The sequence below is a fragment of the Panthera pardus genome, unplaced genomic scaffold (genome assembly GCF_024362965.1).
Source record: "Panthera pardus isolate Hobbes unplaced genomic scaffold, ASM2436296v1 HiC_scaffold_16, whole genome shotgun sequence".
Taxonomy (NCBI): domain Eukaryota; kingdom Metazoa; phylum Chordata; class Mammalia; order Carnivora; family Felidae; genus Panthera; species Panthera pardus.
This window is the reverse complement of record NW_026526721.1, coordinates 54,490,518-54,562,606: the sequence shown is the minus strand read 5'-3', so window position 1 is coordinate 54,562,606 and position 72,089 is coordinate 54,490,518. Positions and strand designations below refer to the sequence as shown.

Genomic DNA, 72,089 nt, shown 5'->3' with positions numbered 1-72,089 from the left:
ACATTAACTTCCTTAGATTTTACAGTGATCTAGGATGCTTCCACTCCACCTTCTGTTTCTGTCACATTTACTTAGGATCTGATTCCTTAAAATTTATGGTGAACACTGTGATGTGCTCCAACCTCCCTTTAGGAACAAATGTTAAAGTTATCCTTTTCCAATCCTCTTTATTTTTTGAATATTTCAAAAAAAAAATAGTAAACACACAAAAACAAGAAGAAGGTGCACTTGGGTGGCTCAGCCAGTTAAGCGTCTGACTCGATTTCAGCTGAGGCCATGCTCTCACAGTTGTGAGATCCGCATTGAGCTACACACCCAGCACAAAGCCTGCTTAAGATTCTCTCCCCCCCCCCTTCACCCCCCACCCCTCTCCCAGAGTCCTGGCTTGCATGTGAGTGCTCACTCTTTCTCTTTCTAGAAACAAACAAATGGACACCTGGGTGGCTCAGTTGGTGAAGCATCCAACTTCTGCTCAGGTCATGATCTTGCAGTTCATGAATTCGAGCCCCGCATCAGGCTCTGTGCTGACAGCTCAGAGCCTGGAGCCTGCATTGGATTCCATGTCTCCTTCTCTCTCTGTCCCTCCCCTGCTTGTGCTCTGTCTCTCTCTCTCTGAGTCTCTCAAAAATAAACATTAAAAAAATTTTTTTAAACAAACAAATGAACAAAACACCCAGAAATATTCTCAGAGAATTCAGAAGCCTACCCTGAAAGTCAGAAACAGGGTAGAGGAATTGTTCTAGACTAAGAGACTAAAGAAATATGGTGACCAACTGGTTCAAGGGGAAAATATGTATCTAGCTATAGATATAAAAAACCAATATGGCAAAATGCTAATGATTGTTGGTCTGGGTCAAGAACACTGTATTCTTCTTTGAGTCTTTCTGTGCATTTTGAAAATTTTCAAAAAATATAAATTCAGGGGAAAGTAAGAAATGTCTGCTTGTTGAAATGTCTGTTGCTTGGGTTCTTATTTATTTGCAAACATGTTAAAACAGGAAAGAGAATCTACATGGCCTGAAGGGCAGTAAATAGGTTCAACACTAATACTAAGCCCTAATTTCTTATAAGTCAAGCAGGAAGTAATAGAGGCAGACATGTGGGTTTTAAAATAAGACACTTTTTAATTCTCAATGAAATTCTGGAGAGAAAAACATCATCTGTGAGCACTTAGGAAGGAAAGCAATGATCACTAGGAGACAACATATGTTCATGAAGAATAGGTCATGCATAATACACCTTTCCCAGTGGGGAACATCAAAGATATAACTTAATTACAACAAAGTAGTTGAAAAAGCCCATCAGATTGGGTATGTCATTAAAATGGAGAAATGTTAGTTGGGTTGTTAGTTGAGCTTTCCTTTCTATCTATCATTCTTTCATCCCTTCACTCATTCATTATCAATCATGTATCCAGCACTGTGCTAGGCAACCACCCCACTGGAATTAACAAACACATTACTGTCCATGTAGGCTCAAAGGACATTTCTAAAGATGCTTCTAAAGTTGACCTAGGACCAAATGCATCAGGATCACATGTGGTACTTGTTAGAAATGCACATTCCTAGAGCCCCATCACACCCTTACTGAATCAAAATTTCTGGAAATGAGACTTGGGAATCTCCATGTCCAGATAATGTCCCAGATAATTCTTGGTACACTGAAGTTTGAGAACTACACTAAAGTTCTCTACCCTCTGTTTTGAAATCTTACACATATTAATCAGTGAATTAGGTGAACCCCAGTATAAATTTTGCCTATCAAATTTGTGACTCATAGTTGGAGGAAAAGCTGATAAACTGTATTAAAGAATCAAACTGGAAAAAGACCTTGACAAAGGAGAATGATGGAATGAAATTAACAGTATAAAACTTAATAGGGTTAAATGTTAAGTTCTGCCTCTAAGTTCAAAGAATCAACTACTTAAATACAAGGTAGGAAAGCTCTGGACTGACAGCAGTTCACTTGAAAAAGATTTAAAGTTCAATGAGAGTCAAAAATGTGATATTATTTTTTAAAAAACTCATACAAATTTTAGGGTGCATTAATAGAAACTGAAATTAAGGAATAGAGAGGCAAGGTTGCACCCATCATATTTTGCATTGCAGAGCACATCTATTTTAAAATATTTGAATTTTTTAAAAGACACTGTCAGACTAGAAGTGTCCAAGAGAAGGTGACTAGGTAGTAGTCTTAAACCCACATCCTATGAAGAATTAAGGAACAGAATACATTTCACATAGAAAAGTGAATGTTCACATGTCATGATAGCTGACAATATGAGACTGAGAAACTATTGAGTTGTTGAAGAAGGAATTTATTTTTCTGTGTGGGTCCACAGGACAGACCTGAGAATATAGGGGCAAAATTATAGGAAAGTTATTTTTGGCTTAATCTAAGAATTAGGGGGCTCTAAATATGGTATGGGTTGTTCCCTTTAGAGATGAATTCCAGCAGTTGGTTAAAACAGAGGATTCCAATTAATAAATCAATCAAGGGAGGTCTAGCATGGACCAGTGGTGATGGTGGGCTAGAAAGTAAGGAGTATGTTTAACTCAACCTTCTGTAATCGAAATACAAAAAAAAAAAATTAAGTGAAAGAAAAATAAAAAAGGACACCTGCCTTACATAGGCAGTCCCTTCAAATATTCCATTCTTTAAATTTCTATATAAGTTTATCCAGAATTTTGGATGCCATGAAAAGCCTTCAGACCCTTATCTGGTTATATCAGTTGTTCATCCTTCTGAAGTCATCTGTTTCTGACATCTTTTAGAGGGGCTGTTTTGGAAAAGGCAAGAATGCCCATGACATACTTCCACCATCCCACAGAGGAAACCCAACCGTGGTGAATCCTTAAGCTGACAGGATTTCAAACCTTACGCTGTGTTAGTCAACAACAGACAACCTCACCATAAGTGGAAACTGAACTGGAGGGCAAACAACGTGAAGGTTGGCTGGTGCTCCAAGAGGCGGCTTGTCACAAAATCTATGTTAAAATAGAGAGATCATGGTGATTAATTGAAGGGAGTATATTGCTTATTTTGGAGAGTTTTATATATAATACACAAACTGGTTGGGCATTTGGAAGATGGAGCAGAGGCAAAAGATATACAGAAAGAAAGATGTAGAGACTGTGAAAGCCCACTAGATATACCTAAATTATTAGTAGGCAAAAGCCATAGGGAAGCAGAAACCAAAAACTATGGCAAGGAGTGAGGACCGTGGTTGGCGGGTGGGAGTAGGAACCACTGAAGCAGACATACTGGCCCTTGCCAGAGTTCTCCTAAGAGCAGAGGCAGAAACATTGAACTGCTGAAGTGGTGTCCAGATAAATCATTCACCAGAGCCATCTTGGGTGTGTTTAGCTAACTCTGTTCTCAGAACAACATTCCAGTCTCCAACAATGTCTGTTCTGCAGTCCTTACTATTGTCCTTAAGGACTATTGTCCTTATTTCTCTGTAAATCCTATTTAATACCTCTCTGACTTTTCCATTTTACCAAGGAAAAAGAAAAGAAAGTGTGCTATTGGTAGTTTGGGACATGGCCCAAGCAGTTTATCATCAGTTCAACATTTCTTTGCAGTCCCATGGTATTTTTGTCTTCAAAATTTCATGAGAAATTTCCATCCTCCTCCTTAAGAGATCTGCACTAGTTTCTATACCAAAATAATGTTTAGCCTATTGATTTAAATTAACAACTTAGAGATATACCCCTTTTTTATTTTTTCAGTTCCTTCCCGTAACTCCTGGCTGATGACTCATGTAATCTTCTGAGGTATGGCTACCTCAGTTTGAGAAACATGGTCTTGCAATAAACCTACATTAGTTGAGGTTATCTGAGTATTCCCTGAAGATTGTAACTACTGCAGAGGTTGGTCTCAGGGAGATACAAATGTGTGTGTGTGTGTGTGTGTGTGTGTGTGTGTGTGTGTGTGTGTATGTGTGTCCCATTCCAGAACCTCTTCTTATTCACAGAGGCCAGAATGGACAATATTCTAGATGTTTCAAATACGTGTTAATTTTTAATAAACACATGCTATAGAAAAATTGAATTTAATGTTCAAACCCAAATATATTTATTTGTTGATTTTTTTATCTTTCTGTAGATTGAAAGTAACTATATTTTTGCTTGTTTTTCTTAAGTCAGTGTTGATTGCCCCCACTTTATTGTAGGCCTGAAGAAAGTCCACCTTCTTTCATATAAACCTCACTGAAGAAATAATAGGAAGAAAAAGAAGAAAAGCTGAGAACATGAGCAATACAAACAAAATCAAGGATGAGGATCAGACGTAAAACTTGGTCAAGGTATAGCATTGTAGCTAGCATAATTTTTCCACTACAGTGTATTTAAAAATCAATTATGATAAAAAGTGTTTTTATATGAAGTGCCATTTTTAGTTACTGAATGTTATTATTTATTAAAACTCTATTAAAAACTAGATTTTAAATTAAATATTAGATCTCAATAAACTAAATTTAAATAATTAAACCTATTTTTTAAGTTCATTTATTTATTTATTTATTTATTTTTTTTTAGTAATCTCTACATCCAATGTGGGGCTCCAACTTATGACCCGGAGATCAAAAGTCATATGCTGCTCTGACTGAGCCAGCTAGGCTCCCCTAAATAATTAAGTCTAATATTAATGGTAAGGGATTACAGGGAGGAGGAAATCCATTGTGAAACCCATATTTTATTTAAAAATTTATACATAAATAATGTGTTGAGAGATTATGATTCTCTAAGTCACCTTTTTGCCCATCGCTAGTGTCTACTTTCTTTAGAAACTGGTTTGTACTTCCCAGGCACTATAAACATCAAGTAAAATTTACTGAGAACCCACTAATAACTGTATACATCAGTTAAAAAGCCCTTACTGGACAGTAACGGGCATCAGACACAGTGAGGGAAGAGCACTAAGATACGGTCCTATCCTTCAGGAGCCCACAGCCAGCAGAGAGGAAGGGACGTATAAACACATAATTGCAGTGGAGCATGACACACGCAAGAGGGGAAATATGTGTAGGGCACCCAGTCAGGAGTCTTCATAGATACAGTGGTTCCAAGCTAGGATTTTGACACAATATCAGGTAGGGCTTTGACAAGTGAATATCCAAAAGAGAGGTTCCAAGCAAAACTACTTAGTTTGTGCAGAGGTGTGATGCAGCATCGGGTATTAGAGGGACAGCTATTGCTTCAGTGTGACTGGGAGATGTTAAAGGAAATAAACTACAGCATGAGTGAGAAAAGAAATAGGGTCAAGGCTAGATTTGTCATTTCTTCTCTCTGTATGACCTTAGGCAAATTACCTGACCTCTATAAGCTTCAGTTTCCTCATTTATAAAATTTCTTCCTAGAATTACTGTGAAAACCAAACGACATAAATTGAAGATTATACATAAGGACTGGCCCTCCAGTACTCAATGAAGACTAGCTGCTCATGGTGTTTGTGGAGGTTGACACAGTTAAATACAAGAATGGGATGCCAGGCCCAAGACCTCACAGGACCACCTCAAACTCACTGCCATGCCAATATCTATAAACTCAGTGTGTGTGTATGTGTGTGTGTGTGTACGATGGAAGTGAGGGTAGGAGGGGGGGGGAGGGAGGGGGGGAGAGAGGGGGAGAGAGAGAGAGAGAGAGAGAGAGAGAGGAAGCTTAATATTGGGAAGCAGGAAACTCATTCCACCTGTGTCTACTACTCTCTGACATCCAGATTATTATCATATTTAAGCCACTTTCCATAATAAAATGAGTATGTTCAACTGTCCCTTTCTTTTCGTCCTAACACCTGGCTTGGACAACCACAGAGCTTAGAAAGATTGCTCACATTTCTCCTCTACCTCCCTCAGAAATCCACTGGAATATTGCAGATGAGTGTACCTGTCCAGCCAATGCCTGCTAGGGTAAAATATAATACACTGTTTTCACACAAAGAGGTGTCTATAATTAATGTATGCCACATAATGACTTTGGAGATAAGTACATATCCATGAGACCATCACCACCATGTATGCCACAAACATATCCATTACCTCCAAAAGTTTCCTCCTGCCCTCTTCTTTTTTGGTGATAACAACAGTTAATAGCTACCCTCTTAGCAAATTTTTAAATATACAATATGGTATCATTAACTATAAGCACTTGGCCATACAGATCTCTAGTAGGACTTATTCATATTGCATAGCTGAAACTTTGTGCCCTTTGACTAATACCTTTCTGTTTCAGCCTCCCCTCAGCTCCAGCAACCACCATTCTATTCTCTGCTTTTATGAGTTTGACTATTTTAGATTCCTCATATAAACGGCATCATGGCTGCTGTATCTGGCTTATTTTGCTTAGCATGATGCCCTCCAGGTTCATCCACGTGGTCACAATGGCAGCGTTCCCTTCTTTTTTTAGGGCTGAAAAATATTCCACTGTATGTTTATGCCACATTTTTTACAATCTATTCATCCATCAACGGACATCTAGTTTGTATCCATGCCTTGGCTATTGTGAATAATGCTGCATTGAACACAGCAGCAGTGCTGACATCTCTTTGAGTTCCTTATCTTAATTACTTTGAGAATATACCCAGAAGTAGGATTTCTGGGTCATATTCGGGAGTTCTATTTTTAATTTTCTGAGGAAACCCCAAGCTGTTTTCCATAGTGGTTGCACAAATTTACATTCCCACCATCAGCGTACAAGGGTTCCCTTTTCTCTGAAACAAAATGCACTCTTCAAAAAAAAAAATTCTCACAATTAAAGTCCAGTTGGACACCTCTCTGTTTTTTGATAGGATAGGCAGTTTGAATTCATTTATCTGAAAACCATTCTCTCTTAACCCTGCCCCTAAACTTGCATCTCCTCCTTTGCTCCCTATTCTGGTCAGTGGCATCATTATCTATCCAGAGCTCTTCCCAGGAATTTGCAAGTATTCCTTGATGCCTCTCTCCTTCACTACCCACACTCAATCAATGACTAAGTCCCAGTAGACCTAAGTCCAAAAAGCAAACCTGTCTTCTTCCTTCCACTTCTCCTGTGGCTTCCTCGGTTCAGGTCCTCATTATTTCTGTGTTCAGGCAACATAATTGTAAAGGCCTCCTCACTGGACTCCCTGAATCCAGCAGAGCCTACCCACATGGTGGCAGAGAGATCTAATATTACAACCTCTACTTGAAATCATTTCAAGGTGCTCTTTCATCTACAAAATGAAGTACAAATAGGGTGGATGAGGTCTTGACTGCTCTGACTCTGCCTTCCTATCTAACTTTATCTCCCACCACATAACACTTTGCATTCTGTGCTCTAATCATAACAATTACTGGTTGTTCCCCAGAAAAGCTCTTCCAAGGCTCGATACCTTCACACCTACAAATCCCTTTGTCTAGAACTTTGCTACTTTAAGAGTGGTCCAAGGACCAGCAACATCGGCATCACCTGGGAGCTTGATAGAAATGTAGGTTCTCAGGCCTCACCCAGACATACTGAAGCAGAATCCACATTTACCACAATACCCAGGTGATTCTTAAACACATTAAAGTTTTTGAGTACTGCACAGAATGCTCTTTCCACCTACTTTGTACATCTCACTGGTTCTCAGGCTTAGAGACCCAGTGCCCCCTTTTTATATATTAAAAAAAAAGTAACCTGCCTTTTACTATCTTGAAATAAATGTTGTGACAATGTATCTATGCTCATAATTTTAAAAATTCAATATAATGTTTTCATAATAATGTGAAAAAAGGCAAGTAACATAGAATAAAACATATTTCTATATGTAAATGGTAGGGCACAATTATACTTAAAAACATAACAAAGTAATGAAATATTTGCCTAAAATCACTGGGAATGGATACAAATGAAGACCAATTCAGGTGTACTGCATTGGTGACACAAATACCATGAGCAATGAGACAGTTAGTGATGCGACTTTTCAGGATGGAGAATGACTCTTGGCAAAGTTCCCAAGAGCAAAACACAATCTTCCTTTGACTCACAAGGGAGTCATATATTGCAAAATTCAGTTTTTAATAAAACTGTGCAAGTCATACTTTGTGTCTATACATGACAGGAATCAGGTTTTTGTCTCAGATAATTATAACCAGATTTTCACCTATGTGAATGTCTGGTGGGACATTCAAATGTCTGTTGGATGCAGGGCGATGCTGTCTTATACAGGACTAACCCACGCATTGCAGGGCATCTAGCATCTTTGGCCTCCATCCACTAAATGTTAGAACCGTCCTCTCAGCAGTGCCACCACCAGTAATGCCCCCTGAGATTTCCAAAGTTCCTGAGGGGACAACACCTCTCCTGCTGAGAACTGTTGGTCTGCCAAAACCACTTTAAGACTTCCTTCAAATCTCTGTTTACCCAGTTTCTCTCTCCATCACTGGTGTTACTCTGGCTCTATGCTTCAGTGGTGCTCTTAGCTCCCCCAAACATGGTTCTGGTTCAGCCCTTTGAAGTACAGGACTTTTATACCCTCTAGGGAATCACACAATCTTGTGTGATCTTAAATCACACAATCTTTTGTTGAGTAAACGCTTAACAAAAGTTGTTGAATAAATGACTTAAAAAACAAACTAAAAGGAATGCCTGGATGAGTCTGTTGGTTAAGTGTCTGCCTCTTGATTTCAGCTCAGGTCATGATCTCACAGTTCATGGGTTTCAGCCCTGCATCAGGCTCTGCACTGACAGCACAGAGCCTGCTTGGGACTCTCCCTCTCTCTCCCTCTCTCTCTGCCCCTCCCTCACTCATGCACACCTTTCCCCTCTCTCTTACAGAATATATAAACAAACATTTAAAAAAAAAAACAAAAACAAAATAAAAGAACTTTGAGAGCATGTAAATTAGAGACATTTTCATCCATAACAACTGAATGTTTTCTAATATACCTATTTTATCCTGAAGATAGTATGATAAAAATGAACATTTGGTAATTTTTCTTTTTTTTTCTTTATAACTGCAAGTATTTTGGTAATCTTTATTCTTTTTTTAATTTTTAAAAATTTTTTTACAGAGGGAGTATGAGCAAGAGAGAGGAACAGAGGGAGAAAGAAAGAGAATCTCAAGAAGGCTCCATGCTGAGCATAGAGCCCAACGCAGGGCTCGATTCCAGGACCCTAGGATCATGACCCTGGCTGAAATCAAGGGTTGACGCCTAACTGACTGAGGCACCCCAGCACCCCTCTGTAGCCTTTATTCTTTTGTTTGATGTATTCAGTACCAACTGTGTGTCAGGCACTGAGCTGCACATTCCTTTGAGGAATCTATGATGCATCATGAGAAAGAGCCAAGTACACAACTTGGTATATTTAAATGTGAAGTTATTTTAGCCTCCTGTGGCACCAATCACCAGGAGTGATTAATTCTGACCAGATGACTTGAGATCCACATTTTCTATAAATAATAGTGCAAAAGTTCATATTTTGGTGCTCTCATATAAAGGCTATATGAAAAAATATGTGATTCATTCACTGATGACACTTAAAATCTCAAAAAAAAAAAAAAAAAAAACCCAAAAATCAAAAACTGAAGAGAGGCATTTTCTCAAGGTTCATTGTTATGGGTATACTGATATGCCCTCTGTGGGGTGACTTGGGGCCCTTCTACAGACCTGATATTCACCATTAAAATCAGCCTTTCCAAATGGGATGGCTTCATCACAGTATTCTTCTCCAAAAGGTGATCTGGAATATTATTTTTTCTTCACTAATATGCTGAATTTGGTACTTATGCCCTCAGGAAATTTACCACTAAAAAATATACTCCTCTAGTTCAAATAGTTAATAGCACAGGTCTTGAATACATTTGTATATTTAAGGGCTAGTTGTGGGGATGGTGGTAAAAAATTAAAACTAAAATACTTTTGACAGCTCTAATAGTTAAGAATTACAACATATATATCTGCCTGGTTCTTCTCTGTCCCAGAATATCCCATAGCTCCTGGCATGTCTGAGGCATATAACAAATATCTGTCAGATGAATGCATTAATCCATGCATACATAAATGAATGGTCTATATTTCCACTTATTCTGGGCTTCAGAATTTTTTTTTTATTAAGCTTTAGGAAAGTAAAAAATGTTAAGGAAAGCAACTGCGAAGGGTTTTCCTTCCTATCCCAGAGAGAATGCAGTCTTTGGAGGCACCGAAGCTTCTTGGTCAGGCAATGCTGTAACCTCTATCGAACCTAGCACAAAGGTGGCCTGTCTTTGTTTTCCTCCTTCTCTTCACTGGTTTCATGAGCTGGTGCCAGCCGAGTCTAGATGGCATGCGCTTTACACTTGAATGAAACACTCCCTGCCCTCGGTTCTGGGAGCTCCACTCTGCTGCCTCCATCTGCTGCTTCTGATAAATGCTCATATTCTAAATATATTACTATCAGCTCACTCCCAAAGTGGTTTGCCGGCTCTCCATGCAGCAAACAACCCCACTGGCACAGAGCCACTTCTTGGGTAGAAAGAATTTGGGCAGACAGAAGACATACCTCCCAGTGAGGAGAGATGAGAGAGAAGAGGGAGGAAATGGCCTGGAGAAGCTAATGACAAAGACCTTGGCTATGTCCTGTGGGTCTCCAGGGGCCACCAAATCAGCTTACACTGCCAGGGGTACCTAATGCAGGGGTGAGTGGGTCTGAAGTGTAGGCATTCTGAGAGAGCAGCAGAGGTTAAGTTGAAGATGACGCTTTGCTTTTTCTCTGAAAATGAGTTGAATATTCTTAGCCTGGTCGGCTGACAACCCTCCATTATGAATAACCTCCAGGAAACTAAGATTCACAGGAATTTGCCTCCAGCCCTTTAAAGCCTCCTCGGGCACATACACGATTTAAGCTGCTCTTCCAACTCCCCCTGCTAGTTTCAGCTGCCAGTTGCCTCCCTTTCGATGTTTCTTCCTCCCAGCAACTGATCTCTAGCCAGCATAATCACCAATTGCATTTGGGAAAGATGGAGTAATGCAGCGTGGAAGGTCTCCCTGAAGAATGCGTTCACAGCAGAAGCCACTAGGGTAGATGTTTATTCTCTCACAGTTGTGGAATCACAGAATATTGGAGCTAGAAGGAGAGTTAAGAAACATCTAGTCCAATTCCTTTATCCTAAAGGCATCTTCAGTTATCATGTTCTAACAGACTCCCGATACCCCTCCCCCACTTCCCCAACAATCCTCCCCTTCTCAGTTTGCCCATTTTGGTAGTGGCAACTTCATTTCTCTAGTTGTACAGGCTGAAAACCCTGGAGTTATCTGGCCACAACCAACATCTATCTGGTCCCATGGCAAATCCCGAGGGTTCTACCTTCAAAACATAGCTACTATCTAACCCCTCCTGGCCACCTCCTTTGCTACAATTCTGGTCTGAGCCACCTTAATCTCCCCAGTGGATTACTGCAATAGCCCAAGGACCAGCTTGTGACAAATCTGGTCTGCCATCTGCTTTTGTAAATAAAGTTTTATAGAGACACAGCCATATTCATTGGTTTACCTGGTGCTCCAACAGCAGTATCAACGAGTTGCAACAGAGATCTTGTGGCCTGCTAATTTACTATCTCTGGCCAACCCCTGAAATAACCCACTAAATGGAAAGTTGGAGAGTATCACTGCCCTGTTCAAAATCCTGTCACTCAGAGTACAAGTCCTATTAAGCCCTGAGTAAACTGCCCCTGCCATGATCTTCTGACCTTATCCCCTACTATTCTCCCCTGTGCTTACTGTCACCTGACCACACTGTCTGTTCCCCTGCCCCTAGGCCTGTCTTCCTCCCCCTGCTCTTCCTCAAATAAGCCAGGTGGGCTCCAAATGCAGGACCTTGCATATATTGTCTCCTCTGCCAGAAATGATCTCCATGTTGACATCTGCCTGACTTGCTCACTCTTTACTCACTTTTTCTTCAAATGTTACCTTCTAGTGAGCCTTCCCTGACCACCTTATTTAAAATGGCATTTCCTGGGGCGCCTGGGTGGCTTGGTTGGTTAAGCGTCCGACTTTGGCTCAGGTCATGATCTCGCGGTCTGTGGGTTCGAGCCCTGCGTCGGGCTCTGTGCTGACAGCTCAGAGCCTGGAGCCTGTTTCAGATTCTGTGTCTCCCTCTCTCTGTGACCCTCCCCCATTCATGCTCTGTCTCTGTCTCAAAAATAAATAAACATTAAAAAAATAAAATAAAATGGCATTTCCTCCCCATCCCTTCTCATTGCTTTACTTTTCTCCACAGCTGCTACCACCATTTAGTGTACCACACTTCCCTTTATTTCCTATGTTGTCTCTCCCCACCCTCCCACTAAAACACAAGCTCTGTGAGGGCAGTGTTTTATCTGGTTTGTTTTCCTGATGTACCCACAGTGCCCAGGCATGTACTAGCTGTTCAATAGCTCTTTTTGAATAAATACATACATACATACTTAGAAGTGTCTCAGCAGGGTATCTGTAAACATTCCTGCTTAGGAGAAAGAATCACCAGGAGCTCTAGGCAGAAATGACCTCTGTACTTGGGGAGGCACTTTATTTCCCACTTTCCTACTTTCTCTTTTCCATCCATCTTATTTCTCACCATGTAACTAGCATACTTCTATTCCTTAAGTCTATGGCTATAGTTTCTGTAGCATTTCAGATCTCAGTCTTTTCTGTTCTGCCTATCATCATTAAAACATATCTCTCTGGCTTCTATTACCAAAAGACTCTGGCCTGTTCTCGTCTAAGCTTATAAACTCATTAAAGCCCAAATATTAATGAATAATAATGTCTCTACCTCCTAGAAAATAATTTGCATTTAAACAACTTTCAGTGCCTCAATCCAAAGCGACCAGTGATGTGGGAATTCCCAGCAGGCAAAAGGCCTGGGCCAGCTAGGGTAGTCATGGAAAGGTCCCTCCAGCAAAATCAAATCACAGCCCATCGGCAGCTGTCCACTTTGCCTCTATAAGATGAATCCAGCCATGTATATCCCCATCAGACTATGTGTGCACCCAGATACACAGGGTGTCAATTAGAGGCACTGAGAACATCTTAACTTGCATGGAAATGAGACTGTCACTTGTGATATATGTGCACACTTACATATATTACTATCGATTTCTTCCCTTAGTGCTTTGATAGCTTTTCATCTAACTTGTGGTCCCACTGGCACAAAGCCACTGCTTGGGGAGGAAAAGGAAGCTGGGTAGGCATAGTATTCAGCCCCCAAAGAGGTGAGACAGGGAAAGCGGATGACTATTGGAGCACAAATTACAAGCATGTTCCATTGGTCTTCTGGGGCCATACTTACAATGCTTCAAAACACAGTGAGGGTTCTGAGAGTAGAAAGGAGGAAAAGATTGAGAAGTGCAACCTTTACACCAAAAAATAATACCAGCAACAACAACAAATTTCTGTTTCATAAGAATTTGTAGTATGCAAGGAAAGCAGATTTTCTTAGGCAATCCAGTACTGCCAGACAAAATTAAGAGAATCATCTATACAACTGAAGAGGAGGAATATATCCATTACCAAATCTGACTGATCTGTCCATCAGAAACCCTTCTAACATCTCCAGAGGAAGGAGCATTCATGCACACCTATCAGCAAGAATGCTGCTTACCTTTTTAGGACAGAGCAGATTTAGATGACCCTTTTATCTTAGTTTATCAGAACCAGCTGCAGGTGATCTAGCCCATGTGGTTTTTGAAAACGAACAAATAATTTTCTTTTGAATTATGATAGAGCATGACTCATTTCTTCCCTATTCCACATACCACCACATAGGTGCCTCTGAATCTGTCATCTGGTGAAATGGGTATTGATTTGTCATTCCTCCAGGGAATCCTTGGTTTCATTTACTTCCTTCTCTAGACAAAGAGACACATTTATGTGACTATATGAAAATTTCTACATTTTTATCAAAATGGCATCTTGTATGGCTAAAATTAACAACTCAGGAAACAACAGATGTTGGTGAAGATGCGGAGAAAGGGGAACCCTTTTGCACTGTTGGGAAGAATGCAAACTGGTACAGCCACTCTGGAAAACAGTATGGAGCTCCCTCGAAAAATTAAAAATAGAACTACCCTACAACCCAGCAATTGCACTACTAGGTATTTATCCAAAATCACAAAAATGCTGATTCAAAGTGGCATATGCACCCCAATGTTTATAGTAGCACTATCAACAATAGCCAAATTATGGAAACAGCCCAAATGTCCACTGATTGATGAACGGATAAAGGTGTGGTATACACACACACACACACACACACACACACACACACACACACACACGGGAATACTACTCAGTGATTGAAGGAATGAAATCTTGCCATTTGCAACTACTGGATGGAACTAGAGGGTACTATGCTGAGTAAAATAAGTCAGTCAAAGATAAATATCATCTGATTTCACTCAAACATGGAATTTAAGAAACACAAAAGATGAACATAGGGGAAAGGAAGGAAAAATAAGATAAAAATGGAAAGGGAAGCAAACCATAATAGACTCTTAAATACAGAGAACAAATTAAGGATTGCTGGAGGGGTATTAGGTTGGGGAATGGGTTAAATGGGTGATGGGCATTAAGGAGGGCACTTATTGGGACTTGTTGGGATGAGTACTGGATATTATACGTAAGTGATGAACCACTGGGTTCTACTCCTGAAACCAGTACTACACTGTATGTTAGCTAACTTGAATTTAAATAAATGAATTTATTAAAAAATGGCATCTTGTAAGTGGAAACTCACAAGACATTAGCTCAGATTTCACATACTAAATATCTGGATGAATACACAAAAAAGGCAGTTTGTAAACTACCATGAAACCAATTTCTTCAACTACTTGTAAACCCACTAACTATAGAACTAAAGTGATCCTCAAGTCACTCTGAAGCACACTTTGGTTTCTATCGGTACAGACGTAGTGCATGTGCTCTTTCACCATAAGATGTTAGAGAAACCTGCAGCTAATACAAAACACCCAGTGGGCCAAGAGACAACTGGAGTTGCCAGGGATTCTACACTGTACCCACCAAATCCAAGGAGACAGAGGCACCGATGACATTTTTACCAAGATGGATTACCTCCTAGGAGGAGCACCTGACTTCCAAGGTCAGGCCTGAAGCCAGTGGTTCTAATACTTTAGTATAAACCAGAATGGCCCGGAAGACTCCCTGAAACAGTGATTGCTAGGTCCCACTCCAGAGTTTCTGGTTTGGTAGGTTTCAGGATAGAGCTCAAGGAATTGCATTTCTAACAAGCTCTCAGTGGCTACAACTGTTGCTGATGCAGGTACCACACTTGGAGAACTACTCCTATAAGCATAGTGTTTCTATAACATTTTCCTTTCCTCCTACTGTTGTTGTTCATGGGGCCTGTGGTTGGGGAAGAGAAGGTAGAAGTTGCAGCTGCAACAATAGCACTTGGCACATGGGAGCCTTCAAGTCCAGGCTGCCATTCAAGACAGATAAGTAAGTGAGGTTACGGGCACATGGAATCAGGCAACCTTTCTCATGATTCCAAATATGTACATCTGTCTTGTCTGGCAGTTTGATCCTAGTTTATCCACTTCACTTTTAAAGCCCATCTGATGATAGTTTGAGTCCACTGGCCCACACCCATCACAATTAGACCAGTATTAGGGAAGAGCAGATTGGCAGATGCACGCAGAGAACTCATGTAGCATCAATAAGCAAACTCGACGAGGCACAGTGTCTTGAGTAATTTTGCACAAGTGGCCATGGATGGGCAAGGGAGAGCACACCTAGAGAGTCCTGTTTAGGCAGAGAACAAAGCTTTCTCAACAGACATTCCTGGCTGTTGCAGGTGGGGAACTCTTCTGAAACTGGAGAGGAGACTATCAGCCTGACATGCAGACAGCTACTCTGCAGCTAATTTCAAAGGACATTCATATGCTCTAGCCTTTACTCTTTCTTTTCCTAGAAAACTTGCCCCTCTAAGGATACAAAAGGCAGTCTTTGAAATCTATTTCTTTCTACACCTTGCTCCATAGAGGAACAATAGTGCAGTAAAACGTTGCCAGTGGAGCTGGGACTAAGAGGTACAGTGAGGCCTCAGAGTGGTTTTGGCTAATGCCAGTATTCAAGGGTATTTTTGTATACAAACAAGGAAGTGGGGAGCTGCCTTAGCTGCTGGGAATATTTCTGAAGGGCTGGACTATGTCATTAAATGCTGTAGATGGTATCTGTCAGGAGAGATGACACATTTATTTCTATTCTCGTTGTACATTCTTTGTAGGTCAGCCAGGGCTCTGCTTTGCCTCATCCTTACTCTAGGGCCCAGGCCGACAGAGCAGACACTGTCTGGAGCATTGCTGATTGCCATGATGTAGGGAAAGAAAGAGTGGCAAATTACAAGCTAGGTTTTATGCTTTTGTCCAGAAGTAATACACTTTACTGGCTACAGTGGGTTGAATAGTATCCCCTCAAAATTCATGTCCATTCCTGGATCTTCAGACTGTGACCTTATTTTGAAACAGGAACCTTTGCAGGTGTATTTAGTTAAGTATTTGGAAATAACACTGTAATTAGGATGGACCCTAAATCAAATGACTGGTCTCCTTACAAGAAGAGGGACGGGGCACCTGGGTGGCTCAGTTGGTTGAGTGTCTGACTTCAGCTCAGGTCACGATCTCGCAGTTCGTGTGTTCGAGCCCCGTGTTGGGCTCTGTGCTGACAGCTCAGAGCCTGGAGCCTGCTTCAGATTCTGTGTCTCCCTCTCTCTCTCTCTGCCCCTCCCCTGCTTGGACTCTGTTTCTGTCTCTCAAAAATGAATAAATGTTAAAAAAAAAATTTAGAAAGAAGAGGGACATAGAGATGTTAAAGGCCATGTGAAGACGGAGTCAGAGATTAGAGTGTTGCAGCTCAAGCCAAGGAACTCCAAGGACTGTCAGGATCCACCAAGAGCTAGGAAGAGGCAAGGAAGGATTCTTATCGAGGACTTCAGACAGAGCATGGATCTGTTGACACCTTATTTTCAGACTTTGAGCCTCCAGAACTAGGAGAGAATAAATTTTTCTTAAGTCTCCTCGTTTTTTGGTTTTAGGGTAGACCTAAGAAAACTAATCCACTGGGCAAAGTAAGTCACCTGTGATACAAACCTCTCTGGAGCTCAGTTTCTTCACATACACAATGGATATGAACAACGCTTCCCTTACTGAGCTGTTACAAAGATAAAGGGAATAAATATGAAAAGAACCTAACTGTGGTACACACAATAATGCCTCCCAAAGATTGCCAAACTCTAATTCCTGGGAATTTGTGAATATGTTGCCTTACATAGCAAAAGAGAGTTTGTGGATGTGATTAAGGTTACAGACCTTAAAATAGGGAGATTATCCTGGATTACCGAGGGGTCCAATCTAATCACTTGAGCACTTATAAAAGTAGAAGAGGAAGGCAGAAAAGTCAGTCATAGAAATGTGGCAGAGGAAGGGGAGGCAGAAGAAACGTGATAACATAAGAAGGATTTAATGTACCACTGCTAGCTCTGAGATGTTCAGAGACCACATGCAACTACACACAATGACCCAAAAGAGGCCTCTAGATGGTAAGCAGCCCCCCTAACCCCAGATGGCAGCCGGCAAGAAAATGGGGACCTCAGACACTGAACTCTGCCAACCATCCAAATAAACCTGGAAATGGATTCTCCCCTAGAGCCTCCAGAAGGGAAAGCAGCCCAGGCAACACCTTGATTTTAGCCCTGTGAGACCGGAAGCCAAGAAACCAGCGGAGTCCAGTGGACTTCTGACCTACAGAACTGTAAGATAATAAATGAGTGTCGTTTTAAGCCCCTAAATTTGTGGTAGTTTGTTCTGCCAGCAATAGAAAATAAATGCATTAGCACAGTGAGGTCTTGGTGCATAGTATGTACCCACTACATGTATGTTATCTGCCATCAAAGGGATGAGTTAGGCAAGATACAGAGAGGCCTTCCCGGGACCCCAAACATTACATGCTCTCAAAGAAATAAGCCTGCTGTGATTTTACAACCTAACCTAGAAGCTGGCTTTCTCTCGTGCTTTCCAGCTGTCATGTGTGGGCCCCCTACATGGGTAGCCTCCAGCAGCAGCAGCAGCAGCAGCAGCAGCAAGAACAGGAGGAGGGGGAGGGGGAGGAAGAGGAGGAGGAAATGCTGTTTCCCCTGACTTAGGTAAAACACGCCTGTGCACATCTGACATCCTGAAGGAAAGTTACACCAGAGCCAACTGTCAGCACTCTGGTAGCATACTTCTCACCTGGAACCATTAAGTCCTACCATCCTCGTATATGGAGGCAGTTTCTGTTCCTAATATTTGCTCCTAATTGAAGCACAAGCAAGGATGAAGAACATTTCCTGCTGCTAAAGCCTTCCTTCTGTCCCCCTAAGCCAAATCCACCTCTCCAACCACATGTCAATATCTCCCAGCTGCCTAACCATCCAAACCTAGTCCTTAACCAGAGAGCACAGACTCTCCTTGCTACATCGCTTTATTTGATGACTGGAGCTCCTATGCTTTAATAACTAGGTCAAGTTGAAATAACATCCTAGGACACTGGGCCCTGAGCCAGGTGTCAGAGATGTGGGCCACTCGGCATTCAATCACTAACAAAGTGTTCAGAAAAGCAAGAGGATTAAGGGCTACCCACTGGGCACAGACATGTGCCTCTAGCTTGAATCAAATGTAGACATTTTGCCAAGTCCCAGTACTTCTTCAAGGCTCCAGACCAGCAACTGGTGATCCTTTTGATAATAATTTTCATTTCTATTCTAGGAGAACCATCTCACTATAAGGAGACTATAATATTAAGAGCTAATATTGTGTGCTTACTGTATACCAGGCACTGTTTCATATAAGTGTAAAGTGTTCACTTATTACACTGTTAAGGCAATTTGAAGATTTAATTTCTATTATCTTTATCATCTAGCTTTACAAATGAAGAAACTAGGGCTCAGAAAGTTTAAGTAAACTTGTCTAAGGTTACCTGGTAGTACATGGCTGGAGCTGTAACTCAAAGCTAGACTAAAGTTTTCTATATACTACATACCACACTGATTTCTTTAGGTCTCAACCAGGCACTGTGCCAGGCCCTGGAGATGCAAATATACCCAGGAAAAAATTCATTTTCTCCTAGCTGACATGATAGAAGAGGAGACAGATATGTAGAAAGAAGTATGTATTGATATATTTTATTAGCAGCATGAACAAAGTATGATGGAAGAGGTAATTAAATCCTTTAAGTGGTGGAGAATTATAGAAAAGAGGAAAAGTAGCATTTGGGAAAGGCTTCTTGGAAGAGATAGAAAAAGGACAAGGGAGATAGACATAAATGAGAGACAGAGAGGAATTATCACATATAAATGTGGACAAAATGCTCGTTATCTCTCTCTACCCTTGTTTCTTCATTGCTAAAATGGAGATCATAATATCTGTTTCAAGGCTGTTATGAAGACTAATTTAGGTGATAAATCTAATGTGTATTACCTCTGTTTAAAACACTCTAATATGTATTACTCCCTTGCTTTCCACCCTCCCCTCCACGACCCCCCCCCCCCCAAAATCCCTTATGTAAAGATAAGATGAGCTCAAAATCCAAATAAAAAGGTTTGGGAGCACTAAAAGGGAAACATAAATGTAAAGCGGTTAGATACTGGAGAGAAGAGCCCAAGGTTATCTAAGAGAGATTTGGATTCTATCTGTGGAAAAGGCCTCCTCTTGCTTCACCATCAAAACACATTCCCAAGAGTAGAAATAGTCACCCAGGTGGCCTCTCATTCACCTGACATGAGCCTACTGCATTTTCTGCACACAGCCACACTAAGCTCATAGCCTCGGCAGCTCCTAGTATGAAATAGAGCATCCCTCAATCTCTACCTCTGAAGATTGGGGACAGTCCTTCCCAGTCACTCTTCAGCTTTGGGGGGGTCGGTTGGTCTCAGGGACAGCTGACAGCCTTATTTAGCCAACCAGCTGCTCTGTGATACACAATGTCCCGAATGCTCAAAGTCTGGTGGATGATTCTTTTGTATCCATATAAGCAGCAGTTGGAGGAGAATCCATCAGTCCCTTTGGTAGCCTCAGGGTGTCAAGGCTGCCATTCAAATCATTACCACCATAATTATTAACCATTATTTTAGTGAGATATCTGCTAGGCAACTGTTTTTCTTTTTTTATAATCATTAAAAAACAAATTTCACTGGAACAATGCTTGCCTCAAGTCACATCAACACATTTATTAAACCCCTTCTGTTTTCACAGTTCGATAGGAAGTCTTGGAGGAAATACTTAAAATATTCTCTGAAAGAATCGATAATGCTGTGCACAAGAGGTCCAGACCAAAAAAAAATAATAATAATTATAGAAAAAAGTTACACACGTATACAATATACTGCTACAGTGTCGGGGGGGGGGGGGTGGCAATTGTTATTTCCTGGATTTTATTACGACAGGGATGGGGTGCAATGGAAGAGACATCACGGGTAGAGGATTTGGAGAAGCAGGATCCTGTGGTGAGAAACTGCTTTCTTTTCCAGCGGATAAGAGAAAAACAACCAAGGGGAGCAGACCTATATGCACCCCATTAAGGTAGCCACCGGAGCCGGACTCTTTAAAGGAGTTAGTTCACCATTTAGGGTTAAGTGTTACCGGTAGTTGTAAAAGGGCTTTCGCTTCAGGAAGAAGGATGATGATTCAGTGAGACAGTCAAAGGCCTTGTCCACATTTTGAACCCATTTTTCAAGCACGCTAACCCCGAACGGTGTAGCGGGCTGCAGGAGTTGGGGTCACTCACCAGGCTCAATTGAGGATCCTGGGAAGGGACGTCTTGAGTGTGTCAGCCAACGTTTACAACCGTGCCTGACTGAACCTGGGGGCTTGGCGTCAACCACACCTAAAGATGTTTACCACCACGACGGAAGGTGCTGGAGGAACCCTGTTCAGAGGAGAAACACACTAAAGAACAAGGCGAGAAAGCGCGAGGGGAGCCCACAACCGCACCGGAAACAAAAGCTTGTGGGGCAGGTGGACCGAAGCGGCGCCCAAGAGGGCGAGCGGGACCTCGCCGCAGACAGGCCCGCCCCCTCGCCCAACACTCAGAGAGGCGCCCCGGGCTCCCAGACTGTCGGGAAGCGTAGCGACGCCCCTACGCGAGTGCGCTCGCGTTGAGGGGTGGGGGGGCCGAGGCGGCAATTAGGGGGCGCAGGCACAGGTTCGGGCGAGGACGCGGCAGGAGGGGCTCGTGTGGGCGGAGACGCCCAGGTCGGGGGAGAGCAGCGCCAGGCGGCGCTCCTGAAGCGTGACGGTGGGAGTGAGAGCGGAAGAGGACCGTTGCAGGGAGGGCACGGGGCCCTGGGTGGTGTGAGAGGCACGAGAGAACCGCGGAGAGGGCGGGGACAAGGAGGTCCCGGGTAAACGTAGGAACACACGCTCAGCCTCCTGTGGCGGCTGGCGAATACACCGTGGGGGTGGGGACTGGAGGGTGGCGGGACGTGACCGGCAAGTCCGGCGCGTGCCATTGCGGGGGAGCGGGATCCAGACCTCGTCGGAGCAGACCGGAGCGCGGACTCGAGCCCGCAAAGCCGAAGGGCTTCGCGTCAACAGCCCCGGCGGCGGGGCGGGGGCGAGTGCGCGTGCGCGTATCGCGCGGCGGGAGAGCGGGAGGGTGGGAGGGGAGCGAGCGGGGGGCGGGGGGGTGGTGGCAGGAGCGCGCGTGCGCACGGCCAGGCAGCCTGGGCGGCGGGTCCTGCCAGTGACGGACGGCGGCGGCCGGTCCTGCTTGTGACGGCGGTGGCGGCAGATCCCGCCTGTGACTGCTTCGGTGGCTGCTCCAGACACCTGCGGCGGCGCCGGCGGCGACCCCACGGCGGCCGCGATGTGGCCCCTGGTGGTGCTGCTGCTGCTGGGCTCGGCTTGCTGCGGTGAGTGGCCCCTTTTTCCTGGGTCGGCGACTCGTGTCGCGGCGCCCCCGCGGCGCCCCCGCGGGTGTGTGGGCTGCTCCCCGGCTGGCTCGGCGTCGCCCTGGAAAGGGTGGTCCGAGCGCGGGACGCTCGGGCCCTGCACGCTCCGGGTGCGAGCGTAGGAGGGCCCTCGGGTAATCCTGCGCCCCCTTCCTTCCTTTCCCTCCTCTTCCTTTTCCCCCCTCGGTGGGAGAAGAGTTCCTCTCCTTCCCGCCCCCCCCCCCACCCCCCGTACTCCACCTCCAGATGCACACCGAAGAAGGTTCTGAGCCGTGCACCTCGCGCAGAAATTAACTGTGGAGAGAAAGGGCGCGATCGGAGGCGAGGGGTGGCAACTGTTGGGGGCCCCCCTCTTTTGCACCCCGCTTCCTCCTCTGTGTTTAAACGCATTTGGGGATGAAGGAGGGAGAGTGGGAGGGCCCGGGCCTCTTGCGATAGAAGTGCGCATTTTGGCGAAGTCTGCAAGATGGGATTTCTCCTGTTTGCCCTCCCACTTGAACATAGGAGTTAAGGAAACATAAAGGACACAATTAAGTTGCATTTCCAACCCAGCATTTAATAGGAAGAATATTTTGAGTGCTTTTTTTTTTTTAACTCTAGAAATAAGCTACCTGGAAACTCTCGCTACCCACCCCCACGCCCTATTGCCCGTTCCAAGTTTTTCTACTTTATTTGGGCGAAGCGTCTTAATAGTAATACAGATTTCGCTTGAAATAAGAAGACTGTAACCTCTATAGAGTCCAAACATCTTTGCAGCAGAGTGGGATTTGGTGTCTTTCAACGCCAAAGGCGTTTGGTCCCCCCAGGCTTTTGGAATCCATTATGCTTTTTTTTTTTTTTTTTTTTTTTTTTTTAAACGTGTGCTTCCTCTGTAAAAAGTGAGGGATAGGAATTTTTGTGGTTCTCTGGTGCCTGTCATACTTCACATCTGTACAGTCTTCTGTGAACTTTTTGTAAGATTCAGAACTGAATTTTAGTAAAAGTAGGAAGCAATTGTTAAATTGAATTCTAGAATGCTAAATTAATTAGATTTTAAACCGATTATTAGCCTCCTTGTGTCATTTATAAAGGTTTGTGACTTCAAGCCACTTCCATTATGCCTTTAAATCCTTGGTTACCACTTTCCTCAATCTCTGAAACATCCTGGGTTGTTGGAGCTGTTAATGATATCTTTATTATCTAAAGAGTTATTAGATAAGGTAGTATTTTCTTGTTATCATTAGTGGCTTATTGCCATTACTATTACTATACCTAAAATAATACTGCTTTCAGAAACCTGTTGTAGGATCAGAAAGCCTTCATGTTGAACCAAATTACAAATTTGTAATAAAATATCAATAACTCAGACCATTGGCATCAAAGCTAGTCTGAAGAATAAGAAGTGTAAGTCATATAGTATTTTATAAACAGAGGTCCTGTTTTCAAGCAGATCGGAAAGAACTGTTATAATGGTACTTTTGGAGATAGGATTTTTGTTAGGCCATATTTAATAATGGTTAAGATCACATGTAATTGGTACTCATTTACATACAATATAAGTATGCTCAAGTCCCCACAGTCACAGAATTCACAATTTATAGTATTTTATTGTAGTTAGTTAATAACCCGGAAAAAAAAAAATAGAGGCATTATACTTTTGAGTTTTGTTGACTATAAAACAAGAAGTGATCGTGTTTGTCATAAGATATAATAGATTTTGTGTGTGTTTAATATGTGGTTTTAAAAAGGACATGTATGAAGATATGTTAACAGTCTCAGAACACGAGTAATTACCAACCAGGGTATTTAAGAGACTGAGTTTAGAATCCAAAATGAGTAAGAAAGTCACATATTTATAGGTTTATTTGTACTGAAGTTTGATTTTGCTTTCAGTTTCATTTATAGATGACTGTTAATCGAAGGCATTTTTTTGAAGACACTACAGTTTCAGTTGACCTTTGTGGTAAAAGAAGTTATCTAAAATGCTCCTTTCATCTACTTTCAGGCAAACTGCCACCCCCCTGTTGGTTTACAAGATGCAGAATGAATTACTAGGCTCCTTTCCTCCCCCCTCCCCTATAAGCCCAATTATACTTTTTTTTTTTTTTAAAGCACATCAGCAGTTTCAGTAGTTTTCAGCAACTGGCAAATAAAACTTTACTCAAATAATGGCAGGGACATTGACTGTCTTTTCAGTGGTTGAATGATTTTTCTTTGTTCAAAGTGAGTTTTTAAAATCAAGGGTACACTGGTTAAAAAACATTTTTATTATCTACGTCTGGTAGTAACGTGTCTTGCTTAAATGAAAATGTTTTCTTTTCTCTTAAAGAATGTATTATTTTTAAACACAAGTTGCCATTTTAAGGAAGTAAATGCCTATTTAAAAGTACTTATTTATGGGGCCTCCCCAGCAGTCTAGAGGCAGTGTGTTAAAGCATTACACTAAATGCCTACCATTAGGACACTTGCTCATGCTGTCATCTGTATTTTGGCAGATGTTTTATCTTTGCCACTGAGCTGTTAATGGAGATTTGAAAGACCAGGTTCTAAAGAAGAAAAATAGGTGTTTTTCCCAAGTTTGATAAATATTCTAAGTCCACAGTAATCACTCATGTTATTAAAACCAAGTTTGTATTCCTTAATGTTAGTTCATCTTTAGCTATATAGGCATTGTTTTTAATACTTTAATGTTCTTTTTGTGATACAATTTTCCTATAACCATTTCAGCCATCTTACAGGTTTTTGCTGTTACCTTTTTATATAAGATAAAAATCTCTATATTTTTATATCTTGTGTCTCACTCAGACTAATATAGTGCACTCTTGGGTTGTCATAAAGCTACTTTTACTTTGTGTCCTAGTGCAGATAGTAGTTCCATGACAAAAGAGCAAAAATAATAGTGTAGGATTGATTTTGTTAAACTCATGTAGTACTAAAGTACATAGAGCACCCAAGAAATTTGATCCTGATATACCTAGACTAAGGACTTTTCCTTGTCATTACATAGAGTTGAAATGGAAATTATAAGTTCTAAACTCTGAATATGACATTTGCTATCTGTGGAACAGTTATATAAGACTCAGAATCTGGTCAACCCCAGAGTTTGAGATTAAGAGAATAAAAGTGCATATTTGAATACATGTCACACTTACAGTTAAAAGGTAAGGTAAGGCATTTGGCAACTGCAAGGTCTGTCAAAACTACTTTTTCCATTTTGAGCAAATATGAGCCCATGCTATGCTCTAAGCACTTTGTAAGGCCCTCTTGTGTATAAGAGATAAATTTCAGATCTTTTGCTTCTCAGTAACTTAAAATGTAGTATATAAAGGATAGGAAACTTTGTTTGTTTTTATCTCCTGGTGACATTTAATATATTTTAAGTGCTTGAGAAGCCCATAATTCTGGATGTTACTAACTTGAAACTTTCTCTCCCTTGCAATTCTAGGTTGACCACTTCTGTCCTTATAAGGCCACTTTAAATCTAGTGGGGGATTACTGAACACCTTGTGGACACCCCTACTTTCCTCCAGGCCTTTTTTGGTCTCTGTTGGGGAGAGAGCTGTCTAGATCCTCCTTTTTGACCCTAATTCTAACCCGATTCAGTTTGAGACTCCAGGTCTTCATACCAAGGGCTTGATCTAATGGCAAAAACTGGTAGGATTCACTTTGAGCTGTTATCTTCACTCATGAGCTTTGCTTCATTTACCTTAGTGACTGTTAGGCTTCTTACCCCATTCCTGAACATCCATTTCAAGCAGATAATTAACTTCCTACTCTACTGCAAAAAATAGTGATGTGTGGTGTGGACTCGCTCAGCTTCCCTCCCACCATTACTAAACTTATCTGCAGTATCTTAAGCGGCCTTCATCTCATTCTCCTCCCTCCCCCAGTTTCAGAAGTATACCCATTCACCTTTCCAAGGAAAGGTTCACCTGTCTACAGCTCTTTCACTTCCACCATCTTGGAGACTTGCCCAGACAGCTTAATTCTTTCATCTTAGATCTCTACCTTTCCATTGGCTTCTTCCACACATGCTTAAGTTTTACCCCGTTTGGTCTTAGATCTTTCATCTTAGATCTCTCCTTCTCCATTGGCTCCTTACACACATGCTTAAGTTTTACCCCCTATTACAAACAAAGGAGAAAAACCAAAAAACCTTGCCCTTGTCCCCTTCTCCAGACTCTTTCTGTTGCTTTCTCTGTCTGCTTTCTTACACTGCCAAATCTATTGAAAAAAAATAACTGCTTCTTCCTTCTTCCCACCCATTCACTTCCCAGTGCATGATATTTGCTCCCACTAGTCTGCTGATATTGGTGTAGATAAAGAAGCTAATAATGTAGTTTTTAATCTAGAGGCTGTCTTTACTCATACCATTTAAGAACTATTTTGTTCATATAAAGACCCTTCTTTGGTGGTCTGCAGTGGTATTCTTTGCTGCTGTCACTTATTTTTCTCACTTCCTTGATTTGTTCCTCTTTAATGATTTTTCCATAAATCTTGGTGTTCCCCAACATTTTATTCTCTTCTTCCTGCTGTTTGCTTTGCAAGTACTCTCTGGGCAATCTTGATTATGCTCACAATTTTCACTTACCAGCTGTTATCTTGGTGATTCCCAGGTATTAATAGTTCTGACCTTTCTTCTTAAATCCAGATCCATATGACCTGGGAACTATTGGACATCCTCATTTCATTGTACTGCAGGTACTTTAATACCTAGCCTATTAAATATTGAAAGAATATTCCCCTGTAAATGTCCAACTCTTTTCTCAATAAAATCCACAATCTAATGAGTTACACATACTCTTAGTAAATAACTTTAATTCTTTCCTCTTTCGCCTTGTTTCCCACATCCGACATATGTTGATTATATTAGATTTTTACTGTAATTTGGCTTTCTCTCCAGGTGTCAATTACCTGGACTATTGCAGTGGTGATCTCTTAGTGGGTCTTCCTTTCCTATCTCCCTTCCTGCCCTCAGTTTACCCTTCATACTACTGTACTGTTTTTTTAATGCAAGTAAACCTGAGTGTTTTGCTGTTGCTTATATTATCCAGTCCCAGCTCCTCAGAGTGACATGCAGGGAAGCCTTTACAGTATTTCTTTACCATCCCTTGTTCCTAGTGTTCACTTGAATAATCTTCTGCCTCCTGTTACCCACTTTCCTTATTCCTCTGTGCATGTTACATACTCTGCCTGGAAAGCCCTTCCTTTTCTATACCATTCCTACTCCTCCTTCAAGACCTAGCTTAAATACCATCCTCTAGGAAGATCATTACATTCATGTAATTCTTAAGAAACTCTTCCATGCAGTTTGCAACTGACTTGTTCCAGATTGTCCACTAAACTATGTTGCTTCTCAATTCCATAATGAGGTCTATTGAAGTGAGAAGCAGTGGAGGAGTCACTGGATATATGAAAGAAGAGTGAATCCTTTTTGCTACAGTGTTTAGATTTTGATTTCTTGGAATTCATACTTTACATTTTTTTACATTCATAGGGAATGTATTGCTTTGTATTTGTTGGACCCTGGATCCATACATAGGATACCAAATGAAGACACTGTCATTGTTTCTCTAACTTCGGAGACTAATGGAGATTTCGATTAAGGAAAACAGTAATTGCAGGATTCAGTAGTTGAGTGCAGTGACAAAACTTGAACAGGGGGCAGTATGAGCAATAAGGAGGGGATGAATACGACTGAGTAGTGGTAGGGGAGGAAGGGAGGACAGGACTGAACATCTCCATTGTGTTTTAGTAGGAAGAACCAAAAGTAGCAGACTATAGCTGCCATTTATTGAACATTTCCTATGTATGCAAAAGCACTGCACTAAGAACCTAATATTTATTATCTCATTAAGTCTTAAAATCTCTATGATGTATACACTGTCACTACACATTTTCTGGATGAGACTGAGGTACAGAGGTTAAAAAACGTGCCAAAGGTTATACAAGTATAAAGTGCTAAGTCTTGAGCCAAGGTCTGACTCCAGAGTGTGTACTCTTACCTGTACACGTTTGCCAGCATGTGCAGAGGTATGGAGATGAGAGGGCATTTGCAGATTCATGGAATTGTAAGATGTCATTATGATTGGAGCTTAGTTTGGAAATGAGGGAGTACAGGAGGTGGGACTGGACAGGATCTTGAAGGATCTAGTTTGCATTCGATGATAACGCACTTAGAATTTAGCTTGAAGGGGGCGGGGGGTGTTGTTAAAGTGTATTAGGCAAAAGAGTGCACATTTGCATTTAGAACAGTTATTTTGGGAACTGTGGAAAATACATTGAGGCTAAGATGGGAAAACACTGAGGCTGGAGGTAAGGAGCTAGTCAAGAGGTTACGGCAGTATCTCAAAAGAAAGATGATAAATGTCTAATTCATACAACAGACATTGGATTGAGGAACCATTAAATAATAGGTTGAGCCTATCAAGAATTTTTCATGGCTAAAAGAGAGGGAGAAATCTAGCATGATTCTTACTAGGTCCAGGTCTTGTTGATGGATAGGTAATAGAAAATACTTTGGATGGTGAGTATTTGGGAGGGGGTTAGGAAGAGGGTAAATAGGCTTTTGGACATGTTGTCCAAATTTTAAATTAAGTGTAGTGCATTCAAGTGGAGGTGCACAGCAGAGTGTTGGCTTTCCAGGTCTGCAGTTGAGAAAGTTGGGGCTTGGTTAAACAAAAAGTGTGTAGATGTTAAAACTGTGGATTAAGGAGAATGCTGGACCTGGATCATTGGGAGGAAGATGGGCAGTGCTGGTTATGAAGTTCTGAGGAACACTGATACTTATTGTGAGTCAAGGAATAGATTTCAGTAAAGAAAGAAAGATGAAGTGCGTTGGACAAAGCAGTGGGAGGAAATTCAGAATCAGGAGCTATCGCAGAGGCCAAGGGACAAGAGCAAGAAAGGAGCTGCCTACTGGCTGAGGAACTATAGAGTAGTCAAGATACAGAGAAAACCGTGCACATTCAGTTTTTCACTTGGGATTATTGGAGCTTGGCAAGAACTATTATAGTGAAGAAGAGGTAGAAGCCAGGTGGCAGAGATTTAAGAAGTGAATGGGAGGTGAAGAAATGCATTTAGATTATTTTAGGATGCTAGGGAAGAGATGAATGATTTTTTAAACATCGGCTAATATTTAAGCATTTTTTAAAGTATTACAAAAAACCCTATGTGAATGGCATAAAGGATGTAGGAGGCTGATAATCAGTTAGGGAAAGTCCTTAGGGAGATGAGTGGGTGTGGAGCCAGAAATGAAAACTAACAGGTGAAGGGATGCAATTCTGAAGAGGAAGAGGGGGTTGTGGATAGTTGGGGTTGTAAGTAAATTTATAAGTGGGAAGTATTGGAAGCTTCTGGCTTCTCATGTGAAGGACTCAGATTAAGAAATAGGGCTCCTGAAGCACCTGGGTGGCTCAATCAGTTGAACATCAGACTTCAGCTTAGGTCATGATCTCGAGGATTGTTATGTTGAGCCCCACCCATGTCAGACTGTGCTGACAGCCAGAGCCTGGAGCCTGCTTCAGATTCTCTGTCTCCCTCTCTCTCTGCCCCTCCCCCCCCTCAAAAATAAACAAACATTAAAATTTTTTAAATTAAAAAAAGTAATAGGGTTCCTTTGGAGAGTATATGATAAGCTCCTGCAAAAGAAGAGTGATTTAAGAGTTGTTGCAAAGGACAGAGGCTTTACGTAGCATATATAGAAAGATAAAAGATTGAAGACTTGAGATGGGTGGCATCTATGACAGTCTTCTGTTGTTTCCTTGGTAGCAACGCAAATTTTCTTAGACATCTGTAAGACTGGTTACACTCCTGCCCATCTATAGCACTTTCTTCATACCAAAGGATAGCACTTAGGACCTTGTGTTACAAAAAAGTATGTATCATTCTTCCAAGTGAGAATTGAAAGCTTCTAAAAGATAATTCTTGGGGCGCCTGGGTGGCTCAGTCGGTTGAGTGTACGACTTCAGCTCAGGTCACGATCTCGCAGTCCGTGAGTTCGAGCCCCGTGTCGGGCTCTGTGCTGACTGCTCAGAGCCTGGAGCCTGTTTCAGATTCTGTGTCTCCCTCTCTCTCTGACCCTCCCCCGTTCATGCTCTGTCTCTCTCTGTCTCAAAAATAAAAAACGTTAAAAAAAAAAAAATTTTTAAAATAAAAGATAATTCTTGCTTTTTTTTTCTTCCCCCCCCCCCCCCCCCCCATCATTGTATCCCCTCATCCTATCAAAAATATTTCAGGTCAGGTAATTCTCAATAAATGTTTATTGAATTTGTACATTTCTGAGCTAGACTTGTATGCTGTGACCACCATGTATTGAGCCCTGTCAGCAACACATAATAGCTGTTTTCAGGACTGTGGTATGAGATGGTTTCAGTTGGTGGTCTGTATTTACAGAGGTTGTGAAGTCCAGTAATTTTTGGCATTTTATATAAAATAATTTCACCATTTCATTTGTTAATTTATCTGTAGGTCTTGTATCACTGATGGTTATACTTACCTATTCCTATCTGATTTAGACTGCTATAGGCATATCAGAATTTACTTATTCATGTTAATTGCCTATGTGCTTTTATTTGCTCTCTCTATTTTAAATCTTTTCTTCACTTTAATGTTTCATCAGAAAGCAATACACAAAAGAGAAAACCCAAATCAGATAATTTTACTAGGTGATAGGTTTGTTTTGTTTTGTTTTTAAATTTTTTTTTTTTTTTAACGTTTATTTATTTTTGAGACAGAGAGAGACAGAGCATGAACAGGGGAGGGGCAGAGAGAGACACACACACAGAATCTGAAACAGGCTCCAGGCTCTGAGCTGTCAGCACAGAGCCCGATGCGGGGCTCAAACTCACGGACCACGAGATCATGACCTGAGCTGAAGTCGGACACCTAACCGACTGAGCCACCCAGGTGCCCCATAGGTTTTTTTTTTTTTTAAATAAATGTTTATAGGGATGGAGCTAGTAGTTAACATCTAGTAGAGTGGTATATTTGGACTACTTTTATTTATTAATTAGTACAAGGGTTATTAAAGTTATGGCTTATCCAGGTCAATTTTGCTTTGAATTTTATTGACAGCATTTATTCTACTTAAATTGCTTCAGCTATAAAATTCTTTTGTTACAACAAATAATTGAGTGCAATTAGTGCTTTCTGTATTCTTTAGAAAATTCATTCTCTAAATGTAAGTTATGAAATTATGGAGTATTTGCCAGCCATTTCTTTCTTAGAGCCTTCTAAAAAAGTTTGTTAGGAGAACCGAGCTCTTCACTTTTATCTCTTTTATTAAACGGTAATTTTTAGAAATATTCTTTTTTATCTTGACTCAAATACAAAATGACCAAGTGTCAAAGATTTAATTTCACATGTTAATTAATAAGTAAGCCAGCAAGATGGTAAAGCCACCTTGATTTTAAAAGAAAATTGAGAGAACAGACACATTTATAGGCAATCAGGAATGCTGAAGTGAATTTTCAAACAGATGCAAGACTGGTCAGTATCCTCAGGGCAATAAAATGTGCTTTTTTGAAATCCTCTCTTCTTCCAGCAGGGAGAAGTGAATTACAGAACAAAGTTTATTTGTGCCTCTATGTACATGAATCATTTGCATTACTCAGTTTTACCAAAATTGTAAAATAGCCCAGACAGACAAACACAGTGAAAGGCACAAGCCCTCTACAGAATCAGATATTCCCAAAGAATTTGTCACACAATTCCTAGCACTCCGTTGAAAGGACAGTCAGTAATCTTTTTGTCCATTTCAAAACCTTTCATTATATTTTCTGACACGTTCCGTTCTAATTCCAACGTCATACTTACTTCTCTCCTTTTTGTACGTTGTAGTTCCCCCTCACCTCCAGTGCTTCCTTCTCAGGGGGAATAATTCACAACCCCAAGGCTAGGGACAGTTACTGGAAGTACAGGTTTTGCCTGGCACTTGTGAATGTTTGGATGGCAAGCAATGCCGAGAAGTGGGAAGGGGTGAGCTGTGGACATCCCAAAGTTGGTTCAAACTGCACATTCCCAGAAATATAACAGTTTGGACCTGCCAGGTCCAGATTGTCACATTAAAAGGCTATGTTGCCTCACTTGTACAGTACTGCCCCTCATATTTAGAGTGTGGTATTGTTAGAGAGCACTTGCCCAGAAGTTTTCTCTTTTGGTGCTCCCCATAATTGTGTGAAGTAGCCAGTGTTTGTTTTTGATCCTCTTACTCACAGAGAGTAAACCAGGGCATAGAAAAGTTAAGTTAATTGCTTGATTTGTACTCAGGCTTTCTGAACATTGTTCACTTCATATTCCACTATGCATCCTGGCATTTAACTAAGTGGGCAGTTACTAAATAATAATTATGTTCCTAGAATAATAACATTCTATACCCCTGATTTTTATTCCCATTTTATGAATGTAGAAAGAAGAAATCTTAAGGATGAGCTATTGAAGATGATGTTTTATTTATATTTGTTAGTGCTTTGTTTTTTTGAGGAAAGAGCCGGCTAACTACTTAGGTAAAAGAGTTGATAAATGGCTGAGCAATGTGGAAGACCGCTATAATTTCCCCATATTCTTGCACATTTTAGATTTCATTTATAAGGCAACAATAGTTTATCATATGGAGAAGAACTGGATAAAATATGATGGTCCCCCTTACCTGTGGGGGGATATGTTCCAAGACGCCCAGTGGAAGCCTGAAGCCACAGATAGTACCAGTCCTATATATACTATTTTTTCTATACATATCTATAATATTTAATTTATAAATTAGGCATAGTAAGAGATTAACAGCAGTAACTAATAATAAAATAGAACAATTACAACAGTATACTATAGTAAAAGTTATATGAATGTGGTCTCTCAAAATACCTTCTCTTGATAAAATGCCTACATGATGAGATGAAGGGTGTAGGCGCTGTGACATAGTGTTAGGCTACTCTAGCATCTTAAAATATAGAAATTTATAATGAAATGAGTGTATAATATGTAGAATTATAGAATGTGTCAGAAGGAGGATTCTCTGCTTCCAGACTGGTTCACCGCAGGTAACTGAAACCACAGAAAATATGACCATGGATACGAGAGGATTACTCTGGACCCTACTTATTAGCAGTATCTGCTCTTGGTTTTAACTTGTTTTTTAGCTTCTTTTGAATGGTTTATGGTTTCTGGGAGGAAAGAATACCTGTAATACATATTCGGAAATTGTTGTTCCATAGTTTTAATGAAATACAGGGGTGGGAAAATGCCTTTCAATTGTATATACTCGTTTCTAATACGTACAAAATGAGTATTGCTGTCTGTATTTTGCAGTGGGGAAAAAGCCACAGAAAGTGCTTTTTCTTCTTAGCATTCTAAGACTTTCCATCCTCATGGAGAGATGTGATGTGATTCATCTGGTTTACCTTTTTATATTATAGTAGACTCCATCATCTTTTTGGAAATGCAACATAAGGATAGAGATAAACTTCCTATCAGTTTAGCAAGTTCTATTTGGAGGAAGTATATGAAGTTGAGATTGGATATAATGTTTGGTTTGATTTTCTGTTCAAAATTTTCACATGGTGAGGACAGTATTTTTCTACATATATCAGTAGGCAGTAACGATTACTTCAAAGCTTCCAAAGCCAGATACTACACCTGCATGTTCCAGCAGGGTTGCTGAATTTATTCCCAAGATGCATGGTAATGTGTACTTTGTATTACTGAGGTTGAATAAGGAAAAGTTACAGTGTTCTCTGCCAGCTGTGCACATTAATATTGAAATAAGTTGGGGTTTTTTTTTCACCTTGCCTGTCTTCTGTATAGTTGCACTGTTTTCTTAAATGAACAAGAGAAGCATTGCTCTTTATCTTAAGGATTTGTAACATCTTAAACTACAGAATTCTATAATGAAATCAAACAATTTTCTTTTTCTTTTTCTTTTTCAGGTTCGGCTCAGCTAATATTTAACATAACCAGATCTGTAGAATACACTGCTTGCAATGAAACTGTTATCATCCCATGCTATGTTAATAATGTGGAGGCCACAAACATTAATGAAATGTATGTAAAGTGGAAATTTAGAGGAAAAGACATTTTCACCTTTGATGGCGCTGTAGAAAAGACCACTCGCGACGATAAATTTAAGAGTACAAAAATCATACCACAAAAATTACTAAATGGCATTGCCTCTTTGGAGATGAACAAGGAAGAGGCTGTTGTAGGAAACTACACTTGTGAAGTAACAGAATTAAGCAGAGAAGGCGAAACCATCATAGAACTAAAATACCGTATTGGTAAGATTTCTATAAAAGCTTCCCATTTATTTGTCCTGTAGCATCCTGATCCTATTAGAAAGGGGGCAGAATGGGGCTAGGCAAAGCACAGGCTATTAATAATGTTGATGTAATGTTTATCAGCTTTAAGATCATGAGTTTTATCTTACTTGCTTTTCTACTTTTCAGAGTAAAACTCCTTTGCTGTTGGTTAATTTGTATATTGTGTGGTTCTCACACTTTTGGTCCCAGGACTATTCCTTTGGGGTGAACAGTCCTAAGGTCATCTATGCTGCATTTCTGTTTGCTGCCATCAAAAGTACTCTCTTTCATGTGATTAATTTTCCAGCCCCTTTCCAATTATTTGGCTTAACCTTACACTTTGACCAAGGGTTGACGAGTGCCAGCCGTGTCCCCTCTGCAGAGACTAGATTAGGAGACCCAGGAGATTAAAAAATCAGATTATCATGGATAAGTCCTTAAGGCTTCCTATGCTTAGCTTTGCTTTGGTGTTTTCTTCATTGGCCAAGATTTGGAAGAACTAGAGATCCAATTCAGTGTATTTGAATTCAGCCTTGATTATAGCACCATGGTTCTGCCCTTTCTTCACAAACTTGGCTTGGTGAGTTGTATAAAGCAGTAGTTAGTTGAAGTAAACAACCTGCTTTCTTTTCTTTATTGTGCCACCTGATTTCTTCAACCACATACAAGTGCATCATAACCTTCTGTTTGAAGTATCTGTTTAGAATCACTAGACATACTACTGATTTTAGGATTAGACCATACTTTGAGAACCTCTGCTTTGATGGGACCAGAACAGTTCAGTTGGATCACCTCTTTGTCTTCCCCTAGTGTTGAGACATTATAAAATGTCTGTCACCAGACTGAGAATGAGCTGTTTAATTTGGTGGAATCTTTTGACAGTGTTTAGGATTAGGAATCAGGAAATCTAAATTCGATCACCTATTTTGCAACTTAACTATTTGCCCGTATGATCTTGAGAACTGTCTTCTCTGAGTCCAAGTTACCTCCCTTATCTCTGGGATGGGGATGAAAGTAGATACCTGCTTTTATGTATTCTGCAGTGTAATGAGCATCAAATGAGATCTCATATGTAAGTTCTTTGTAAATCAAAGTGCTTTGCAAATGTTGGTTGTATTCCTGGAATGTTTATTTTATGAAGTAAGATTTATCAAGTTGTTGAAGCTGGCCTGGGGTATTGTAAGAGGGATTTTTGTGCAGTAAGGAATGGGTAGGAGATAGTTTAGAGCGGGCTGGCAGAGTTTGGAAGGCGATGCTGCTAGGAAATCTCTTGTGTTGTAACTTGTATTAATTTGACGTTAACTGGGACTAAGAAGCTTTAAAAAAAAAAATGTATACCTTTCAGCAGGGTCTGACCATTCAAACACTGGGATTACCTAGAATTAGGTAACCTGACACCTACTTGAAATTTTTCTGAAGGAATGTATACTTATGTGGGAATGAAAAAACAAGATGGAGGGGGCGGGGAGCAGCAGTTTTGGAGTATAGCGTCAGTCCCTGAGAGACAGACTGTTAAACTCGAGATACGAGATTTGAAAGGCCAGAAGATGGAATGAAGATGGATGGGAAAGAAATACCAATATCTGAGATGAAGACCAAGTTTATGTTTTCATGTGCAATTATTTTATTTTTCTTTGTTTTCAAAGTACCCTATAAAAAAATGAGTTGTACTTACCTTTTGGGCCATTAGAATGAGAAGGTACTATTTTCTTGCAGAGAATGTTGAATACTATACAAGAAGTTTCAGACATTTGGCTTTGCACCCATTTTTATTTTTTGAAATAAAGATTCATAGGAAATTGTAAAGATTGAACAGAAAGATGCTGTCTACCGTGCCCAGTTTCCCCCAGTGATTACATCTTCTGTAACTGTAGTAAAGTATCAAAACCAGCAGGTTCACAATGGTACAATGTGTGCATATTTCTTTGTCATTTTATCACATGTGTATATTTAAGTAACTACCACCACAGTCAAGATTCAGAACCATTGTGCCATTAACACAAAGATCTTCCTCATGCAATCCCTTTATAGTCACCCCCAACTGTTCCCAACCTGGCACACATTAATGTATTCTCTATGGCTATGATTTTGTCATTTCAACAGTGTCGTATAAGTAGAATCATACAGTATTTTGAGATTGGCTTTTTCTACTCAGCACAATGCCGTTGAGAACTATGCAATTTGCTGTGCGTATCAATAGTTTGTTTCCCCCACACTTCCTCTCTCTGAGCTAAGTAGTATTCCATGGTATGGGTGTATCACAGCTTGTTTAACCATTCACCTATTGTAGGACATTTTGGTGGTTTCCAGCTTTTGGCTATTACAAATGAATCTGCTGTGAAAAATCGTGTACAGGTTTCTGTGTGGACATAGTCTTCATTTCTCTGGATAAATGCCCAGAAGTATGATTAGTGGTTGTATGTAAGTATATGCTTAGTTTTTAAAGAAACTGCCAAACTGTTTCTCAGAGTGGTTATTTCATCTTACGTTCTCACCAGCAACATACAAGCCATCTAGTTTCCCCACATCCTTGCCAGCATCTGGTGTTGTCTCTGTTTTACACCCATTTTTGACTGGGGGAAGAAATAAACCTCCTCTGCTCAAAAATGTTAATTTGGGGCAGGACTCTTACTGTGCAGTACAGAGTCACTATAGTAGTGCTACTTGCCCATCATGTGGACTTTGGAGATTTAGCAGGAGAAACCATTATCACTATGTTGTGCTTTTTTTTTTGCCAATGTAGGCATAAATGAGGAACAGAAATTACTTAATAGAGAAATCTACTTAATGGAATGTGGAGTAATGGTGACCATTTGTGTTCCTTTTCTGAGCACTAGGACTGAATGTGTAGAATATTATATATGAATTAGAGTTTTATATACCTCTGGTGTCTCTGTGTAGTAGTATACTTTTGGAAGGAGCACAGGACTTGAATTTAGAAAGATTTTTCTATACTTCACCATTTCTAGTTTAAGAAAACTAGGTTGAGAAACTCAACCAATCTGGCCCTCAATTTTTTACCTGTAAAATGGGGATACTGTCTCCATGACAATTGTTTGGGATGTATATAAGTTAATATTTCTCTTTCTTAAAAAGATTTATTGAGTACCTACTGTTCCCAGGCACTGTGCTAGGCACTAGGGATTCAGTAATGAGTAAGATGTGATCCCTACTTTCAAGGAAATGATAGCAGTATAAATAAGAACAGTAAAATAACCTAACATTTATTTGAGCGCATACCAGATACTTTATGTATGTTGTGTCCTGTGATCTTCTCAAGAACTCTAGGAGATAGACATAGGTCTTACCATTTGTTAGGTGAGGCAACAGGCGAGATTTAAATTACTTGTTCAAGGTTTGAGTCACACCAAGATTTTAACCTAGATCTATCTGTCTTCAAAACCCAGTATCTTTCCAACATAGTACATGGTTTCTTTGAAAATACCTCGTAAATAACCAAATGCTAAATGTAAATATGTTATAAAATTTGTTATCAATGTCTTTGTTTATATCATTAATGATACAAAAGCTTGGAGGCTTAAAATTTTATATTTCTCCAAGTAAGTTATTAAGGTTTTATTTAAAAAGGTCAGTTCAGGGGTGCCTGGGTGGCTCAGTCATTTAAGCGTCTGACTTCAGCTCAGGTCATGATCTCACGGTTTTTGAGTTCAAGCCCTACATCAGGCTCTCTGCTGTCAGCACAGAGACAGAAACTTAAAAAAAAAAAAAAAAAAAAGGCCAGTTCAAATTCAGCAGAGTTGCCGTTTCCATTATTGTCAACGTGATATACATTATGCTTCAAATGCTGACATGAGGGCATTGCAAGATCCTTGTATTAGTTTTCTAGTGCCGTATTAGTTTTATCGTATTAGTTTTCTAGTGACAGTTCTGACCATGGTGTAACTAGGTTCTCCATACAGAGTCTTCACAAGGCTGAAATCAAGGTGTTGGACAGGCTGTGTTCTCACATGGAGTTCAGGGGCCTGTTCCAAGCTCACATGATTGTGGCAGAATTCAGTTCCTTGTGATCGTAGGACTTCTTTCTTTGTACTTCTGTTTCTTTGCTAGATGTCTGCTACGGGCTTTTCTCAGCTCCTAGAGGTCACCTCATTCCTTGCCACACAGCCTCTTCCGTATAATAAAGCCAGCAAAGGAGAACCTTCCTCTTGTACAAAGAATCTCTCTCACATTTTGATTTTCTTTTCCAGGAAGAGCTCAGACCTTTCTCAGAGCTCACTTGATAAGACCAGCCCCCTCTTCTCCCAAAAGCAATTTCCCTTTCGTAAAGCCAACTGGTTGGGCACCTTAATCACATCATCAGGATCCCTTTTGATACATAACACAACAGAATCATGGAAATGAAATCCATCATATTCACTTCCCCATCCCTTCTTCAAGGGGAGAGAATTATAAAAGGCTGATTGTAGGGAGCAGGGATTTGGGGAGCCACCGTAGAATTATGGGTTTAATTAAGTAACTGAGGACTAGCCTAGCCTAGTCAACACATCAAAAAAGTCATCACAGTCCTGAAACATCACGTAAAAATGTGGCTTGAATTTTAGTGTTATAAATTTTATTTTAACCTTCTTTTGTGGAAACTGGTGTTTGTGAAGGTTTACCATGTATATATTTGAAGGAAAGGCACATTTAATTTATTTAAGTGATCTCTTTACTTTTTCCAGTTACCCCTTTTGTATACAGTGATAAGAGGAGTGAAGTACTGGGTTTTTAGAATACTTAGGCTGGGAAGAAAAATTTAAACACTCATTCATAGACCATATCCTCTTAATATCATTTCTTTGTTTTTCCACTAATAAGTTCATCTTCTTGAGACCACACTACCTGAACAAGAATTGGGGAAGAGTAATGGGCAGAGTTGTCAGCCACAGCTTGAATGGAATAGCATTGCCTTTGGATTATCTTTCTTATTCCTAAGGTGGAAAAATATCCAATAGGGACTATTTTAAGCTTAGTTTATTTTCTTAGTACCATAAACATTGAAAATTGAGAAGGACCTTAGAGAAGTATCTTATCTCTTTTTGCCCCTTGAGGAACAATAGTTAAAGTCATCTGATAATAGTACCAAGACAGGTCAATAGCTTAATGGGTATATAAGTGGTTTTATATAAAACATTGGCTTTTTCCCCCCAGCATCTCATTTGGTTCTTGAATGTCCACTTTGGTGACCCTCGGACTCTCCACCTTAACAAATTAGAGAGAGGTAACACGTTCGTGCCAGTGAGAAGAGGTAAATTATGCCAGAGGTCTGAAGCAGTGATTTTAAACTGAGAGAATGATGGACCACCATGTACGTGTGTGCGTATGTGCACACATGCACACATACACACACTCTTGCTGTGGAGAACATATTACAGTCTTGGGGTGAGAGCTGAGAGGAAAGAGTGTGTGAAGTTTGAATAAACCTTCTAGTAAGTTTCAGTTAAGCATCTCTTAGGCAATAATATTTTTTATTCTATAATCCTACTTTCTGTATGTCACTGAAATGTTTCTCATACTTCTCATTATTTCGGCATAGAGGCTTGGAGTTTTCCAGTAGTCATTTAGTCTCTTTCACCATCTCACTCATGAAGTACTTCTATCACATGCCAGGTAATTGGTCATTCAGACATTTTACCTCAACATGTGACATGATGAAACTCTCTTCCTTCCCAAAGGTCTTGGTTTATTAGTAGGCAGTTCTAGTTGTAACTTAAGTCAAGCTAGAACTTGACCTTTTGTAATTTCTCTCATGAAGAAGGCTGTGGTGTTTCTCTCCCAAGCTTGTTTTTCTCTAAGGTAGAAATCCCTGGTTCTTCTAGCCATTGCTTATGTTTCAGGATCCCCATTCTAATCACCTTGCTTTGGAACAGTTCCTTGTTATGTGTTTAAATGTGAGGAGTGAAAATGAACTCAAGATTGTATTTGTGGATCACATGTTGCTTTCCTGCTACTACACAATTGCTGCAGCAACTTTATGATCAGTCCTGCTTCTTAATCCATTGTCTACGTGGCTGGCAAAGATTTTAAATGAATCAGGTCATTTTTCTCCCCTGGATGACGCTTTCGAATCACTTATCATTGTTCTTGTGATAAAATCCAAACTCTTATTACAAGCTATTAAGACCCAATATGACCTTACCCCAGGAGACTCTTCCCATCCCCTCTTGTATCATTAAATTCTAGCCACAGTGGCCACCATTTTGTTGCTTGAATTTGCTGTTCCTTTGGTGTCTCTTCTTCCCTGTCTTTATGTGGCGCAGATCCAGTTCCTCACCCAGAGACCTCTCCTTACTACCCACAAAAGTCTGATCTTCATTTCCTTCCCCTGCTCAAGCTCATGGTCCTACTTGCCAAATTCACAGTGGGTCTTAAGTTTCAATAAATGTTTGTGAAATAAGTGAAAAATGAGTGGTCAGACCATGGTTAAACACATCTCTCAATAGGTTTCTGTCAATATGTTCTGAGATTATTTTGTTGCGTAGGCAGGGAGGTCAGTGAAAGAACATTTCATTGTTAGCTCATCTTGAACATACACTGTTCATGTTGATCAGATACTGGTTGTATTTTGAATGTAGAGCGCACAGGATTTGCTATTGGACCAGGTATGGGGTGTCAGAGAAACCAAGGAGTCAAGGATGACAATAAGATTTTTGGCCTGATGAAATGGGGAAACCCTAGGGGGGAGGTTTGTTGGGGAAGTAGGGGGAGGTCTCTCAGAAATCTGTTTGGGACATGAAAACTTAAGATACTTAGGATTCTTAGTTCACTGTGCCTCAGTTCCCTCAGCATTAAGGAGGGGCTAACAGTTCCTCATATAATAATTGTGAGAATTAAAGAGTTAATGTAGACAACTCACAATAATAGAGAACGTAGATTAAGAATAGTCATTAGATCATAGAGCTTTTAAATCCTTTGGGCATTAGATACAAAAACCTAAGCATAATTTACAAAGATTTTTCCTGGTAGGAATTTTGGCCAAATTGAAATAGGTTTTCTTTGGTGTAGGAAGATACACAGTAATATAGTTGGAAATTACGGTATTGATTCAGAGTATCTGAAAAATCCATCTCTTGGTAGAAACGCAAAATTTAAGATACGGTCTTCCATTCACTCACCAAACTATCTCATGATTAAACCTTCAGCAGTAAACCGTTGAGTCTCTAGTATATACAGGGCAAAATGCTCGATTCTGAAAGGTCATATCTCTAAGACAGAATTTGTAACGTTATTTTGTGTGGATCATTGCGAATGTTTATCAGGTTTTAACGTAAGAGTAGCACAAGAAATGCATGGCTATCATGGTGGTACGAAAGCACACAAGATTCTTCACACTCCAATATGGAAAGACAGAGCCAGGGAGGATTTGAATGAATAGGGTTGGTTTCAGAGGAACACCAGCGCTTGCTTTGGGCAGTATTGAGGAATGTTCTTCAGCAAGTCCCCATTGTAGAGGCAAACTTTGAAATGTTTTTAGTGCACTTGCTTAGCTTTATTGTTAGGGAAGAAATACCATGATAAAATCAGTGTATTAGTGTTAAGATATGATTCAGTTTAATTTTTAAAAAGTTCTCAAGTTATTTGATATCTTAATGTCACGATTTCTTTCATATAGACTGTGTGACTGTTATTTTCACTGTCTAGGTAACATGTGACCCACTTAACAGAAGCTTCCTTAATACCTAATGTTAAATCATTTTAGTAAAGGTTGACTGAGTACTTGGTACATGTCAAGCTTTGTTTTAAGCCCATTTCACATATTAGCTTTGTTAATAGTCACAACAGTCCTTCAGGGTATAGGTATTCTGTTGTACTGGGGTTAACAATTGAGGTCACTGAAGAACAGAGAGGTGTTAAGACTTTGTCCAGGGTCACAAAGCTTGTAACATAGAGTTAGCTTTCAAGCCAGCCAGAGCCCTGTTCTCAGCTGTGCCATACTGTCTTCTTCCACAAATCATAGGTTAGGGAAAACGTGGAAAACACACTTAAATGAGCTTCTTTTTTCATAAATAAAATTTGTTGTATAAGTAAATTATTTGTGTAATTTGTAATTATTTTAAGGCCACAGCTTAATAAATTATTTTTATATTCTATCTTTACAGTAAAATATATTGTTGACTATTCAATGGCAGGACTTAACATGATTATAGTAAATATTAATTGCGACTTTTGTTTTCTTCCCAGTTTCATGGTTTTCTCCAAATGAAAATATCCTCATTGTCATTTTCCCAATTTTGGCTGTACTACTTTCTTGGGGACAGTTTGGTATTGTGAGTAAGTATTTATTTCTATTTTTTGTTTATGTTTTAATGATGAAAAGATTATTTCTGGGAGGTAATATCAGTGAAATATTTTACCTGACTTGTATTAAAAAGTGTGATAATGTGATAAATAAGAATATACAGTCTTAATATTCTTCTTGATTCATAAGTGTTTTTTTTTTTTAATTTCTTAAGAATGACTGGTGGGAATCCTAGCAATAACAATACCTCAAACTTATGTAGAGTTTAATATTTTCAGAGCATTTACACATATTATTTTGGCAAAGAGATGGTCACAGCCCACCTTAGTGTTAGGGTAGAATATTATACTTTCTATTTTCCCAGTTTGCACTTGTCCGTGTCCATGTGTTCATCAAAAGCCCCATTTGAACTGTGTGTTGTCATTCTTACTATGATTCTGTAAGGAAGTGGCCACAGGAAAATTGTGGTTTTGGATCGTGTTTTATTGTAATAATCACGTGACCAAACTTGTCAGGGAAAATCTTGATGCTATATCAGAATCAGCATTAACAATGTAGAATGGTCACTACTAGGTGAAAAGGTAGTATGTATTCTGGTTGATGCTTATACTCAACCATATTTCCCTACTGGTTTGGTAAAAGAAATTTACTAAATTAGTGAAGTTCTGAGGTGACAGTGTAAACTTCTAAACTTTTAACATGTGAGATGTATTCCTCATCTCCCTTTCACACAGTGAGAGGTCAGTCATTGAAGGCCAGCAAGCATTTATACGAGGCAAGGTGTGAATGATGCTGATTTCATTTATTTCATTCTATAACTTTTAAAAAAGTAAAAAAAATAATAAAATGTGGTAGTGGATTGGCTTATTGTATATTTCATGAATTTCACTTTTACTCAGAAATCTAAAGTGATCTGAAAATGGAAGAGAGATGACTGATTATATATTCTAAGGGCTCTTCTCAATGTATCACACTCTGGAAATGCTTTGTGATTTCAAAGCTGTTTTCAACTTTTGTCTAAAAGGCAAAGAAAGGGAAGAAAAGGGCTAACAGTGACAACTGTCAAGACATTTCACAACTTTTATTTTCAAAAAAGTGTCTAGCCTTCTTATGGAAATTTTCTTAGGATTTCGGTAAGTCTTTTATATCACGAAAAAGACTGATACAGCATCAAGACCTATTCAGTCTGTATTGATGTTAGGGAAAGCCTTTACCCTTATTGGTAGCCCCAGGCCTTAAGCCTATGTCATATGTTTGAAGTAGAGAATAGCCTTTTTTTTTAAGATAATGAAATTATTTCATAACAGTGTGATTTGTTGCATTTGGTTTGATTGAAGTTTGCTGATCATAGCATTCTCATTAATGACATAACTTTTCATTGACTGAACCAGGAGTTAGCCTGTTTATCAGCCCTATTTTTACAAAATAAGCTTTACAATTTTTTTCTGACTCAAAAAATAATAAATACCACTTTAAGAACCCTTATACAAAATTGGAAATTATAGAGAAAAAATAAAAATCTGAAGTCCCAGAACCTAGAAATAAACTATTCATATATTATAGTGAATTTTCTTCTTCCCTTTCTGTTTTTTCTATGTATTTTTGTTAACCTTTCTTTAAGAAAGAAAACCATATATGGACTGATGTAACTTACATACTTACATCTTAATTTCCCCCCTTGTTTTCAGAAAATTTTTTATAGCTGCCTATGCTCTACTTTTATGGATGCAGTATAATTTACTTAGCTCTCATCTTGATGGATATTAAGGATGTTTCCAAGTTTTTTGATACTATGAAAGTAATTCTGCTAAAGATAGGTAAGACTGGAAACGGCAGAGGTATTTTAAGGCTCTTGATACATACTGCCAAAATGTTTTCTAGAAACTTTGTATCAATTTCTACAGATGAGAATATCTGTTTCTTTAATAAGTTTATTTATTTTGAGAGAGAGAATGAGCAGGGGAGGGGCAGAGAGAGAGGGAAAGAGAGAATCCTAAGCACTATTACTGCGGAGCTTGACGCAGGGCTTGAACTCACATACTGTGAGATCATGACCTGAGCCAAAACCAGGAGTCGGACGCTTAATCGACTAAGCCACCCAGGTGCCCCCGGGTGCTGTTTTTTACCGCCTAATCCTGACATAATTATAATTCTAAAATCTTTGCTAGTAATTTGATGACAAAAAAAGCATCCATCTTGTTTTAATTTTCATTTTTGTGTTAGGTTGAATGCTCTTTTTTTGTATTTATTCCACTGATCATATTTTAAAGAACATGCTAATTAAGCTAAGAAAATATTTTGATGGCAATTTTTTATTTAGGCTCTTCTTAGAACAAGTATATGTGGGGTGTGTGTGTATGTGTGGAGGAGGACCTATATATTTGATTCGCTCAGTCTGGACTCACATTTAAAGGTGTTTATGATAAGAATACCTATTTATTTGTGGAACTCTTGCTCCGTATGATAGATGCTGTGGAGCACATCTGCAGTCACATTTTCATCTCACAAGAACTCTGTGGGGGTAGGTACCATTGTTATTCCCATTTTGTAGAAAAATACGGAAGTGCAGGTAGGTTAGGCAGTTGGCCACAACCCCCCAGCTGTTCTCTGGTAGTACTGGGATTTGAACCAGTGCTATTTACCACTGCAGTATACTGCCTCCGTGTCTTGAACTTACTTTGAGAACTTTTTTTTTCCATGAAGAGTGAACCTATATGTGGGTACACATACTGAGTAGATGAAACTATTACTGACAGAGCAGAATGTAGACCTACTTTGTTTTAATTTATTTAACAAATGTCTATTGACAGGGTGCCTACTGATTGCTAGGCATGGGCTATAGGCTCGAGATGTGGAAGTGAAATGCATATTGCCCCTGGCTTTGTAGCACCCACATTTCAGTTGAGGAGACATGTAAGTGTGCATGTTCTGTGCCTTCTGTCACATTTTTGGGATAGTTATGAATCTAAGTCTACCTTTTACTTTGGTATGCTTTCTAAGAGACCTCCTATTTATGGCCTAGAGATTCCACCAAACAGGAGAGCCCCTCTGTTTTTCACTTGCCACTTGGTTATATGTTTTTTACAGTGTGGTATCATGTAGCCCCTGAAGTATTAATAGTAACTCAGACCCATGACTTTCACTTTCTAGATTGCTAGTTCTCCTTAACTGTTTCAGATTACCATTTATAGTCTGTATTTGACCACTGGAGGTTTTCCTCAGTGGTTTTCTGGTTCTGCATGTCAGTCTTTTGGTAGCCCAAGATTAAACTTGGACTTCCCATAGGCTAAACATGTAGTAAAAAACAGGTTGTACCTTCATTTTTAGGAGAAAGAGTTACTTTCTACCAGAAATGTATCTTGAACTGTATCTCAAGATGCCATTGATCCTACTGAGGAAGAAGCCTGAGAAGACTTTTAAACTGCTGAAGCCAAGCCAGGACTTGGTGAGCCCTAGACCATGTTTTGAAGACAAAGGTTTCTCACAGGGAAATGTTCCTGAATACCTTTGCCTTTATCTTTAACTCATAAACTTTTAAGCAGAATCTTAATGCTTAGCAAGCTCAGAGGTTACTAGAATCAAACACTGAGTCTCAACCAAAGTCACAAATCCCTAGTAGTATTGTATTTGAGGCACTTTGTGTTTTTTTCTAAAACTATACCAACTCACAGTTTCCTGCTTGACAGTTTCCCTTAATGACAATTAAGGTACTGGCTTGATTTCCAGGTTTCTTCTTTCTTAGTCTTTGACAACATACCAGGTAATTTCTATCATTTAGGTGTTTCATAAGTGGTTTCAAGTGTTATCCACCAAAATCTCTGGTTCCTACAGGGTTAAGATTCAATTCCATATCAGGAACTTACTAACATTCTGAAATTCTTTGAGTTAGGCATATACATTCTTACTTTTCCTTCCTTTGAACTTTTTACAAGGAGTCTTTCCACAAAACTGTGAGACAATAAACGTGACCAGGTAAGCTGAAACTTTGCAAAGCAATCTAAAATAAATGCAAAAAACTTCTATTGCTCCACGACCTTTAACATTTTTGTCAAAACATTAAAACTTTTACTGTCAGTAATAACACTAGTAGGAAAGGAAAAAAAGTAATACTTAGTAGACGGTAAATTGAAACATCAAAAACATTGAGAATTAAAGTGTTTCATCAAGAGTAGTTGGAACAGTGCTTGCCTCATTTTTTTTTTAACCATTTATTTATTTTATTTTATTTTTTTAATTTACATCCAAGTTAGTTAGCATATACTGCAACAATGATTTCAGGAGTAGATTCCTTAATGCCCCTTACACATTTAGCCCATCCCCCCTCCCACAACCCCTCCAGTAACCCTCTGTTTGTTCTCCATATTTAAGAGTCTCTTATGTTTTGTCCCCCTCCCTGTTTTTATAGTATTTTTGCTTCCCTTCCCTTATGTTCATCTGTTTTGTATCTTAAAGCCCTCATATGAGTGAAGTCATATGATATTTGTCTGTCTCTGACTATTTTCACTTAGCAAAGTACCCTCTAGTTTCATCCACATAGTTGCAAATGGCAGGATTTCATTCTTTTTGATTGCCGAGTAATACTCCACGGTGTTTGTGTGTGTGTGTGTGTGTGTGTGTGTGTGTGTGTATACCACATCTTCTTTATCCATTCATCCATCCGTGGACATTTGGACTTACCTCCTTCTTATTATAGAACTTTGAATACAGAGCAGGCATCTTTTTTATGCCTCAGTGAATTGTCATACTCCTTTTTAAGTTGGGATCAGCTTCCAACATTTTATCCTTTGCATTTACAGGGTTACACAATATCTCCCACAATTTCTTTCACGTGAAGTTTTTTGCCAGAGTCACCGCTCTTGGGACATCTGTGTTCCTTTTGTCACAACCTACTCACTGTCCCCATTTATGCCAATAAGTTCACTTTTACTGAGTTTCTCTGACTGTATATCTAGAGTCCCTGGAATGGCAGTATTGTTGATATTCCCTCATCCAGTTGTTTCTTCTATGATGCCATTTACATTTTATTCGAATTTCACTTCCAACATTACCACTTTATATTTCTTTACTCTTTCATCTTTGTTGCCTGTTTCCTGCTTTGATAATCCATCATAAAGTATCACACTGATTTATTACTGGGACACAAGGAAGTTAGACAACACCTGCTTTGCTGTCTGTGCATGAACTGAATAACAGGTGTTCAGTGAGCAGTCACCAACAGTCTTTGAAAGAAGTGACATGATTGGTCACTGATCATGATACACATCTGATATTAACAGGGTGATTTGTGTACTGAAGAGATAACAGTGAAGTTTGCACTTCATGCAAGTACTCAGTTAATTTATTGTGGTATTGTGATAACTGAAATTTCTACTGTAATTTGGGGGCATTTGTGTTATTTAAACCATGGCAACTGAAATTCATGCATATTGAAACTGAGCCAAGTGAGGACCACTGTAATTTATTTCATATTCATGCATTCTGGGCATCTTTCATGTCCGTTTCTAACTTTCTAGTCCTTGCTCAAAATTACTCCACAAAGATTTTGGTTACTGCTCAGAGGTATTTGGTTATATGTTCCTGTAGAAGTCATTGTTGCGAAATTCAAGGAAAAAAATTACCACAACAGCTTTGAGATCCTATTAAGACCTTGAATCCAATTTTTAGGACTATTTTATTGATACTGAAAGTAGTTAGACCGTGAGCACACCTAAAAAAATAACGTAATGGAACAGGGGATTTCTTTGTAGATCAGAAAAATCATTCTGAAGAAGTGAGGATATATACTAATTTGCTCCAGGAAATTTCTATCCAGGAAGGTAAAATATCGGCACAATAAATACTATTACAAAGAATCATTCTGTGCCCTGGTTGATGGATACTATTAATAGGACTTTGTTATTAAGTTTCCTTTGAATTTCATTCACTAATCTTGGACTTGGAGTGCCTTCCCTTGGTCCTTTCCACATAATTATCACACTGTGTTATTAAATGTTTTTATGCCCTGGTTTTATTGTAGGAAGAACTGAACAAAACTGTAGCTTGGCAGTATACTCTTGTAGAAATGTAATTGTTATTCCTTCGACTTTTTACAAATTCAAGCATCCCAGCTTCCTGCATATACTCTGAAGTTATGGCACCATCCATAAGATCAGGGAACATTTGGAACCAAGGAAAGGAAGTTACTGTGTTGGACATCCTCTTCTTTAATCTTCTATATTCAAAGTACTTTCTGTACAGTGCCTGGGCTTTTTTATTTCTGCGTCCTATAGACCAGGAATGTGATTTTTAGTCAGGATTCATTTTTACCAAATTGTTTCATCAAAGCCAGTTGGATAGTGCATGCAGTTTATTATAAAATCCTTTACTTGCCTTTTGGCAAGTAATCAGTTTATAATGGGTAGTCATACTCTGTTTCCTCCAGCACCAGATTCACATAGCATTTGTTATTTTTTTTATGAGTATGTTAAATATTTGTAAAGTAGTAATTTAATTAAATAAAAATTTGGAAATTGTAATTTCACTTTCAAAGTGATTGGATGTGTTTTATCCTGCATCAAAGACAATATTGATTTGCAGCTGAACAGATACCAAAAAGATCTTACAATTACTCTCCTAAAGTTGTCAGAAAATAATGAAGTCAGACATATCTCCCTTTATGATTTATTCTTAATCTGGTACGCATTACATCTCGCTGGTTAGCCTTCTTATCTGACCACTAACTCACTGACCACTCAGTAGAGGAAACATCTAAATGTCATGCCTTTGAGCAGATATCACATTCATAGATTTGGGGGTTTGTTGGTTGGATAGACTGAGGTCTTTGTAGATCTGTATGGGCATATTGAATCCTGTCTTTGGAATATCATGAAAACTAGGGTGACAGCTTTTATTTGATCTCCAAGTTGATCTAGTAATTTCACTATATTTTATCAACTACAGCCTGCATTTTTTTCTTGTATGTCCTTTCTGTTAGTCACAAGGAGACAAGAAAACCTAAATGGACTATCTATTCATGACATTAGCTGTTGTTTCAGGTGGTTAGAGGGACATGTCATTTTTTTATTCACATTTGAATTTGAAGATTAAATACATAAAGGGGCTTTCTTAGGCTAGAGGAGACCCACACCTTTTACTGAACTGGGAAAGAAGGCCAGGGAATAACATTCCATCAGTCGCTTCTCCCTTACCCCTAACACACACATACAGGTGCACACGCATGTACACACACACACACACACACACACACACACACACTAGAATGTAAGGGCTTTGAGGCAGAAGTATTTGGGTTTTTTGTTCAATGCCAGCACTTAGAATAGTGATTTTCACATGGTAAGTGCACCATTATTGTTGCATAATCATCTACTTGTACCTTGATTTCATTGATAGGATTTCAGCTAAGAAAAGGGCTTGCTACATTGTCGGTACGTAGTAAATATTTCTAAAACAAACAAATTAATCAGCCTTGCTCATTTCTGAGAAGTAGCTGGCTATATTTAATTATTTTATAGAATATGTAAAAGGGGAAAATTTTAGAATTCCTAATTTATTGTCAAAAATATAATAGTTCTCCCCCATATACTTGGTACTCCTTTGTCAGGCAGCATTAGGGTTATAAGTTTTTGTTAAAAATATAAATACTGACAACACCAAATGCTTATGAGGATGTAGAGCAGCAGGAACTCTCATACATTGCTAATGGGAATGCAAAATGGTACAGCCACGTTGGAGGACAGTTTGGCAGTTTCTTTAAAATCTGAACATGTTCTTCCCATATAATCTGGCAGTTGTGCTCCTTGATATTTATCCAAGTGGAGTTGGAAACTTACGTCCACACAGAAACTGGCACACAGATATTTATGGCAGCTTTACTGTTCTACAACAGGTGAGTGGATAAACTGTGGTACATCCATACACGGATATTATTCAACAATAAAAAGAAATGAGCTCTCAAGTTGCCATGAAAAGACATGGGGGATACTTAAATACATATTATTAAGTGAAGTCAATCTGAAAAGGCTGCATACTTTATGATACCAATTATAAGACACTCTGAAAGAGCCACAATTGTGGATATAATAAAAAGATGAGTGATTGCCAGGGAAGGGGCTAGGGGTGGAGGAGAAACGCATAGGCCAGAGCACAGGATTTTTAGGGCAGTGAAGTTACTCTGTACGATATAATGATGGATAGGTGTCATTATACATTTCTATAAACTCAAGAACATACAACAAGAATGAACCCCTACTGTAAACTAGGGACTTTGGATGATTAGGATGTGTCAACATAGGTTTATCCTTTGTAGAAAATGTACCATTTTGATGAGTAATGTTGATAATGGGGAAGGTCACTCGTGTTTAGGGGTAGGGTATATATGGGAATTCTCTTTACCTTCCTTTCATTTTGTTGTAAACCTAAAACTATACTAAAAAAATAAAGTCTTAAAACATAAGGAGTGTTATTGTCTTATTTTTTGTATTGATTTCAGTACTTTTAGCTGAGGAGAATCTTTTAACACGTGCTGATTTTTAAAATTACATGGATTTTAAAAATCTATGCTAAACAACCAGGAAGTTTGATAAGAGCCTGCAGTTAAGGGCAGAAGAATGAAACTGGACCACTTCCTCACACCATACACAAAAATAAATTCAAAATGGATGAAAGACCTAAGTGTGAGCCAGGAAACCATCAAAATCCTAAAGGAGAAAACAGGCAACAACATCTTTGACCTTGGCCGTTGCATCTTCTTACTAGACACATCTTTGGAGGCAAGGGAAACAAAAGCAAACATGAACTATTGAGACTTCAAGATAAAAAGCTTCTGCACAGCAAAGGAAACAATCAACAAAACTCAAAGGCACTCTGTGGAATGGGAGAAGACATTTGCAAACAGCATAGCTGATAAAGGGTTAGTATCCAAAATTTACAAAGAACTTATCCAACTGAACGCCCAAAAAACAAATTATCCAATTAAGAAATGGGCAGAAGACCTCAAAAGACATTTTTCCAAAGAAGACATCCAGATGGCTAACAGACACATGAAAAGATGCTCAATATTGCTCATCACCAGGGATATACAAATCAAAACCACAATTAAGTACCACCTGACACTTGTCAGAATGGCTAAAATTAGCACAGGAAACAACAGATGTTGGCAAGGATGCAGAGAAAGCGGAACCCTCTTACACTGTTGGTGGGAATGCAAACTGGTGCAGCCACTCTGGAAAACAGTATGGAGTTTCCTCAAAAAGTTAAAGATAGAACTACCCTACAACCCAGCAATTGCCCTATTAGGTATTTAACCAAAGGATACAAAAATACAGATTCAAAGGGACACTTGCACCCCAGTGTTTATAGAAGCACTATCAACAATCACCAAACTATGGAAAGAGCCCAAATGTCCATTGACCAATGAATGGATAAAGAAGATGTGGGATACACACAGACACACACACACACACACACACACACACACACTGGAATATTACTCAGCCATCAAAAGGAATGAAATCTTGCCATTTGCAAGGATGTGGATGGAGCTAGAGTGTATTACACTAAGTGAAAGTCATCAGAGAAAGACAAATACCATGTGATTTTACTTGTATGTGGGATTTAAAAAACAAAACAGCACGTGGGAAGGGAAAAAAAGAGGGAAACAAGCCATAAGAGACTCTTTACTGTAGAGAACAAACTGAGGATTGATGGAGGGAGGTGGGCAGGGGGATAGGCTATAAATGGGCAAGGGGGCATTAAGGAGGGTACTTGTGGTGAGCATTAGGTGTTGTAAGTGAAGAATCACTAAATTCTACTTTTGAAACCAATATTACACTATTGGCTAACTAGAATTGAAATAAAAATTTGAAACAATTGTCAAAATATTAAAAGAAAGTCTATTAGATTTGAATTACAAAAAAAGGCACATTGTATCATTTTTATCTTAATGCTAAGTGGGAAATTATTTGAATTTATTTTCTTTGATACATTTAAAGTTTTGATAGGTTTGATAAATAAGAGTAATTATACTTAATAAAGGGCCAGAAAAAATCACCAATAAAAGATCCTTGAGATTATTGGGTTCTCTGACATCTATATCAGATTCCTGACTTTTTAGCTACACTGAAAACTTTGACAGCTGACTTAGCAACAAGGTGCTTTCTCCATACTTGCTGTAGGACCTGCATAGGCACCATTGTGAGCAAGAAAATGAGTCAAAAGAATTTCTTTTTATAGGTTCACTAAAGGTATATAGAGATGAACTGCTTCATTGCCTGTGGTTACATAAGTAGACTCCACTGATATTTTTGATAGAAATGGCTACTTAATTTAAGGAAGAAGATAATATCCTTGAAAATAAGTAGTAGTTGAACTAATTAACAGGAACAACAGCTATCTTGAACATGTAGTGCATTTATATGCAAAGGTTTGAAAAGTGGTGGTTTATTTTTGTGACTATTGTTGGCATTATTTTTCTCCTAAAGCTCTTCTGAGTCTGAAAAGGTGAAATTTTATATGAGGTTCACACTCTTATTTTTGTTAAGAATGATATGTCTGCCTCTTTGCATGAATTTGTACTGTACTCCGAGGTGAATTCTTACTACGTGATCTTAGTAACTCTTTTATGTGTTGAATTAAACCAGAGTCTCTTATAAATGTTTGATTGATTGTGAGGTATGTTTGAAACACAACTTCTATTTTATAACCCTTTTGCAGAACTTTCAGGCTCTATTTAGATAACAGTATGCATGGGATTAAATCAGAAATCTGACATATGTCTAGAGAAAGTTTTCTTTTTTTAAACCATATTTGTGCCTTTTGTGACCTATACGTGGAATTTCATCCTAAACAGTGTTTGAGCCTAGAAAATAGGGAAGATGTGAACACTGGTGCCCTGTAATAAGTCAGGAACATGATTGAATCATAGTCACGTAAGTTTCAAGGCTGATTGAGTCAAATGAAATCTTGGGTAACTTGCCATATTGATTCTCTTTTCTGATGAACGTGGATTTGATTACTCAGCTTCAGGACTGGTTATTGCTTAGCCTTCCATCTCCCCCTGAAGAGAATAAAGTTGAGGTTACAATCTAAAGTATGATTACAACCTAAAATAGGTAGGGAGTTAAAAAATCTTCAGGTGCCTGCATTGTATTTTAACATCTTAACCATAGATTATAATGGAATCCTAGGTTATAATACCTTATACATAGATTTTGTTATGGTCATTTAAGGGTTTATTTGTTGTTTTTAAAATTATATTTAATTATAAATAAATATATATAATTAATGTATAAATATATATTTAATTATAGTTTGTCATTTTAGTTGAAGCAGATTAAATGCTAAATATAACATTTAAAAAATCTTCACCTCAGTTCAGTCACCCGTTGATTAATGGCATGGAAAATATTGTGTGTATGAAACACAGCAGAATTTCTGTCATACACTCTGCTACTCAGCCTCCTTTTAGGTTACTTTAACAACTTTCTTGGTGAAAAATTAATATTAACCAAAACAGAACTCAAAAGGTGAATGTATAGCAAAAGAAATACAGTTAACTCTTGAACAACATGGGTTTGAACTCTGTGGGTCCACTTATATGTGGATTTTTTATGGTCCAATGCTATATATATATTCCCTTCCTTATGATTTTCTTAATATTTCCTTTTCTGTAGCTTACTTTCTTATAAAATAATTCAGGACATGATACACCTAACATACAAAATATGTATTAACCGCCTGTTTATGTTATTAGTGAGGCTTCTAGTCAACAATAGGCTATTAGTGGTGAAGTTTTGGGGGAGTCAAAAGTTTTATACTTGGATTTTGGACTGCAGATGGTGAGGGAGGTCAGTGCTCCCAACACCTGTGTTGTTTCAGGGGGCAACTCTAATATTTTTAGGCTTATCCATTATATTCTTTCAAGGAAGGTATTAGATACTTGACAATAGAGCTAGCACCAAAAACAGGAACACATATGATGAGTGCTATTGAGTATTCGTAGTTTATTTTTATACAATTATTTTAATTGAACAATGTAAACATGTTTTACCCTCAGGATACCAAAAGGGTCTGATGTGTCTAGTGTTTATTCTACTTTTTCAAAACAATCTAGAATTCCAAATGCTTTCCTAATTTTATGTTTTACTAAGTACCCAGTTATTTCTCATCAGTGTATGTATATCAATTGTAAACCTGAGGCAGTTTTGTTCCTCAGGGGACATTTGACAATGTCTGGAGACATTTCTGATTGACACAACTGAGGGGCCATTCATGACATAGAGTGTGTAGAAGCCAGGGATACTAAACATTGTATAATACATGGAACAGAGTTATCTGGCCCAAAATGTTAGTAATGCTTTAATTTAGAAAGCCTGATGTATATACCTTCATTCTTTAAATATAGGGGAATAAAGCATCACCTTTAAATTTAGTATCCATATTTATACTGCCATGACAATAATTTAGATAATGACTTATGAAAAAGATTTGAGGTAGCTTCACATGATAGGAGGGAGTTGTTCCTCAAAGATTATTCAGTTACAGTAAGTTACAGTTTATCTCTGCATTTCATATGTTACAGAAATGGCTTTACTTTTTGTGATTGGGTTCATGTAATTCTTTGTGTGTGTTTTTTTTTTTAAGCGCTTAAATATAAATCCAGTCTCATGAAGGAGAAAACCATTCTTTTATTTGTTGGTGGACTAGTGCTCACTATAGCTGTCATTGTTGGAGCCATTCTTTTTGTCCCAGGTAAGATACACAGTTATATGAGTGAGGCAGGATTGATGGAAATGAGGACCCGGGGGCGGTTGGGGGGGGGTGCTCATAGGGCCGTTGTAACACATTACCACAAAGGGGGTGTCTTAAAAGTGTAGAAATTTTCTCACAGTTCTGGAGGCCATAAAGCTGAACTAAAGATGTCTTCAACACCATAATCCCTCCTGAGGCTCTTGGGGAGAAACCATTCTTTGCCTCTTCTAGCTTCTGATGTTTGCTGGCACTCTATAGCTCCTTGGCTTATGGCACCATAATTTCCATTGCTGCCTCAGTAGTATCTTTGTCAAATCTCTCTCTGCCTGTCTTACAGAGACACTTGTCATTACATTTAGGGCCCACCTGGATAATCCAGGATAAACTCCTCCTTTCAGGATCCTTAACTGAATCATCCTTTGCTATATAATGTAATATTCTTTTGCCATAGAAGTTAATATTCACAGGCTCCAGGGATTTGGAGGTGGATGTATCTTTAGGGCCATCATTCACCCCACTGCAGAGGCAGACTTCATTTGCCAAGACCTGGAAATGGGGATGGGTGTAGGAAACAATTCTATCTGAAACCACTTGTTTTTGGAAGATGGGAGTGGAAGGGGGAAGAAAGGGAGTGCAGCACATGGAAAGATGGCAGATATGAGCTGGGACCCACAGTGCAGACTGGAGAGATCTGTCATTGCTTTGGAGCTAGATACAGTACAGTGTACTGTTTAGGAACATAAATTTGGCAGCTCTGTTTGCCTCTAGAGTTAGGACACCGGGAGGACGAGAAGAGTTGAGAAGATAACTTGAAAGAACAACTGTTTTGACTTTGGGACAGATTGAACACAGCAAGTAAAGGGAATAGTAAGAGGGACTCCCAAGTTTCTCACTGGAATTCTGTGGGTAGTTGAGGCAAAGCCAAGTCAAGGTTTCCACATGTTGAGACTTAGATGTTGACATTTAGTAGATGTTTTAAGTTTGGTCTTAATGAAAAAATAGTTGTGGGGTGCCTGGGTGGCTCAGTCGGTTGAGCGTCTGACTTCGGCTCAGGTCATGATCTCACGTTTTGTGAGTTCAAGCCCTGCGTTGGGCTCTGTGCTGACAGCTCAGAGCCTGGAGCCTGCTTTGGATTCTGTGTCTCTCTCTCTCTCTGCCCCTCCCCTGCTCACGCTCTCTATCTCAAAAATAAATAAAACATTAAAAAATAAAATTAAAAAATAGTTGTTTTGTGTGAAGTTTTGGGAGAAATATATTTTTGAACCTTTTGCAGTTTGTAAGAGTAGTATTGAGATTAATACACTTTGTAACTTTGAGTACTTTAACTTCCTGTAAAGTAGGAAGTACACAGGATAATATTTTTAATGTTATTTTTATTAACAGGTGAATATTCAACAAAGAATTCTTGTGGACTTGGTTTAATTGTGGTTCCTACAGTGATTTTAATATTGCTTCAGTACTGTGTGTTTATGATAGGTAAGTATATGTTATAGCATGATTTTGTCTACCTTTTTCTTTTTGAAAACATTTTTGCTTAAAATATTTCTTGTATGATTTTCTTTTTTTCTTTTTTTCACAACTTAATAAAAGTCGGCTTATGTTCTTAGTAACACTTTCCCTGTGTGGATTAATTTTAAGGTTAGCTTAGGTTTTCAGGGCATTCTATTATTTAATAAAAAGTAATTTTCATATATATTTGATGCTAGCCAGTGGATTTTTAAAATTATGTTATATAATTTCTTAATGATTATCTTCATATTTTTATTTCAGTTTTTTCAAGTTATAAGTAGACCTTAAACATGCCCTTTCTCTTCTTTTGCTAAGCCTGTCTTAAAAAATAGTTCTACAAATTAGGGTTATCAATTATAAATAGAAATATATCTTTTTTAGTTATTGGCAAATCTCAACATTGTAGTTTTAAAAGATGATGCAGGTATCCAAATTGTAATTGGTATAATCTTCACTGCATTTTTGGAGTCAATCACTAACATATTTTTGTTATTATTACAGTCTGTTTTTTCCTATTTGCACATTTAACTCGGTCTTTGAGCTTATCTCTGGCTTGGTGTACATTGGAAAGTTATTAATTTGTTATAAAATCACGGATCTAGGCACACGAGACAGAGGTTATGATGTTTACAGCAGCATGTTTTGCATAATGGTTCTCTTTGCTAGAGTAATTTTATGTGCATGTGGTGAAGTCACGCATAATAGCCATTCATACTGTAAAATGCACAAATGTGGTAAAAGCAGCATTGTTCTAAGGTTTGGGGTAAAAAGCACCAGTCCAGCTCAGCTCACTGTGAAAATAAAAGACTGCTGAACGTGTGACTCTGGAACAGACTACTTGTGTGAAAAGGCAAAGCTTAGATCGTTGGGAAAGAATCGAGCATCTCATAAGGAAATCCAGAGTCAGTCTATGGTCACCGGATATTATTTTTGATTGCACAAAATACAAGTCGGTATGATTGCTTCTTAAATGCTCTCAACCCACTTTTTCTTTCTTCAGGTGTTTGGATGTCTTCCTTCACCATCGCCATATTGATCCTTCAGGTACTGGGCTATGTGCTCTCTGTAGTTGGACTAAGCCTCTGTGTCTCAGGTAAGGGTTACGTTCTTCTCTCATCCCAATTTTTCTTACTACAGATTTCTCTTGGACAGAGCTCTTCTTCCTCCTCTCCTTCTTCTTCTTTATCCATTCATCCATTCCCCTATTGAAGGACATCCTGCCGCTTTCAGTTTTTGATGATTAAGAATAAAGCTACTATAAACATCCATGTGCGTGTTTTTGTGTGGACATAAGTTTTCAACTCCATTTAAGTAAATACCAAGGAGTGTGATTGCTGGGTTGTTATGTTAAGAACATATTTAGCTTGTAATGAATTGCCAACCTATCTTACAAAGTGGCTGTGCCATTTTGCATTCCCACCAGCAATGAATGAGAGTTCCTGTTGCTCCACATCCTTGCCAGCATTTGGTGTTGTGGGCTTTGTGAGCTTTCTTTTTTTAACTCTCATTTTTTCCCCACTGAGAATAGTGCTTTCCATATTGCCATGAGAATATTGGCTGTATATGGCTTGTGGGCTGATTATTCTAGCAGCCAAACTGCTGTGCCTATATTTGTGGGAGAATTTTTTAAATAACCAGCCTCTAATTGGTTGGAACTTAAGGCTTTACACACTATTTTCTATTAGTCTTGATGTGATAAGGCACATGTTATGCAAACAAAATCTTTTGTCTTTTAATAATTTGGAGGCATTTCACTGAGTTAATAATGATGAATATATGTAGGTAGTTTTTGTTAATAATTAGAAAAAGAATTACTCTCCTTAAAACTTGATTTATTGTTGTTTGTTCTTTTAAAAAGATAACTTATTTCATGTAGATTTTTAATGTAAAATCTCACTTGTTTTTACAGAGTGCACCCCAGTGAACGGCCCTCTTCTGATTTCAGGTTTGGGTATTATAGCTCTAGCAGAATTACTTGGATTAGTTTATATGAAACTTGTTGGTAAGTCAATCTTATTTTTTGTTAGCCTGTGCCGAGAATTTCAGTTATATAATTGAAATATAATGAATGTAATGCTTTGATTGGCTCTTACGGTTTGACTAAAGAAATTTCTCAGTTTTCCCAAAAACGAGAATATATCATGAATGCAGCTGTATTTCTTAAATAATAAAATTGGAATGATTTGGGGGTAATGAAAGAGGGTAGAAGTAATATGAATTAATGAAAATTTTAGATTATAAACTATTTTTTAAAAAATGGCTTTATGTTTTAGAATGTATAGACTATACTAGCTAAAGGGAGAGAATGTAGAGGATTTGTTTTATTTTTTTATTTTTTTAATTTTTTTATTTTTTTTAACGTTTACCCACTTTTTTAGAGACAAGAGACAGAGTGTGAGCAGGACAGGGGCAGAGGGAGGGGGAGACACAGAATCTGAAACAGACTCCAGGCTCTAAGCTGTCAGCACAGAGCCTGAAGTGGGGCAAAGATTCATTTTAATAGAAAAAGATTTTTAATTGTCCCATTGTTTCTATGAGAGACCTACTTGTTACTTGCTCTTCTTGCAGATTGTTTATAGACCTTGGCTCCCCTAAGTAGACAGGTTGAAATTCAAAATCTGTCACTTTTGTTAAAAGAACAGTGTCTTTTGACTTTACTTGACTTTAAAATATTTTTACTTAAGAGACTCTTAAATATAGGGAACAAACTGAAGGTTGCTGGAGGGAAGGGGAATAGGGGAGATGAGCTAAATGGGTGATGGGTACCAAGAAGGGCACTGTTGGGATGAGCACTGGGTGTTATATGTAAGTGATGAATCATTAAATTCTATGCCTGAAACCATTAATACACTATATGTCAACTAACTTGGATTTCAATAAAATTAAAAATACAATACAATAAAATAAAATAAAACCTCCCAAAACAACAACAACAGCAATGAAACGAATATAATAAAAACATGGAGCTTTAAAATTTAGGCTTTTGCTACCTTTTAATTAATTAATTAATTTATTTATTTATTTTTAAAATCCGGTATAATTAACATACAGTGTTATGTTAGTTTCAGGTACACAATATTAATGACTCAATAGTTCTATACATTATTCAGTGCTCATGATGAGGAGTGTGCTTTTTACTTCCCTTTGCCTATTTCCCCCATCCCCCACCCACCTCCCCTCTGGTAACCACCAGTTCTGTATAATTAAGAATCTTATTTTTGTTGTCTCTTTTTTCCTTTGTTTTTGTTTCTTAAATTCCACATATCAGTGAAATCATATGGTGTTTGTCTTTCTCTCACTGACTCATTTCACTTAGCATTTATACACTCTGGATCCTTCCATGTTGTTTTTACTACCTTTAAAATAAATGGTTAGTAAGTTGGAATTAGCTAATTTTTTTGAATTTCATATTTAATCTGCCAATTTTCAAATAACAGATGTCTATATAAATTCTTATTTTTTATACATAGAGGCAGATGCTTTTAGGTATTATGTTGTCTGATTTAAGCTAAAAATGTTCCCTGCAATTGGTTTACATTAGTATCCCTTTAAAAAAGTTGGTTTTTTTAATTTAAGCAGTAAACCAGACTCTTAAAAATTTGTCAAAATAATTAAAAGTTGCCAAATAATAGAGTAAAAAAAAAAATCAGTGTTCTGCTTTAGGTGAACTTTACTGTGTTTCAAAAATTATATGAACCTTGAATTGTTAGTCAAATAATTTTCCATATGGCTTACATAATATTGTCAAAGAAACTTTACCTGTGTTTCTTAACCTCAGCTTTTGCTGACTGATCATTGAGTTCAGTTTTGTTACATATTCTTTTGTCCCTATCTAGTTAATGCTTGTTAGATAAACAAAATACTTAACTAAAATCTCCCTATCTTTGGTTTATGTTCTCATAAATCAGAGTTGTTTCCTCAATGAAATTTTCTTAGTTCATGACTCACAGGTCCATAAAATACAATGAAGACCTCTCAGCCCAATGGTAGTAGCTATCATGAGCATCACATTATGAATGTTGATACATATTCTATTTTTGTTGAGTATTCCAGTCCCCATTTGTGTGGTTCTTGAAGTTGATACTGCTAGTTACATTGCTCTGTGTGAATGTTTGAGAATACAATGTTCTTCTCAGTATTCCTACAACATGATGTAGTATTAGGTGTCTTTGATGGCTCTTTGTTCTGTTTATTCCTCATTGTCTGGATCATCCTCCCTTTTTTTAAATGTTTGCTTATTAGTTTTGAGAGAGATCCCTGGATTTTGGTTTTCCCTACTACCAATAATTCTCATTGCTGTGGTGAAGGTCTAAAGAGGGAAAGAAGCAAAATGGATGCTCTCATCTTTTTTTTTAATTTTGTCTTATTATTATGTTTGTTTTAGAGAGAGAGAGAGACAGACAGACAGAATGTGAGTGGGGGAGGGACAAAGAGAGAGTGGGACACAGAATCTGAAGCAGGCTTCAGGCTCTGAGCTGTCAGCACAGAGCTGGACATGGGGCTCGAACTCAAGGACTGTGAGATCATGACCTCATCTGAAGTCAGACACTTAACCGACTGAGCCACCAGGCACCCCTGGATCATCCTCCCCTTTTATTGCCTTGCTCCCCATGCCTTCCATGTCTGACAAAGAATGATGTTCAGTAGAATTGCCAACAGGTCTGGAATGCCGACTCGGGTGGAAATAGGCATTGTCTAGCTACCACCTCCTGGATCCTGTCTCTCCCTTCTCCATAGCTTATCTCCCAAAGAAGCTTGGGAAACCAGTGTAGTAACACACATACTGTTCTCATGTGAAAAATCGAAGTGAAAGTAAAATCCTAAAAGAGTTCCCCCAGTTTTTTCTTTATCATAGTTTAGCATATAAATATTTATATGTTAAGAATTTAGTCCAATTTTATTGACATTTTGAGAATATTCTAAATTAACTTTCCAAATCAACTTGTCTAATGCCAGAATTCAGAGGCACACCTTCGGTCAGTTGAAGGGCAAGAAGAGAAAAGGTACAGGAAAGTTGCTCTTTAGATAATGTGGTAGAATAGGAAAATTAGTGTGTTTTTCTTATATAATCTGAGTGTGTAAATATCAGTATATGTAACATTAAGGTTGCAAATTTTAGCATTTTTATCAGGAGGCAAGTAATTGTGTTTCCAAAATAAATTTTACTCATTGTGCTCTGTTTTGGAAAAGCTTAATGAATGTGTCTTGACTTAAATGCAATAAAATTCTCAGATTTTGTTGTTGTTAAAATCCAAGCTATCTTTTTTAAGAGTAAGTTAATGGCCCTATGAGAATTTTAACTTTGTTATTTTTATTATTTCCAAGTTTAAATTTGTAGCCTTAATTGTTACTTTAGAAGTAAGATTTTAACTTTCACTTTTTATGGTCTTTTTAAGCTGTTGGATTTTTTTTTTTTTTTTTACTGGAAGTATTTAAGTTTTACAAAATGAATTGGGGTTGGAAACAAGAATAATGTGAATCACATAGAAAATTAAATACTGCTAACTAAACTCACTAGAATTAGGCTTGTTGATTATATGGGGCATTTATATCCATTATTTATAAGAGTCCATACTTGTTCATTTTGTTTTCCTTTTTTTTTAAGCCATTACCAGTTCAGTATAAAGACATATAATTATGTTTTGTTATAAATCAACCTACTAGTAATCAAAAACCAGATTTATCACAGCATATCACTTGTTTTAGAATGACATGGAATGAATATATATAAGTGATATTTTATAGTTCACTGTTAGGATGTTAGGAAGAGGTAGGTCTGCTATCACTAGGAAAAATATTTCTGAAAATTCAAAACGTAGAAATATATTTGTGTCATGTCATCAGATGTTTCAGGGAGAGAAGAACAAATCAGGAAGAAACCTTGCAAGGGGGCTCATATGGAATCCTTAAAGCTTGTGGCTTAAAAATAAATAAATATACGTATTTAAACTACATATATATGTGACTACATACACACACACACACACACATATACACATATGTATGTATGTGTGTAGTGCCTTAGGCATGGTAAGAACAGATAAACCACAGCCATTTTGTCACCTCGGTCATATGTGTGTGGGAGAGAATTAACTCAAGTGAAAACTCAAATTAGCTTTTGCACTTCTGGGTTTTATACTACTACTAGGGAGAGCACAGCTCTTATTTTCCAGAATGGTCTAGCCAAAATGTGATGTTCCTTGGACCTGAGAATTGGAACTCAGAAACTATTCTTTACACATTATTAGGATAGAAAAGGAGTTACTTGGAAGTTCTTAATGTTAATCCTGATAAATAAATTTATGATTTCAAAAATACAGCTCTAAAATCTTACCTCTGATCCTTCGCGCTACCAGTCAAAAATTTGCACAGCTGTTCAGTTTTCTTTTCTTTGATAGAACATAGAGTCATGGTTTAGTTGAAGTGAATTGTATATATATGTAACTACTGTGATGATCCCTAATGAAGTTCTGTAATTCTGCTTGGCTTCTTTTGAGAGGCTGCTAAATGTGATTCACCCATATTCCCAACCCATTTCACTCCATACTACTTTAGAAAGTGGTTTCTTTGTTTGGCTGCAAGGACCACACCGCTGCCCCCGTGCCTCCTGTAAGGGAGATTTACTTTAAAGCCACACGTGACACTAGCAGAGATGGGGATCTCTTGAGAGCTGAGATATAACCAGACCTCACAGGGGCTGAGACAGTAAGCCATTTAGGAATTCGAAAGTTCTGATACATCTCTACAAACTGAATCATCGTGTTGCCCTCTGAGTAACAAGAGTTAGTCAGTGCTCATCTGCAGATTATACTGTGAGTTCCTTTCTGGTTCTTCCCCTAAGAGCTCATCCTCTTCTTTATGGCCTCATCTTATATTTTGTTCTTGTCTTCTCCTTGGTAGTTTCTCTTATGTTTGTCTCTAATCTTTGAGCTTCTCTCCCAGCTTGCTTTCTGTCTCCTTGTCACCTTCCTTTCCATCACCAACTTTCTGGTCTACTTTCTCTTTCTCCTCTTCAGGTCCCAGTAGGAGAGAAAAACTTTTCAGGCTAGTTAGTCACCATGGTCTCTGTTTGAGAGAGCCTGTTGGCTTCTGGCTGGTTTCTACATTGGCTGTCCTTGCGTGGGGTCTCACTCCCATTGCCCATCAGCTTTGGAAGCTTGGTAGGGGTGAATGTGGAGGAGGAATGGTAGTAAGTAAAGAGCACAGAACACTAGAGCGGTTCTGGGGCCCTGCATCAGTAGCTCACAAGCAAATTCAGCCTTCCAGCCTTCCTCAGGCCCAAGGATAATGTAATTGACCATCCCATAGCATTACCCTCCCACCAGCCTGTTCACAGGATGTTGCTGGTTCATGCTTTCATACATATAGGACTCTGATTTAGGACTGGCTTCCGCTGCGCTGGGTCCTTCTCACTTGGCTTTTGTAATGAAGTTCTCTCTTTCTCCCTATGCAACTGAAGTAAATGTCTTTCCCCTCTCTCTTTCTGTATTCCTTCATTAACCAGTCCACTCAGAAACAGTGCAAAGGGTAACTTGGAAAACTGAGAAAGAATACTTGGAGAAGAGGTTGATTGTGGCTAAAACTAACTGCTGGGAGAATTCATTGAACTCTGAGGGATCTGAATATTTTTTTTCAGTTTGTTAGCTATTTGGAGCGTTGAAAACTGGAAAGATGGAAGCAGAAGAGAAGACTGGGTCACAAGGAATGAGAACAGTGAGCTAATAAGGGCAGGCAGTGGAGTAGAGGTGAAGATTGGTCATTGCCACCTTCTGTCCACATTCTGGCTGGGTTGAGTGGGGAGGGGTATAGAGTCCACAGTGGGGATGAATAGATGATAGACAGCATTTTTCACCAAGAAGTATAACAAATGGCTGATTTAGGAGAAATATAGCCTGTACAAATGAGAGAATGTATTGGTTTATTATTTGATGTAGGTGGGTCATTTGATCATGATATTCTATCAATGCATAAAATCATTTGAAATTAACCATTGATAGTCATTGAGATTAAACATTATATTGCCTTAACGTATTAAATTTATTTTCTCAATTTTTAATTATATCAGCTTCCAATCAGAAGACTATACAACCTCCTAGGGTAAGTTAAACTTTCTTAAATGAATTTGGAATGATCAGTTGATGGTTTTGACTGAGAAATGATAATTGAGATAGATACTAAAGCCTTTTGCTCTCTGTTCAGTGTATACCATCAGATTAAGAGAACACTGAAGTATCAATTTCATGACTTTTGCATGAGTAGATCCAACTTACTTTAAAATATATCTGGTCATTTTAGTTGCAGTAGGACAGAATCAGTGATTCCTTAACATTGTGCTAATAATTTCTCAAGTGACTTCTCACTTTCTCAGAACTGGAAAGTTTCTGTGTAAGAATAATGGTTATTATCTCTGCTGAAGGAAGCTGATTCCAGTATATTGCCTCACCTATTGGCTCCATTTGATGTAGGTATACAAAATGTTACTTCAGGCTTTTAAAATGAGAGCGAGAGATTTGTATGAAATTGATTTCATTAAAAATAATAATCTATGCAATAAATGTACATATTGCTGAAATATATCTGTTCTGAATTATGATTAATTTCCCTTCTTCCCTCATTTTAGAAGCATTTTTCTTCCTCCAAACTGTACTATAGTTTTTACTCTATCTTGGATACCTTAAAAACTATCTAAGAAAATTCCAAGAAAAGGAACAAATTAGGAAATAAACCAGATAAATGAGCAGGTGAAAAAACCCGTGTAGAGAATTATCATGTGACAGGCCCAAGAACTATTTTATGGAAAGAAGACCTGGAGAGGACTATACTGTACTCACCTTCCTAGAAGGAATAATAGTAGCTCTATCTGAAATGCCAAAATTGAGACTCTTGTCTGTGGCAGGAAGTGAAGATTACATATACTCCTGAGTCTGACAAGCTTCCACAGACATGCCTAATAGGCAAGGAGGGCCTGAGGGTGCATCTTTCCATGGGTGTTTATTCTGAAAAGATTGGGGCTGTAGCTACATTGGTCACCAACAGCCAGCAGTGTTTAAAGTGCCTCTGTTAGAGATAATCCAACCATTGGACCCTTAAATCTTAACACATTTTCTTTCCTTGTTACTGAGTTCAACTTGCATGATTTGAAAATGATTGTGTTTTTGTCTCCCCCCTTATTTAACTGTATTATCTATTATTGTGTTGCTATTTATGTTTGCACTTTTTTTGAGAAGTTTGAATTTCTTGAACTGAAAGAGGCAGAGTGGGTGGGAAATTCTGCGTAGAAAAATATTAAAAGACTAATAGTTATTATTAAACTATCAGGTAAACTTGGCAATCTTTGTTTCCTTAACTTTTATTGCCTTACTTTGTTTTTAGCCTATAGGATTCACTCTTTACTATAGAGTTTAAATGTTAGCATATATAAATTTTAGTATAAAAGGACATGAAATAAATTCTATTTTTACGTAAATATATTTTAAATATTTTCCAGAAAGCTGTAGAGGAACCCCTTAATGGTATGTGGTTATTACAAACTTGTATATTCTTCTTGATCCATTACCAGATGATAATTTGAACTGGCCCCAAAGCAGTTAGAATGCTCCATCTATGCCTGGGGAAAAAAATCCCATTTTTTTCTTGCCTGACCTCTCTTTTCTTGATTATAATAATTAATATAATAATTAAAATAATAATTAAGAGTATTACTATTGTAATGTTCTTATCTCTAAGAAAAACGCACTCCTCAGTATCTCTCCAGTCCTTGCTTGCACTGGCCAAGCAATACTTAGGCAAGAAGACCATTGCCTTATATTAGCCGATAGAAAAGAATCTCAATTAATTTCAGTTTCTGATTTACAAATTCAGATACAGACTGTCATCATGTAGTGAGACCCAAGCATCTCACTTTCTTTCTCCTTAAACCTAGATCTATGTTCCCAACTGACTTTGTTTCCTTTGAGAGTCTGGATATGAGCCACAGACATGCTTTTGTAATAAAGTAATAGACTTAAAATTAATTTGTCTTCATAGCTGTGGAATAGTTAGCATGATATTACTGCATATTTATTTAGAAATGATTTCTAATTGTTGAACCTTACTAACTGCTTGGCTTGTTACTAATTCTTAGCATTTAAAGAATCAAAAGGAATGATGAATGATGGTAAGTGTAAAATGCACCTGCAATTATAGATTGATTAAAATAGGAACATTGAAAAGAAATAAAAGGGCTTCTTTAAAGTATGCTTTTTTTGTATATAAAAGGGACACTGTCAAATCATAAAGGTCTACATTTTTTGATTTATAAAACTTAAAGCTACTCTTAAAAGTTGCAAAACCAGTGATATAAAAGCTGTAGGGTGTCACTAATCAGACTTTCCAGTCTTACTGCTTGTAGCAAAGAGAAATTACTGCTTTTTTAAAAACATTTTTCAGCTACAATGTCTGGTGCCTGTAACTTTTAAAAATGATTTTTAGAAGACACATAGATAATCTGGCACAAATCTTTATCATCTTGACAGGGTTTCTTTTGTGCTTGTGTTGGTGATTTGTTGCATTTAATTCATGGGGACTTAATATCTCTGCTTTTCCAACTAGGGACTCAGTTGTAACCATTTGAAAAAGGATTTAAAAAGAAATGTTTAGTCACTCAGCTTTTGCTTCTTGTTTTGGAACTCTGGGCTAATCACTTCTATTTTGTATTGAATATTTCAAAGACATTTGCTAGTTTTTAAAGATAAGTAAGTCGGACATATTGAGTGCTATGAGTATTCATTTTGATTTTGCTTGAAGATGCTATGATACTTCAATTCTGTTAATATTTTAATAACTGTATGTTTTTATCTTATCAAACATTTCTTCATACCTTTGATATTTAGTCATTCCTTGATCATGTAAATAGTGTGCTATTTTACTGCTTTAACCTCCTCACCTCTGTGGCAAAGTGCAGCATTTAACACAAGAGGCTATATTCCCATGAGTGCAATTAATTTTTGCATAAGATTAAAAACACACCAATTGTGTACTGGTGGACAAAGTTTAAAACAATGGTTAGGCTGTGTTCAACAAGGAATCACAGAACGATTCCACTTTTGTAGGTTTGTGTTGTAGCCACAGCTTTTACTACAAAAATGTTTGTTTTATTTACCAACCACCACCTTCCTAATAAAAAAAAAATTTTGCAGTTGGTAGGAATAAACTAAGTGACATTCAAAAAAAGAACTGGTACCTGGAATTGTGGCATGGTTCGTCCATGTTTACATTCTCTTGTTTTGTTTTGTTTTTATTTCTTTGCTCTTTTTCTTCTGCCATGTGATTCTTCTGTAGTTGTATAAAGAAATGAAACTCCTTTTCTCTGTTTTCAGAAAACTGGTATAAGAACCTCAAGTGCATTTTCCTTTATTAATTTCATGTGACTTTTTTTGGAACCACCATGTCAGTAGATACAGCAGTTTTTGTGTGTTCATAGCATACAAAGTCTATGATGATCTTTGAAATTCCCTTAATTTTGCTAATATTTAGCTGTTCAGAATTTGTTCTTGTTTTTTTCTTTTTTTTAACCTTTTTTTAAATCTTTCTGGTGGGCTCCAGGCCCTCACAGTGTGTCTGCCTCGTCAGTTTCAGACTGTCTTTCTAAGGACCACAATCCCGTTTTCTCTTTCACTTGTACCTACTCGCATGTTTATTTCACTTACATCAAATGAATGATGTAGGTCTAAAGTGAATGTGATAGAATATTATTCTGTGGTCAATATCTTTTGCATTGAAAAACCAACATCTCTTGGCTTCTCAGCCAACCCAGCCAACTGAGATTATCAGACTTTGTTGATTTTTATTTTCATTTGGCATTGGCCTTTTAGTTACTACAACTAAAAAGGCTAATGATTTACCCGGTTTACATCTGTGACCTTTGTAAATCTAAGATTAAACACTTTTTCTTTATTTTTAGATGCTGTATATCTGAAACTTTTAATTTTTAAAAATTCATCAACTTGTTAATGCATAGAAAATGGACAGGAATAATGATTATATGTTCATTTTTCAATTTTCCAGAGTAACTGAAGTGAAGTGATGGACTCTGATTTGGAAAGTAGTAAGACATGAAAGGAATACAATTGTGTTTAAGCACCATGGCCTTGATTCACTGTTCAGGAGAAGAAAACAAGAAAAATTACTGGTTCTCATCTGTGGGAGAAAGTAAATCTTTGACCCTTAAATGATTGTTACAGTTAAGTTTTTATTCAAAGCATTTGTAATTTAGTTAATAAAAGAATTATTATCTGTGTTGTGTGCCCAATTGAGATCCAGTTTTTTGTTGTTATTTTTATTCAGTAAAGGGCAAGGGTAGAGTGGCTAATTTCCAAGAATGATGCCTTTCAGATCTTAGGGCCTCTTGACTGTAGTTTACCAGTTTGAATTGGTTCGAGGTTGAGAATCACCTGACGCTAACCTATTGGTTTCCCAGAGAGATCTGTGAAGAACAGTGGCTTCCACAGAACCTTAGCAGACTCAGGTTCACAGCCACTTTGGCAGTTATGGCTGGTGTTAGCCGAGTAAGGTTTCTGGAACTTCTGGGTCAAAGGAATAGCAAATTTAAGTACAGATAGGAGTTTGGTTGGGAACATCTTGAATGCCGCCTACATCTCCGGCAGGAGACCATGGTCTTCATTCTTGGGGGTTGCCATTCACACATTCTTCCTTCAGCATACCGTGTGATGAATCCTTTTCAGAGTTAGGGTAATTTTATTGATGAATGTGTTTATCTCTTATTCACACAACCCTTTAAACCCTGTCTTGTCCTCCTGTTATTTGCTTCTGCTGTACAAGATGTAGCACCTTTTCTCCTCTTTGAACATGGTCCCGTGACACGTGACATGGTAGCATCATTGCAGAAAGGAGCCAGACTTATTTTCAGAGAACTATGTTCACACTTTTCAGCAAAAGTAGCGATGGTTGTAACATATGTATTTCCTTCCTCGGATTTGAAGGCACAATCTACAATGTTTCTTCACTTCTTTTCTGATCTGGGGCATGAAAAACCAAGATTGAGATTTGAACTGTGAGTCTCCTGCATGGCAATATAACGTGTCACCGTCAGGCCAACAAGCCAGCCCTCAGAAGGGTGGTTTTGTTACTGTTGTGTCTGTGTTGCATGATAAACACTCATCATCTCCCTCCTGTAGTCCTGCCTCCGTAAGCCCCTTACCCTAAGATTGGAAAGTAAAACAAAACCCCCACGTTTCCTACCCCCATTAGAAGAAAACTAACATTCTGACCGTTGTGATCACCTGGAGTACTCTTAGATTATTAGCACTCGGTTCCCTCTGTGGGTGTGTGTGTGTGTGTGTGTGTGTGTGTGTGTGTGCACATGTATAAGGTAGGCACGTGCATCTTCTGTGTGGACAACAGTGGGTACCCACAGGAGAGCAAATGTTAATTTCATGCTCTTAGTAAAAACATTTAAAAAGATCTTTATTGGATGGAATTATATTTGATGCGAATATTTGATCATTTAAAACTTCAAAAACTTCTAGGTAATTTGCCAAGCTTTTTGACTGCTCACAATACCTTCTAAAAATACTAGTAATTCTTCCCGTCTGTCTAATAAGACATTCATATCTGTAGTTACATTACTAATAGTTATTTCTTAGTCCACTAACTGTTCCCATGTGCCTCTTTTATGCCAAATTAATTTTCATATTTCATGTTGGGACCAAATGGTTTTGCCCATGGCAAACCTCAATTTTATGACCTGCTGATGCTTCTCAGAAAACCGAACAAACGATGAGGACAGCTCTTCTTGAAAAAAAAATTTTTTGTTTTTCTTTCCTAATTGTGTTGCTGTCCAAAATATTATCATATGTAGAGGGAGCTGTGTTCCTTTATATAAATCTGATGGCTCTTGCTGCTCTTTTTCCCTCTGAAAATATTTATATTTTACTATATTGTTTGTTACTTTAGAAGTCAGTTTTGATGAAGGGAGGAGAAAAGCAGATGAACTTGAAAACCATCCAGATACCTACTCTCTATTAAGAAAAAGAAAGGCATGAAAACCTTTATAGTAAACTTTTTTATAAACTAAGGTTGTACCTTTTAATATGCAATAAACTCTCATTTCTTTGGGGTTCAGTCTTGGGACCCACCCATCCTTTGTGTTCTCTTTAATGCTGCCTGTCTTTTGAGGCACTCACTGCCCTAGACAACGCACAGAGGAAGCAGGAGAGATGCCAGGTGACATCAACTCTCGCTCTTACTAGTTGTCAGCTTCTCTGGAAAAGGGACCACATCAGCGGGAGCCCTCTTGCTTGGCCATCATTGGGCCAGGTCATTCTCTTTAAATCAGACGTGTAGTGGGCTCCCGATTTTTTTTGTTCCACCAAATTAGAATTAACATTAGTTTTGAGCATCACGTATCTGTTCCTCCCCCACACAACCTGCTTTTAACTCAGTGATCCCAATTTTTGCCACCGACTCTTCCACTCGATTTTATTTATTGTACATTCTCTGACACCCCTTGTCGTTTTTGCAACAACCTTTCCAATGTTTTTGGCCAAATCTGGTTTTTCCGTCTCCTTCAAAACATTCTCATCGAGCCCTGCCTCCCCTACTGGCTCTCCTCTGTAGTCCACCCCCCTCTTTCATCTAACACCTTGCTTAATACTTCACGTGTGTCTGCTGAGTTCTAGTGGGGTTTTTTTTGTCTTGCTTCTCACTTGATGTTGAAATTCTGTTATGGCAAGAGCTTTTTTTTTTTTTTTTCCTTTCTCTTCCTGCAGTGTTTTGCATACATTAGATGTTCAGTACATAGGTTCAATGATTGAGAGTTGGCTGTGTGTAGATGCCCTACTATTTTCTAGATAGTTTTCTTTTCCAACAAATTTCACATGCTCCGAAAACCTTAAAAGGTGATGATTTTTCACCTGGAAACTCCAGGTCCATTTTGTTTAAATTTCTGAGAATGTCAAGATGAAAATAATGGGGTATCCCAAATTTGAGAGTATTGGTTATTCTGGGATGCTACAATTTAGTAAATGACCAAATTGTGATTTGAATGAATAAAGCTCAAAAAGTGATATGTTCAACTCCTCCATCTCATTAAGAATTAAGCTCTGTATCACCTTCTAGATGTTTTTTGTCCTAAAGGGGGTATTCAACAACAGACCTGTGGGATGTGTATGGAAATGCATACTCCTTTATTTACCTGCCATTGGAAACTGGAGAAATTATTGTTGGGCAACCCTTTATCTTTTTATTATGTTTTATTTGATGGAGAGTTTGTTTAGAAACTTTAGTTTTACATGTGTCATATTTTCAAAATCACTAACTGCCATCACCCAGTGGGGTCCTTTGTTAAGTCATTTTCTGTGGCTAATAGGGATAATAATCCAGGTAACTTTTAAGAGATAAGCAGTGAGCAGGAAGTTTTCCTGCCTT

At 38.5% G+C, this 72,089-nt stretch overlaps 1 protein-coding gene across 8 annotated transcripts; it reads left to right on the top strand.

Moving 5' to 3' along the window:
* Positions 1-17,402: 17,402 nt before the first annotated feature.
* CD47 (CD47 molecule) lies at positions 17,403-68,952 on the top strand. 8 transcript variants are annotated; one of them, XR_002079678.2, is made up of 11 exons: positions 21,686-21,860; positions 33,800-34,147; positions 42,350-42,439; positions 55,047-55,154; positions 56,538-56,630; positions 57,664-57,756; positions 58,573-58,665; positions 61,620-61,666; positions 64,729-64,760; positions 66,151-66,175; positions 68,709-68,952. XR_002079678.2 is itself a non-coding variant. In XM_019448268.2 (11 exons), the coding sequence occupies exons 1-11, from the start codon at positions 21,815-21,817 to the stop codon at positions 68,711-68,713; spliced, it is 966 nt and encodes a 321-aa protein (XP_019303813.1). In that variant the 5' UTR covers positions 21,686-21,814; the 3' UTR covers positions 68,714-68,952. The 8 variants fall into 8 exon arrangements, 5 of the variants coding, with proteins under 5 accessions (XP_053759290.1, XP_019303813.1, XP_019303814.1 ...); XM_019448268.2 differs by lacking the exon at positions 61,620-61,666 and adding an exon at positions 66,787-66,819; XR_002079679.2 differs by lacking the exon at positions 66,151-66,175.
* Positions 68,953-72,089: the final 3,137 nt, after the last annotated feature.

What these genes read in the sequence shown, in the direction of transcription:
- CD47 (XM_053903314.1), top strand. Translation starts at nt 21,815, where the DNA reads ATGTGGCCCCTGGTGGTGCTGCTGCTGCTGGGCTCGGCTTGCTGCG. An exon ending in GGGACAGTTTGGTATTGTGA is followed by an intron (nt 42,440 to 55,046) that starts GTAAGTATTTAT and finishes TTTTTTTTTAAG; the next exon opens with CGCTTAAATATAAATCCAGT. An exon ending in AGACTATACAACCTCCTAGG is followed by an intron (nt 64,761 to 65,079) that starts GTAAGTTAAACT and finishes TCTCTGCTGAAG; the next exon opens with GAAGCTGATTCCAGTATATT.